General features: G+C 41.9%; 2 protein-coding genes and 1 pseudogene across 2 annotated transcripts; 2 read left to right on the forward strand and 1 right to left on the reverse strand.

The window, feature by feature from the left end:
- The first annotated feature begins 302 nt into the window (after positions 1 to 302).
- On the forward strand, positions 303 to 10,141 carry LOC123727705 (mesogenin-1-like). The gene is made up of 2 exons (XM_045696668.1): positions 303 to 1,097; positions 10,106 to 10,141. Exons 1-2 carry the CDS (start codon positions 303 to 305, stop codon positions 10,139 to 10,141), a joined length of 831 nt encoding a protein of 276 aa, XP_045552624.1.
- A 1,054-nt stretch (positions 10,142 to 11,195) lies between these two features.
- Positions 11,196 to 11,954, forward strand: LOC106573785 (mesoderm posterior protein 2-like). The gene has a single exon (XM_045696669.1). The coding sequence runs from the start codon at positions 11,196 to 11,198 to the stop codon at positions 11,952 to 11,954; it is 759 nt and encodes a 252-aa protein (XP_045552625.1).
- A 14,427-nt stretch (positions 11,955 to 26,381) lies between these two features.
- Positions 26,382 to 28,491, reverse strand: LOC123727706 (aminopeptidase N-like; annotated as a pseudogene).
- Positions 28,492 to 63,102: the final 34,611 nt, after the last annotated feature.

Consider the following 63,102-nt stretch of genomic DNA (forward strand, 5'->3'; position numbering starts at 1 on the left):
CTATGGAGGCCACAAAGGTAAAAACATTATAAGAGAGAAATTCTTTATTGTTTTGGTGAGGGGTCAAATTTGACACGTCACTCTCTGAGCAGCAGTAGTTGTATTTTTTCCCAGCAGAGGACTGCTTGGTGGCTACTCTCTCTGTCCAGGAGCTCTGGGAGGCCATGATGATGGTCTGAGAGGGTCTGTAGAGGTGTCACTTCACACCTCAGACTTCTGCATAAAACCAAGGCTCTCCGAATGACCAGCCCACAGGCCAAGCTCTTCAGTTCAGTCCTACTGCTCAACATACAGGACACAGCATGGATATCTCTGCTCCTCTACTCAGCAACTATAGTGTTGGTGTGCAGTACCACTGGAGTTATCCCAGTTCAGACTCTGAGTTCTATAACCTCTCTTCTCCAGAGACTTGTATCATCTCCCCGACCTCCTGCATGGACTTCTCTCTCTCCTGGCTACCTCGGGGGACCGCCACAGGACCTCACAGGTCAACATACTCTGGGGGAGCCAAGGCATCCGCTTCCCCATCCTCCAGTGACGAAGGAAGACTCTCTGGAGGGAGGATTAGAAAGAACTGCTCCAAGAACCCCAGCAAGCAGAGACAGAGTGCCAGCGAGAAAGAGAAGCTGAGGATGCGAGACCTGACCAAAGCCCTCCACCACCTCAGGACCTACCTGCCCCCCTCTGTGGCCCCGCCTGAACAGACTCTGACCAAGATCGAGACGCTGCGCCTCACCATCAGCTACATCTCCCACCTGTCTGCCCAGCTGGGACTCAGCGAGGAGGCTCTGTGCCAGAGGAAGGAGCTAAACCTCAACGCATCAGGACACCACATATCACCTCAACAAGAGGTGTGCCAGTTCAACCCCTCCTCCTCAGGGAACTGTTGGGGAGAGGAGGCAGAGATAGGGAGATGTGCAGGGCAGCACCAGACCCTCCACCACACAGCCACGTCCACGTACCCACTCCACAATACGACTGGGATGGAGAGACACCCGACCAGCAGTGAGATGTGTGCTTACGGCGACGTTATCAACTCAAGTATGGATTCTCTGTTGGAATCGCCGGTGTATGCAGAGACTGCACAGTCAAGTCAGGTATGTACACTGATTATCCATCCACTACACATTTCAATAAAGCACAGATTCAATGTACTTGTAAGTTACAACTAGGTGTTTACATAATCGTGAATTTATATGGTGAGTGATACAGTGGATTTTGTCTCTGTGCTACAAGTGATTATTCACTGCAGTGTTCCAGTTTGATGATGTCCCATATTCAGTGGAATTAGACATCCTATTTGTACCAGTCAACTAATTACAATTTTTTTCTATAGGTCTTCCACAAAGATGACCATTATCAAAACATTGCTCAAGACTTCTGGATTTAACAGATGTCCTCATCAAGAGAATCTACTGTCCTGTCAATTAACTTTTACTTCGATTTACAGAGTCATTATATGTTAATATAACTCATTTATTTTACTTTCAAAGTCTATATTTCATACAACGATCATTGTAAATACAAAACATATTCTAATATTTATAATAAAATATTAACTAACTACTTAACTGTGTCTTTGGTTGTTCCTGACCTGTATTTGAAAGTAAAGTTTTTTTTTAAAGTAAAGTAGTATTGTTTGCAAGTAAAGTACTAAGTAACAGTATTGAAATGTTAATGATATATACTGTACTATTCTGTCTAGACAATTTTACATCTATCATGTAAGTCAGTTCACACCGCCCATATGCTTTTTGTGATTATGAAACACAGTCATTCTTGAGCATGGCAGTATTATAAGTCCATTATAAGAATAAACGCGAACACAGTCAGGCTGCCAGCCAACATTTCCAAAGCAAGATCAATTCAATAAAAGAGAACCCTCTGTTGGACAATATTAAAACGAGTATTTTATGAAATACAGGAAGCCTACGGTCAGCCGTATCAGTAAACACATAGAAAAAAGATTCACACACAACTTAGCATGACTATGAAACACAGGGCATGAACCAGAGCACAAACATGTCTATTGTACATAACCACGAAATCTTCTTAACTTTAGAGCCCAGTTACGTTTTCACAGAGAAGCAATACGCCAGACTCCACACTCCTCTCTGACATTAACATTCTAATGACCCCTCTTATCCTAGTCCTGATAAAGAGTTTAGCACTCCCATGCTAATATGAGAATGAGACAACCCTGATTAGAGCCCTGGTGAGGGACAGAAAAAACAAGCTTTTATTTTACATGGAACATAAATCACACTCATGGAGAATAATGAGTTCAAGGTGAAACCTTAACTTTGACTGAAACCATAGCTGCTGGCAACCTGTTAAAATAACTGATTATAATATTGGAGAACTAAAGAGAAAGTTAGATATAGTCCTCTATCGTGATCAGTATGCCACGGTGTGGCAGAGGCTGGCAGTGGCTGCCCTTCAGATCCACACACAGACACACAGAGACTCAAAGACACACACACACATTTATATTAAATTGAATGTAATATCTTATGTTGTTCTTGTCTGTTCTGTACTTTATCATGTATTTGTATTTGTTATGTGGACCCCAGGAAGATTAGTAGCTAATGGGGATCTTAATAAACTAAACTAAACACACACACTGCAGTGTCAGCCTATGTATCAACTATCTATCAGCTATGTATCAACTATATATCAGATATGTATCAACTATCTATCAGCTATGTATCAACTATCTATCAGCTATGTATCAACTATCTATCAGCTATGTATCAACTATCTATCAGCTATGTATAAACTATCTATCAGCTATGTATCAACTATCTATCAGCTATGTATCAACTATCTATCAGCTATGTATAAACTATCTATCAGCTATGTATCAACTATGTATCAATTATCTATCAACTATCTATCAACTATCAATCAGCTATGTATAAACTATCTATCAGCTATGTATCAACTATGTATCAATTATCTATCAACTATCTATCAGCTATGTATCAACTATATATCTACTATGTATCAACTATGTATCAACTGTGTATCAACTGTGTATCAACTATATATCAGCTATGTATCAACTATATATCAGCTATGTATCAACTGTGTCTCAACTGTGTATCAACTATATATCAGCTATGTATAAACTATCTATCAGCTATGTATAAACTATCTATCAGCTATGTATCAACTATCTATCAGCTATGTATCAACTATCTATCAGCTATGTATAAACTATCTATCAGCTATGTATCAACTATCTATCAGCTATGTATAAACTATCTATCAACTATGTATAAACTATCTATCAGCTATGTATCAACTATCTATCAGCTATGTATCAACTATCTATCAGCTATGTATCAACTATATATCAGCTATGTATCAACTATCTATCAGCTATGTATAAACTATCTATCAGCTATGTATCAACTATGTATCAATTATCTATCAACTATCTATCAGCTATGTATCAACTATCTATCAGCTATGTATCAACTATCTATCAGCTATGTATCAACTATCTATCAGCTATGTATCAACTATCTATCAGCTATCAGCTATGTATAAACTATCTATCAGCTATGTATAAACTATCTATCAGCTATGTATCAACTATCTATCAGCTATGTATAAACTATCTATCAACTATGTATCAACTATCTATCAGCTATGTATCAACTATCTATCAGCTATGTATCAACTATCTATCAGCTATGTATAAACTATCTATCAGCTATGAATAAGAATTTGTTCTTAACTGACTTGCCTAGTTAAATAAAGGTTAAATAAAAAATAAAAAGCTATGTATCAACTATCTATCAATTATCTATCAGCTATGTATCTACTATGTATCAACTATGTATCAACTGTGTATCAACTGTGTATCAACTATATATCAGCTATGTATCAACTATATATCAGCTATGTATCAACTGTGTATCAACTGTGTATCAACTATGTATCAACTATATATCAGCTATGTATCAACTGTGTATCAACTGTGTATCAACTATGTATCAACTATATATCAGCTATGTATCAACTATCTATCAGCTATGTATAAACTATCTATCAGCTATGTATCAACTATCTATCAGCTATGTATAAACTATCTATCAGCTATGTATCAACTATCTATCAGTTATGTATCAACTATATATCAGCTATGTATCAACTATCTATCAGCTATGTATAAACTATCTATCAGCTATGTATAAACTATCTATCAGCTATGTATAAACTATCTATCAGCTATGTATAAACTATCAGCTATGTATAAACTATCTATCAGCTATGTATAAACTATCTATCAGCTATGTATAAACTATCTATCAGCTATGTATCAACTATCTATCAGTTATGTATCAACTATATATCAGCTATGTATCAACTATCTATCAGTTATGTATCAACTATATATCAGCTATGAATAAGAATTTGTTCTTAACTGACTTGCCTAGTTAATCAATTATCTATCAACTATCTATCAGCTATGTATCAACTATATATCTACTATGTATCAACTATGTATCAACTGTGTATCAACTATATATCAGCTATGTATCAACTATATATCAGCTATGTATCAACTGTGTCTCAACTGTGTATCAACTATCTATCAGCTATGTATAAACTATCTATCAGCTATGTATAAACTATCTATCAGCTATGTATCAACTATCTATCAGCTATGTATCAACTATCTATCAGCTATGTATAAACTATCTATCAGCTATGTATCAACTATCTATCAGCTATGTATAAACTATATATCAACTATGTATAAACTATCTATCAGCTTTGTATCAACTATCTATCAGCTATGTATCAACTATCTATCAGCTATGTATCAACTATCTATCAGCTATGTATCAACTATCTATCAGCTATGTATAAACTATCTATCAGCTATGTATAAACTATCTATCAGCTATGTATAAACTATCTATCAGCTATGTATAAACTATCTATCAACTATGTATCAACTATCTATCAGCTATGTATCAACTATCTATCAGCTATGTATCAACTATCTATCAGCTATGTATAAACTATCTATCAGCTATGTATAAACTATCTATCAGCTATGTATAAACTATCTATCAGCTATGTATAAACTATCTATCAGCTATGTATAAACTATCTATCAGCAATGTATCAACTATCTATCAGCTATGTATAAACTATCTATCAGCTATGATTAAGAATTTGTTCTTAACTGACTTGCCTAGTTAAATAAATGTTAAATAAAAAATAAAAAGCTATGTATCAACTATCTATCAATTATCTATCAACTATCTATCAACTATCTATCAGCTATGTATCTACTATGTATCAACTATGTATCAACTATCTATCAATTATCTATCAACTATCTATCAACTATCTATCAGCTATGTATAAACTATCTATCAGCTATGTATAAACTATCAGCTATATATAAACTATCAGCTATGTATAAACTATCAGCTATGTATAAACTATCTATCAGCTATGTATCAACTATCTATCAGTTATGTATCAACTATATATCAGCTATGTATCAACTATATATCAGCTATGAATAAGAATTTGTTCTTAACTGACTTGCCTAGTTAAATAAAGGTTAAATAAAAAATAAAAAGCTATGTATCAACTATCTATCAACTAGCTATCAACTATCTATCAGCTATGTATCTACTATGTATCAACTGTGTATCAACTGTGTATCAAGCCCCAGAGAGATAAACAGATCCAGGTCATTACTGATCCTCTGTGTTGGCACCTCTCAGTCTGGAGAGAAGGTATGATCCCTGGTTTTTCCCAACCTTAACTATCTCCTAATGTGAGAGAGGATGAATTAGGATATGCGTGTCACTGGGGAGGTGAGGTGTTGGATATCTGGGGAATTAAAAAGAAGCGCCCGTTTCATCAGCTTACCAAGGGCATTTAATGTGTTAATGGCAGCTCAATACACCAATACACACAGGCAAAAGCAAAGATTTAGACTTAAGTTGTAAATAAACAATCCAGCATGCAGGCTGGGAATGAAACTAGTTCATATTCATTTGTTAATCAACCTTTGATCCTAAAGACTGCAATATTTCCTTATCCTTATCCCTTATTCTGGTTTAAGGGACATTAATCACATATGTTACAAATCTCCTTTAGAGTTGAGAAGAGTAGAATATACAAAGCAATAGTTATGACACAGTTAGACATAGTAACCAACAAAATACTACATGATACAAAGTCATGACAAAGGATTATGGCTCATATTTTGTGTTCATTAACATCAATGAACTACCCAGTAGCTAAACACAGATAATAATAATTTTTGAATACATTCAGAGGGATCAGATTCAGAGGTTAGGCTGAGTTTAGGAGAAGACATGGAAATGTTACCTTCTGACCTGTCCATCCCTGCATATGTCAGTTCTGTCAGTGCCACAGCAATGTCTCCACACACACCACGTCTCTTTAAGAAAACCCAGAGAAAAATCAGTTAGTAGACACTCAACTAATTAATTCTACCCATACTCCTTACTTTCAACAAATGTGACTCTACATTAAGAACACCTGCTCTGTCCATAACATAGACTGACCAGGTGAATCCAGGTGAAAGCTATGATCCCTTATTGACGTCACCTGTTAAATGCACTTCAATCAATGTAGATGAAGGGGAGGAGACAGGATAAAGAATAATTATTAAGCCTTGAGGCAATTGAGACATGGAATGTGTATGTGTGCCATTCAGAGGGTGAATGGGCAAGACAAAAGATTTAAGTGCCTTTGCCTCAAGAACTGCAACACTGCTGGGTTTTTCCATACTCAACAGTTTTCTGTGCGTGTCAAGTATGGTTGACCACCCAAAGGGCATCCATTCAATTTGACACAACTTGGGAAGCATTGGAGTCAACATGGACCAGCATCCCTGTGGAAAGATTTTGACACCTTGTAGAGTCCATGCTCCGATGAATTCAGACAGTTTTGAGGGCAAAAGTTGGGGGGGGGTGCAACCAGCGGATACCAAGGGAAGCCAGGCTTCCACAAAATAGTGTGTCTTTCGTCTCTCTGTGTTTAATGTCCTTCATTGTATCTCACCAGAGAAAGCATCTATCTGATGCTGTCTGGTCAAAAAGAGTATGACATTGTTGTCGCCTGTAGCATTGAATGCAAGGGAAACCAGAGAGCCTTTGGCCTCCCTTGATAAAAATAATAATAATAATAATAAGAGCCAGTCAGCGTTGATCTGAACTGAGTGAGCTCAGCTGTGAATGGTCCTGGCGCATCAAAAAAAAAAGTGTCAAGGGAAGCCAGTTTGGATTTGGCTTCACACCAATCAAATCACATCAGAAGCCAAATCTCATTGACAGATAAAAACTAGAATTGTTTCATCTCATTGTGTTGTTGTCCTCTGATGGCTAGCTAGCAAAAAATCATCCCTTTCCTAAATTAGCCATGGATGGAGATAGGGATTTGGACTTGTGGTTTTACTTAATTCTCCATACTGGCCAATGATTATAATGGCGATTCTGATCCAATCATAAATTCATACATTGTGCCCCTGGACTGAGAGGATGGAAGTTCAACATGTAGCTAGATGTAGTAGGCTAATGTTAACTAGCTGGCCTGGTGCATCGTTGCCCATGAAAGGAAGTTAGGCTAGCGAGCAAGCATTTTAGCCAGGTAGCTTAGGACAACAAAAACTAAAAGCGAGTTATGTGTGCAGTGGCAACCCGTCACACTTTTAGTTTTTTTTGGGGGGGGGGCTTGCCTGTTTTGCATGTTATTTTGACATCAATATGTCAGTTTACAAACAATGTAAAAACAAATATATATATCATTGAGTTAATAAAGCCAGCTCAAAAATGCAGGTGTTTCAGCTTAGCTCAGTGCTTTCTGTGGTGGTAGGGCAAGCCAGCAGAAAATACGAAGCGTTGCGCCATGATTGGCTCAGTGTTCTGTCACTCATGGGAACACTACGTCACCACCAAGTCTAAGGGGAAAGCTAGAAAATTCTAGACCCTTGTGTGCTGCCATAGAGTTACATTAGAAGTGCCGATCCAAGAAGGCTCAAGGTCATTGGCCACAGATAAAATGACATCAAATCACGTTTTATGTACAGTAGCTTTGATTGGACTGTTCATGTCAACATCATACTTTCAAAATCTCAAATAGCAGTCATCATCATGAATCAAGTTGACAATCTACTGGCAAATTCTTTTTAATCCTTGTTATATGAAGAGAAATGATGAAGAGAAATTTTAGATTAAACACATCAAATTCAACAATGAGTGGTTTGGAAGGAATCAGTGACAATGGCTAACTCCATAAGCAATCACTAGCCTGCTATTCAGTTTAGTGGCTGTGTGGTCCCAAATCTGGGATTAAGGGGCTATTTTCCAAGTCAAAATGATAAGCATTCAACATTGGCCATGCTGTCAATGAAGTATGATTTGTGCCGTGCTCAAAACAACTGTTAACTCGAAAACTGCGAAAACTTGACTTCATTGAGTTCAAGACAACTGGGAAGTCGGGAATAAACCAGCTCCGACTGGGAAAATAGGTTTTGAACAGTCATCCAACTCGGATATGTAAATCCAGCTTCTTTCTAGAGCTACAACCTGAAGATCAATGACTTCATCATGATTCAATCTTGTTTTTTTCAGAGTTCCCAGTTGTTTTGAAAGCACCATAAATCCAGAGAATGCCAGACTTTGATGACAAAATTTGCCCACGAAGGACCGCCGCGCCACCTTCCTGTTCAAGTGAGCACAGCACAACAAGGTGAGTTCAAAAATACATTGTATGCTGCTGCATAAATGATCTAATATGCCAGGGAGATATGTATACTGTAGCTAAGAAAGTAATACTATGTGTATGTTGTGTAGTAAGATGTTAGTAGCCCATGTGCCTCACCCTAATAATTTGGTCTATTTACCCCTCTTAATTTTGCCTACTGTTCTGACTTGGTGGTGCACATGTAGCTTATAACCTGTTTTAGAGAAATGTAATATTGTAAGAGCTTTCATTGTCTGATTTAATGCCCCCTTTATTTATCATACGGTTCTGACTTGGTGTGCAGGGAGAACACTGTAAGAACGGCCCATGTTCTGAATTCTTTAACTGTATATTTCAAAAGTGCTAAACAAATAGTTATATTGACTACGTCCGTCCAAGCTCGCTCATTAATATCTTAATCGAAATTACGGATTGCCTCTTATCGCTTGTCTACCCCTTATGCCATAGTTTGTATACTATCTCAATTGGCATTAGAAACCACATTTGTTTAAACAAGTCAGCCATATCAGCTATGTTTTTTAAAAAGGCAGTAAATTAGGCTAAATTAACTGTTTCACTGCCAGACAAGGCTCCGTTGATAGCCAGGTGTAGCAGTGGTAAGATATTGGGACTGCTGTTGGGACAGCTTTATGTTTGTAGGCACCGTTTGTCACTGTTATAGTGCAATTAATGTATTGTTTAGTTTTGCCCCACCAAGATTTACATGCTACATTCGCCACTAACTGTATTACAGAGTCATAGACCATTTAGCAACATGAAAGACTCACACAACTAATTTCTCTACAATTAGTGTGAGTCAACATGTTTTTTCTATTTGCATGTACGCACGCACGCACACACACACACACACACACACACACACACACACACACACACACACACACACACACACACACACACACACACACACACACACACACACACACACACACACAGCAGAGAAATCAGTACCATGGACAGACACATCATATTTAGCTTACTGATTGGACTAAATATCCCAGTGACAAGGCATACAGTATGAAGTAACAGGTTATAGAGCAACCAATGCACATTTTTTTCCCCTGTCTTGCTTTCCCAAGTGATTTTACCCACACACCGCTACTTGGTGCAACTCAATATGAGGAAGGTGTTCCTAATGTTTGATATACTCAGTGTATTTTTAGTCACTATAGAAATTAATTATAACCATTGGTTGTGTTGCTGTGAGACACCTTTTAAAAGTGTGTGTGTGTGTTCTGGCCATGTTCTGAGTCTCATCATCACAGCTCTACACCTATGAAGGAAGTGGTTAAATGTGACACTCTTTTCTGTGGGAACATTCTCTTATGACCAGTTCCACAACCACTGCAATCCACACGGCCAGGGCTGAGAATGGTTGAGGTGTCACATAACACCTCAGGGCCAGAAGAACAGCTAAAACCACAAAATGCAACGTTATTTCTGTTCACAGGGTTTATTAATATGAAAAAGGTGTTAGAGATGGTTTACAATACAATTACTCTTTCAAAATCTAAAGTTTTTACTAGAGCCTAGTTTCAGTTTTGTATACAAAACAATTACTACAGAGTAGTTTTCATCCACGTGTGATATCACATTGATATATCCCAGACAATTGGGCTTCTTTTTGCATCCGGTGACTAATTCACTCGCATAGAAGGTCATCGCCTTGATCTTGTCAGAATAACAACGTCTCACCATAATTTGGGATATGACATTAAATGTAGGCCTAGTATGCATGAAGGGAGATTTTTTTCTTTCAATATTAATAGTAAATAATAGACAAAACAGCTCTACGTCTATTTCTCAAGGCAGTGTAGGAGCTTGTCTAAACAGAGGCGAGGTGTGACCTCTTCACACATTACAGCTGGCACACTTCTTTTACTACTGAGGGCTGCTGAGAACCCTAGGACTATTGGTCATGGAGAATGATGAGATTCTGCTAAAGGCAGGCATTGTATTGAGTTATGTAGAAATAGAATTGGATAGGCTTTGGGTGTTTAGAATTATTGAGTTTATTCTATTTGCAATATAAAATATGAATATTTTATTTGCAAAATATTACCCATATTCAAAAATAAATCAATACAATCCTATCCATTACTGCCAAACTTAGTGAATTGTTCAATACAACAATCGCTCCCACTATGAATTATTGAACTTGATACAGACTTAATTCTAATCTGCCAGCTACCTCACACCTGGCTCTAGGAAGATGTGTTTCCCAGGGTCCCCCTGCCTCTAGTGTGATCTCTCCTCGGGCACTTTGAAGTCCAGGCATCCTGAAGGGACCATTGAAGGTGACACATCACACCTCTGTCTGCAGGATAAATTGGGAAGCAGCTCTGAGGTGCCCCAGTACTCCTCACAACTTCTTCAAGGACTGACTGAACTGAAGATCCCTGCTGCTCAAAAACACTGCAGTCATGGACACCGCTGCCTTCTCCAAACTCTTGCTTCTTCAGGCTGGAGATCATCTGCTGGACGGTGATGCCTTGCTGGAGCCTGGTTGTCCCATCTTAGACCCTGGTTACTACAGTGCCTGTAGTAGCCTATCGCCTGCCTCCTCCATTGACTCCTGCTGCTTCTCTCCCCCTTGTTTCCAGTGGGGAGTTGGTCAGGAGAAGGAGGCTGCGAACCCTTCAAGCTGCATCATCCAAGCTGCCAAAAGACAGGGGATAGAAGAACTCCCAGCTCAGGAGAAGAGACGGTCTAGGTCAAAGTTCCCTGGGAAGAAGCGGGAGAGCGCCAGCGAGAGGGAGAAGCTGAGGATGAGAGACCTGACCAAAGCCCTCCACCACCTCAGGACCTACCTGCCCCCCTCTGTGGCTCCGCCTGAACAGACTCTGACCAAGATCGAGACGCTGCGCCTCACCATCAGCTACATCTCCCACCTGTCTGCCCAGCTGGGACTCAGTGAGGATACCCCATGTCTGAAAAGAAAAATGGATTTCACACCATGCCAGTACTCACAAGATATGCCACAGTGCCCCCAGGGCAGCTCCATGTCTGGACAGTGGTGTCAAGAGATACTGCAGGGCAACATCCAGCGCAATAATCAATACTGTCTGCCACTGGCCACATCATATACCAACAACACAGAGCCACACATGGAAACAGACTACCTAATGCCAGATGTCTCCTATCAGGACATGTCCTTATATCACAACCAAGTTTTCCAGTGACAAGCTAGTTTATTTTGCCTATTTCCAATGCTGATTTAAGTGGTTGTTGGGTGAATGCACCAGAAGATCAAATCAGAGACATTGGACAAAAGATCCCCTAAATATCTAAACTGTGACACAATTCTGATTGTTTCGAAGAGAGATGATTTGTATGTAGCTATTTATCAGATTATATTTTTCCTAAATTGTATTTATGTCTTGGATTATGTTTTTAATAAAACTAATATTGAGAGTAATATTGCTTTGTGTATTTAATTAATTTAATTAATCAATTACCTATCATGTTTTTGGTAATTTGTGAAATATATCCTTTGATTTTGTAGAGTATGACTTAAAATAGGCTACCTTAATGAGATTAGTAGCCTACAACTGACTGTTTTACATTTATCATAACTAAGGATTAGCCTGGCTGACGCAGCTCACGTGACTCATATTGCAGGGAGAGCTGTGACAGGAGGACTTCAAGTTAGGTGTTAGCCAGACGAGCTAAGGATATATTCATAACCCAGAAAGCGTTATTTTTTTACCACTTGTAAACTACTGAACCTTTATGAAACTGATGAGGATAAACATTTGACAATGTTGTAACTATGTCACACATTAGGCCACCGATCTCACATAATCCTACATTAATTGCACACATATTACACAGTAGGATAATATATACTTGCCTATGTATTTATTTGGCTCTATACTCCAGCATTTTGTATTTGAGATCAAATGTTAAATATGAGGCGACAGTACAGAATGTCACATTTTATTTGAGGATACTTTCATACATATCTGTTTTACATATTAGAAATGAATGTATTTTATGTACAGTATCTAGTCCCAAAATGTTAAGGTGTCATAAGTATTTGGACAAATTAACTTATAGTGTATAACATTTAGTCAAAAGTTTAGTATTTGGTCCCATATACTTAGCACCCAATGACTACATCAAGCCTGTAACTCTTTTGGATAATGTAGTGCCCAAAATAAATTAATGGTAAATCATGTATTGTGTCATTTTGGAGTCACTTTTATTGTAAATAACAATAGAATATCTTTCTGAACACTTCTATATTAATGTTGATGCTACAATGATTACTGAGAATCATGAATGCATTGTAAATAATGATGAGTGAGAAAGTTATAGATTGCCAAAGATCATTCCTCCAAAACACGCTAACCTCTCACCATTACTAATAACAGGGGAGGTAGCATTTTTGTGGAGTATGATATTTATGCCTCTAACTTTCTAACTTTTTTCATTATTCACAATTCATTCATGATTATCCGTAATTATGGTATTACCATCCAGATTAATGTAGAAGTGTTTTATTTACAATAAAAGTGACAATCTACCATTCATTTCTATTGGGCAAAAGAAAAAAACAAAATACAACCAAAACAAACTGTAAATGCCTGCTAGGAACACGGACCAAATACTAAACTTTTGACTAAATGTAATAGACTATAAGAGAAGTTGTCCAAATATTTATGACACCTTCAAATGGGGGGACTAGATACATAAAGTGCTTTACATTTCTAAACATTAAAACAGATATGAAAATGCCCTCAAATAAAAGGTGACATTCTGTAATGTGTCTTTTTATAGGCACTGAACTCCGCCATGGTTCATTGAACAAAGCCTATGGGGAAATGAATGGAGGTTTTGTAGGGGTTTTGGATAAATGCCAAAAATAAGTTCTGGGGTAAAGACAGGCTTAGGAGATCTTATACGTTTTGTTCTATGAGATAATATTAATCAGTTAACATTACTTTTTGTGAATTGTGAAGAATTTATGTAATAAAAAAAACATAAAGCAAATAAAGGCTTCATATCTCATAAAGGTCATGTTAACTGACTGATATTATCTCAGAACAAAACATATAAGATCTCCTAAACCTGTGTTATCCTCAGGCCTTATTTTTTAAGTTTATCCCCAAACCCTATTCTTTCCCCATTCATTTTCCCCATAGGAATGGCTGAATGAACCAGAGGTAACGCAGTTCCGTTTTTAAGGACTATAAACTGGCGAGCTCTATTGTAGCCGTCTTTACCATTTTCCTGCTGTTATTGACTGCTGTCAGTGTTGATATCCTCCATCGCCGGCAAACAGATTAGTGCCCAGTTCACCTCGGGTCTGCCCAATCACAAAAAACAAAAACATTCTCAAGAGTTGTTTCAGATTTGACAAATTATTACTGTAGCCATGCAGTAGGCCTAACATCAAAACTTGTGACCTAACATCAAAACTTGTGACCTAACGTCAAAACTTGTCAGTAGATAGGATTATTTAGACCGCATAAAATTATTTTCACTGCAAAACAGAGAAGAGATGACCACCAACTACGCTGAAGCCTACTGACTGTGAGTAGACATTTTATATAGTAGCATAGGCCTAGCCTATGGGTCCACAAAAATACAAAAATACAACCAGTATGATGCAGATAAACTTCAGTGAACTACTGACAAAGACATTTACAAAAATGTATACTGGAGCAGATCAGCATATTATTATTACAGCAGGTTGCTGTAATAATAATACTGTATTGTGTTTCGATTAAACAGGTAGGCTATTCCTCAGGCAGCGTTGAGGGTCGGAAGTGGATGTGCCGCTAGAAATACAAGTGGAGGTGTAGCCTACTGTCACGACTTCCGCCGAAGTTGGTGCCTCTCCTTGTTCGGGCGGCGTTCGGTCGACGTCACCGGCTTTCTAGCTGCCACCGATCTACGTTTCTTTTTCCATTTGTTTTGTCTTGATTGTACACACCTGGTTCCCATTAAGTTATAATTTATTCCCTATTTAACCCTCTGGTTCCCACATGGTTTTGTGCGTGTTTGTTCTTTGTTTAGTGTTCAAGACTTCTGTGAGCTGGTGTGTTTCCCTGCGTGGTAATTATTGTTGTTTCTTTTCGAGTAAAGTACGTCTTTTACTCAGTTCTGTGTCCTGCGCCTAACTCCGTCCTAACCGCTGCACACTGACACTTGACACCTACTAAACTCAACTCCACAATTTACGATGGAGTTGGGCGGTGACTAATGTGGGTGGATTGGAGCTCTGACATCACATAAAATGAACAATGTGGTGTGTAATTGCGGGCAATTTTTGTAGTGTTGAAATCAGTAGTTTAAAAAAAAATACTTCAGAGCTCCAGTCCGTCCACACTAGTCACCGCTCAAATCCAACGTAAATTGTTGATTTGAGTTTAATCGGCAAGTGGAGTTGCAGAGAGTATCACATGACATCAACAACTGTAATCTAAATATATAGAAAAGTTCAAATTGATATCTTATTTTATCACTCCCCTCAAAACGTTTTAGTGTGCTTGCATACAACATGGTAGGCCTAATAACGAGCCCCTGCATCACTACAGCCATCTGGTGTGCGGCATTGCAATCAGCCATCCGCCATTTAGTGAATGCTTCCTTTGAAATCAATGAAAACTGCTCTACTGCTCGCGTTGCGTCACATCAGATGGCAGCGTCCAAGCTCAAGAATCGCTGAGGTTCAATTCTCGATGGCTGACCCGTGCATTCATTCTATCTTGTGAATGGAAATAATGACTCATTTCGTGTGATTTTGGTTGGTTTCTGTGTAGCAGGTAGAGCTTCACATTGATGGTGACATGTGTAGTGTAGCTGAAGTGTAACTTTGTCTACTCTGTGAAAGATCAAACACATATCCCATCATCATTACATAGGAGTGTTAATTGAACCATCATTGGGCTTGTAAGGGTTTCAGAGGATTATCTTGGTGGTATTTAACACTCAGGGGCAGGACATGGAGCTAATTGACACTAAAGCTTCCTTTCTTCCTGGTCTTAGCAAACAAATAAAACCTATTAGCCCAGCAAGAGGCCTCCTCTGTTACTCATTCAGTCCAGACAGCACCAAGTTCACTCAAATCAACAGCTTTTCTCTATGTGAAACACAATTTTTTCCAGATTTCACAAGATTGATCTACATGAGTCCAAGATCAAGATGGCAGAGTCATGAGGTATGTATATCTGTGCACAGCCCTTATATAAATTGCCTGTAGGGTGAACCTGAGAGGGGGTGGGGCAGTAGTTTATGGTCAGTTTAGGCAGGGGTTAAGCTTCCATTAATCTCCCTGCATGTGCTGTGGGTGAGTCAAGGTGACAGCTAGTCCCCTGCTGTCCGTGTATCCTGATTCCCAGACAGTCAGTGGAGGAATGTCACACTCCTCATCTGTCCCTGTCCCATCCACTTCCTCTCACCAACAACAAATGGACAGGTTAATGGACAAGTTTAATGTTTTTCAACAAAATAGCATATAATAGAAATAATCTCTGGAAAACTCTAAAATAATACAAAGTCATAGATAATCATAAATAAAGGTTAAATAAAAAAAGTATTCAAATAGATAGTCATAAGATAATTGTGCTATTGGAAATTGCAATATGGTCCACAGAGAAAAGTATGATATATTGACTAAATTTGATCACCAGGAAGTAGCCAACATCTCTGATTTAACATAAATATCCGGTATGAAGGTAAGACCCAGATGGAGACAGCATCGAATTAACAATGGTTTAATAATCCAACATGGGCATGCAATAGACAGGTCAAGGCAGGCAGGGGTCAATAAACCAGAGGTGGGGCAAAGGTACAGGTCAGCAGGTGGGCTCAGGGTCAGGCAGAGTGGTCAGGCAGGCGGGCTAAGAGTCAGGACAGGCAAGGGTCAAAACCAGGAGGGCGAAAAAAAGAGAGACTGGGAAAAGCAGGAGCTGTGAACAAAAATGCTGGTTGACTTGACAAACAAAGCGAACTGGCAACAGACGAACAGAGAACACAGGTATAAATACACAGGGGATAATGGGGAAGATGGGTGACACCTGGAGGGGGTGGAGACAATCACAAAGATAGTTGAAACAGATCAGGGTGTGACAAAATTAAAACCCAGCAAATAATCCAAGCACTTTGTCTGCCATAGTAGAATAAAATATTTTAGCCAGCTGGATTGAGGGGGTTTTAGGCAGTCTCCTTCTTGTGCTCATCCACCTATTCGATATGCAGGTAAGTGTTTTTCGTCATGAATCTTGTTCTGAAGGCAGCTCAGTAGGGTTCACTAGTGTTCACAAGTCATACAATCTGATTTTAAACCTAAACCTAACCTTAAAACGAACCTTAACCACACTGCTTACCCTAATGCTTACCTTAAATGAAGACCCTTTTTTATGAATTTCTTAAATATAGCCAATTTTGACTTTGCAGCTGGCCCATCTAGCAGAAATCGCTCAGTTCTGCCTCCAGGACAAGACGCATCCCAATATTTTTTTAAATTTTTTTATTTCACCTTTATTTAACCAGGTAGGCTAGTTGAGAACAAGTTCTCATTTGCAACTGCGACCTGGCCAAGATAAAGAATAGCAGTTAGACACATACAACACAGAGTTACACATGGAATGAACAAAACATACAGTCAATAATACAGTAGAAAAAAAAGAAAACAAAATAAACGTATTGACCGCCTGCTCCAATGCCAAAGTCCCTGAGACAAACCAACATCAGAGTTGTCCTTCTTGGGAGCTGACATCATGAAAAACAATGTAACATAATAATAATAATCCTAGTGAGAATAATAATAATAATCTTAATAATCTTATAATAAATAATAATCTTAGTGAGTATTTAATCAGTACAATTCTTTATAATGAAAGACATACATGAACAGTGCTGCTAAAGACTGTACTGTATAGCCAATAAAAAAATGTAATACAAACATTACCTGTTCAAGTTAAGTTTTAGTTGACAATCTCATTGTCACACCACTTATAAGGTTGGCAAATGAGAAGGATCCAACACCATACCTAGGAAATATGACAACTACACATTACTTATGCCAATACGCACAAACCAAGTACTTACTGTATATTTGGTTTACTGATAAGTCCCTTTTTGGTGTCCAATTTACTGTGTGAACATGTACTCCCCGCTCTGTGTCACAAAGTCCCAAGCCAATGATTGACTTTCAACATTACTGGAGATGTAAATGATGACAGACATTGCATGCAGATTTTGTCATAATCTAAAGTCTATACCAGGTACCTGTATTGAGTCCATAGAGTATTGATAGAGATAGACAGATTGTTGTGATTGACTGTATTTGTCAATATGAAGACAATGGAAAATCAAAACAGTAGTTCAACTTGATCTTTCTAATAGTACCCTAACAAAATCATCAGACGTAACCTACCTATTTTGAAGTTCATAGTCCTTAGTACATGACAGAGATGGCATCGGTTTGTATGCTTCACTAGCGGTAGTAGCATTCTTGAACACGTTCCAACCGAAATCCCACTCTGAATTCCCACCTGCTGCCATGTCACTGCAGTACTCTGTCATCCTCCAATTAGGATGTATCCTGATATCACATGTTTTAAATAGTTATTACAAGGAAGAATTCTTTGTTGTTGAAAACAGAGCAAAACAATCCTGATATAGTATAGGCTAAATTATGTATACCAGGTACTCCTTAAAGTTTATACATTAATAAATAATCTATATACACGCAGGTTGTTGTCAGGGTCAGCCATCCACTGACTGTAACAGCCTTTAGTCAGATAATCCAAGATGGCGTAGCAGTCAGACGTCTTTTGTCCTCATCTTGTTGTGTCCCGTGTATATATCTTTTTATATCTTTTTTCTTCACATATTTTTATTTTAATTTTTCTTAACCTCAACTTCAACATACTCTGCTGCAATCCGCCTCACCCAATGTGGTATGGATCTGCTATTTTCTTTACTTTTGAACTGGAACCCCTAACAGAAGCTAGCCAGCTAACTAGCTACTAGCTAGTGGTCATCAGCTACCTTTAGCCCGGACAACTCTCGCCAGTCTGCACAGCGCGACTCAAACCAGAGCAAATTGGACTTATTTTTCTCCATATCTCCGTATTCCTACCGCAAGCTCTGAACCTTTTCACCTGGATCATCACAGCTAGCTAGCTGCTATCCGAGTGGCCACTCCTGGCTAACGTCTCTGTCCAGAAGCAAGAACCAATTAGCCTGGAGCTAGCCTTTGCTAGGCCCATCTCCCGGCTAGGCTAAGAGGTCAATCAGCCACTCCTTGGGCTACATTACCTATTTTGCTAATTGGCCTGGACCCCTTTTACTGCCGACACGGAGCCCCGCCGACACATCATGACCGGACTACCGACGTAATTCGCCCGAGGGTTTTTTTCAACTGACTCCTCCGTCGTGACGTCCCCTGAATGCCCATCTGCTAGCCTGCCTGCCGCGGCCTGCTAGCTGTCTAGAGCATATCGGACTGTTAGCTGAAGAGGCCCATCGGACAAATTCTTTGGCCACTATACCTATTTTGCCAATTGGCCTGGACCCTTTTACCACACGGAGCCCTGCTGATCCATGACGACTGGTCTGCCAACGTAACAACAGCATGAGGGGGCAACAACAGACTTCTTACGTTGCGATGTCCCTCTAAGGCCCTTCTGCTAGATTGCTAGCCCCGGCCCGCTAGCTGTCTGAATCGCTGTCTCCGGCCTGCCGAGCTACTTACTGGACCCCTATGATCATTCGGCTACGCATGCCTCTCCCTAATGTCAATATGCCTTGTCCATTGCTGTTTTGGTTAGTAATTATTGCCTTATTTCACTGTAGAGCCACTAGCCCTGCTCAATATGCTTTAGTTAACCCTTTAGTTCCACCTCCCACACATGCAGTGACCTCACTTGGTTTAAATTATGTTTCTAGAGACAATATCTCTCTCATCGTCACTCAATGCATAGGTTTACCTCCACTGTATTCACATCCTACCATACCTTTGTCTGTACATTATGCCTTGAATTTATTCTACTGTGCCCAGAAACCAGCTCCTTTACTCTCTGTTCCGAACGTACTAGACGACCAATTCTTATAGCCTTTAGCCATACCCTTATCCTACTCCTCATCTGTTCCTCTGGTGATGTAGAGGTTAATCCAGGCCCTGCAGTGCCTAGCTCCACTCCCATTCCCCAGGTGCTCTCATTTGTTGACTTCTGTAACCGTAAAAGCCTTGGTTTCATGCATGGTAACATTAGACATTAGCCGTGTCTGAATCCTGGCTTAGGAAGACCACTAAAAACCCTGAAATTTCCATCCCTAACTATAACATTTTCCAACAAGATAGAACTGCCAAAGGGGGCGGAGTTGCAATTCTGTCTTACTATCTAGGTCTGTGCCCAAACAATTCGAGCTTCTACTTTAAAAATCCACCTTTCCAGAAACAAGTCTCTCATCGTTGCCGCTTGCTATAGATCACCTTCTGCCCCCAGCTGTGCCCTGGACACCATATGTGAATTGATTGCACCCCATCTATCTTCAGAGCTCGTGCAGTTAGGGGACCTAAACTGGGACATGCTTAGCACCCTAGCCGTCCTACAATCTAAGCTTGATGCCCTCAATCTCACACAAATGATCAATGAACCTACCAAGTACAACCCCAAATCTGTAAACACGGGCACCCTCATGGATATCATCCTAACCAACCTGCCCTCCAAATACACCTCTGCTGTCTTCAACCAGGATCTCAGCCATCACTGCCTCATTGCCTGCGTCTGTAATGGGTCTGCGGTCAAATGACCACCCCTCATCTCTGTCAAACGCTCCCTAAAACACTTCAGCAAGCAGGCCTTTCTAATCGACCTGGCCCGGGTATCCTGGAAGGATATTGACCTCATTCTGTCACTAGAGGGTGCCTGGTTACTCTTTAAAAGTGCCTTTCTCACCATCTTAAATAAGCATGCCTCATTCAAAAAATGTGGAACCAGGAACAGATATAGCCCTTGGTTCACTCCAGACCTGACTGCCCTTGACCAGCACAAAAATATCCTGTGGCGTACTGCATTAGCATCGAATAGCCCCCGCGATATGCAACTTTTCAGGGAAGGTAGGAACCAATATACACAGGCAGTTAGGAAAGCAAAGGATAGCTTTTTCAAGCAGAAATTTGCATCCTGTAGCACTAACTCCAAAACGTTCTGGGACACTATAAGAGCACCTCCTCCCAGCTTCCCACTGCACTGAGGCTAGGAAACACTGTCACCACCGATAAATCAGCTATAACTGAGAATTTCAATAAGCATTTTCCTACAGCTAGCTATGCTTTCCACCCCTACTCTGGCTACCCCTACTCTGGTCAACAGCCCTGCACCCCCCCAGCAACTTGCCCAAGCCTCCCCATTTCTCCTTCACCCAAATTCAGATAGCTGATGTTCTGAAAGAGTGGCAAAATCTGGACCCCTACAAATCAGCCGGGCTAGACATTCTGGCCCCTCTCTTTCTAAAAAATGTTGCAACCCCTATTACTAGCCTGTTCAACCTCTCTTTCATATCGTCTGAGATACCCAAAGATTGGAAAGCTGCAGCGGTCATCCCCCTCTTCAAAGGGGGAGACACTCTAGACCCAAACTGCTACAGACCTATATCTATCCTACCCTGCCTTTCTAAGGTCTTCGAAAGCCAAGTTAACAAACAGATCACCGACCATTTCGAATCATACCGTACCTTCTCCGCTATGCAATCTGGTTTCCGAGCTGGCAGTGGGTGCATCTCAGCCACGCTCAAGGTCCTAAACAATATCATAACCGCCATCGATAAGAGACAATACTGTGCAGCCGTATTCATCGACCTGGCCAAGGCTTTCGATTCTGTCAATCACCACATTCTTATCGGCAGACTTAACAGCCTTGGTTTCTCAAATAACTGCCTCGCCTGGTTCACCAACTACCTCTCAGACAGAGTTCAGTGTGTCAAATCAGAGGGCCTGTTGTCCGGACCTCTGGCAGTCTCTATGGGGGTGCCACAGGGTTCAACCCTCGGGCCGACTCTTTTCTCTGTATACATCAATAATGAGGCTCTTGCTGCTGGTGATTCTCTGATCCGCCTCTACGCAGACAACACCATTCTGTATACTTCTGGCCCTTCTTTGGAAACTGTGTTAACCATCCTCCAGACGAGCTTCAATGCCATACAACACCCCTTCTGTGGCCTCAAACTGCTCTTAAATGCAAGTAAAACTAAAAGCATGCTTTTCAACCGATCGCTGCCCACACCTGGCCGCTGTCCAGCATCACTACTTTGGACGGTTCTGACTTAGAATATGTGGACAACTACAAATACCTAGGTGTCTGGTTAGACTGTAAACTCTCCTTCCAGACTCACATTAAGCATTTCCAATCCAAAATTAAATCTAGAATCGGCTTCCTATTTCCTACAAAGCATCCTTCACTCATGCTGCCAAACATACCCTCATAAAACTGACTATTCTACCGATCCTTGACTTCGGCGATGTCATTTACAAAATAGCCTCCAACACTCTACTCAGTAAATTGGATGCAGTCTATGACAGTGCCATCCATTTTGTTACCAAAGCCCCATATACTACCCACCACTGCGACCTGTATGCTCTCTTTGGCTGGCCCTCACTTCATTTTCTTCGCCAAACCCACTGGCTCCAGGTCATCTATAAGTCTTTGCTAGGTAAAGCTCTGCCTTATCTCAGCTCACTGGTCACCATAGCAGCACCCACCCGTAGCACGCGCTCCAGCAGGTATATTTCACTGGTCACCCCCAAAGCCAATTCCTCCTTTGTCCGCCTCTCCTTCCAGTTCTCTGCTGCCAATGACTGGAACATACTGCAAAAATCACTGATGCTGGAGACTCTTATCCCCCTCACTATCTTTAAGCGTCAGCTGTCAGAGCAGCTCACAGATCACTGCACCCGTATATAGCCCATCTGTATATAGCCCATCCAACTACATCATCCCCAAAATGTTATTTATTTTGCTCCTTTGCACCCCAGTATCTCTACTTGCACACTCATTTATCACTCCAGTGTTTAATTGCTATATTGCAATTATTTCGCCACTATGGCCTATTTATTGCCTTACCTCCCTTACCCTACATCATTTGCACACACTCTAGACTTTTTCTATTGTATTATTTACTGTATGTTTGTTTATTCCATGTGTAACTCTGTGTTGTTGTTTGTGTCGCACTGCTTTGCTTTGTCTTGGCCAGGTCGCAGTTATAAATGAGAACATGTTCTCAACTGGTCTACCTGGTTAAATAAAGGTGAAATAAAAAAATAAAAAAAGATTCTGACACTCCACCAGTCCAGTGCCATCCTAATGGCATTCACCTGGTTGTACCTGGTTGTGCCTGATGTTTTCATAAAGCCGTATACTCATTTCAGACCATTTCAGGTCCATTCCACTCACATTCCAGGCACTTAGTCCAGTCTGAAGTTATAGTCTAGGAAAAAAGTTGTCACTAGATTCCTCACATAATCCTATGACAAGAACAGAGAATAAGATACTATGTATGTATTCAAGTACGATCAGTTTTTTCTGTCTCAAATTATCTTATATGTGTAATTGTCACACATTATATGACTGACATTCTACCTGCATAGTCCCATAGTTATCCAGAGCGGACTCCCATGGCATGTGTTCCTTTTCTTTACAGAGATATTTTGTGGTTCTCAGAGCTAATGTTTACATTTTTTATAATTTTTATTACAATGAATTATTATTAATTATCATGACATATACAGTGCCTAGTGAAAGTCTACATACCCAAATTTTGCTGACTTAAAATTAAATCTAAAAGTATGTCCAGACTATGTTCGGATGGTGGTATAGTCTACACAGAATCAGGGTCCAGTATGAAGTGTTGCTGGGAGATGTGTCCAGTGGCTGTATTTATGGTGACCACTGGGACGCCCATCTGATAGGCCTCCCTCTGCAACTGGATCCTGGACTTCCTGACAGGCCGCCCTCAGGTGGTAAGGGTAGGCAACAACACATCCGCCACACTGATCCTCAACACGGGGGCCCCTTAGGGGTGCGTGAACAGGGAGTACAGGAGAGCACTGAGCACGTACCCCTAAGGGGTTAGGGGTGCGTGCTCAGTCCTCTCCTGTACTCCCTGTTCACTCATGACTGCATGGCCAGGCATGACTCCAACACCAGAAGTTGTGTGGTTGTGGCCAGTAGTTTTGTGGTTGTGGTCAGAAGTTATGTGGTTGTGGTCAGTAATTGTGTTGTGGTCAGTTGTTGTGTGGGCAGCAGTTGTGTGGTCAGAAGTCATGGTCAACAGCTGAGTGGTCTGTATTTGTGTGGTCAGAAGTTGTGTGGTAGTGGCCAGTACTTTTGTGGTTGTGGTCAGAAGTTATGTGGTTGTGGTCAGTAGTTGTGTGGTTCTGGTCACTAGATGTGGTAAGCAGTTGTGGTCAGAAGTTGTAAGGTTGTTGTCATTAGTTGTGTGGGTCTGGTCACTAGATGTAGTCAGAAGTTGTGTGGTTGTGGTCAGTAGTTGTGTGGTTGTGGTCAGTAGTTGTGTAGTTGTGGTCAGTAGTTGTGTGGTTGTGATTAGAAGTTGTGTGGTTGTGGTTAGACGTTGTGTGGTTGTGGTCAGTAGTTGTGGTCAGCAGCTGAGTGGTTAGTAGTTGTGTTGTCAGAAGTTGTGGGGTCGTGGTCAGTAGTTGTTTGGTTGTGGTCAGAAGTTGTAAGGTTGATGTCAGTAGTTGTGTGGTTGTGGTCACTAGATGTGGTCAGCAGTTGTGATTGTGGTCGGAAGTTGTGGGGATGTAGTCAGTAGCTGAGTGGTCAGAAGTTGAGTGGTCAGAAGTTGTGTTTTTGTGGTCAGAAGTTGTGTGGTTATGGTCAGAAGTGTGGTTGCGGTCATTATTTGTGTTGTAGTCAGTTGTGTGGTCAGTAATTCTATGGTTGTGGTCAGAAGTTATGGTTTTAAGTAGTTTTGGTCAGTAGTTGTGTGGTCAGTAGTTGTGTGGTCAGAAGTTGTGTGGTTGTGGTCAGTAGTTGTGGTGTGGTCAGTTGTGTGGTAAATGGTTGTGGTTAGTAGTTGTGGTCACTCTTCACCCTTAGAATTTTTGCCCTCTGTGTCTGAGTACAGCAATGTCAACGGCTCCGTTTGGGCAGCTCAATGATGACACAGAGAGCTGTAACTAGACGTCAGCTAGACACTTTTTGTCACTCTAAACTCAGACATAGAGCTGTAACTTTTTGTTGGTTGAAGCTATTCCTAGTCCGCTCTTTCCAATCAGAGGGGTACAGCCCATCCTTCTATTTAGAGACAGGCAAACTAGCCAGTTAAGTTATTTAGAGTACAGAGCATGGTCCTGGAAAAGGAGGACAAAGCTAGTAATTATTAGTAATTACAAGTATTAGTGGACAAAATGACAGTTCCCGCAAAAAGTGTTGGGAAAATATGGTAATGCAGGTAGTAAAATAGCTGTACTGTAAGATCCGTAGTAAATATTTTGGTTCTGCAAACAGATATGAATAGCAGAGAAGTAGAGGAAGAGTTCAGAATTTGTTAACTTTTTGTCTAACCTGATGGGGTAGTGGTCTAATGGGTAGTTGTTTGCAAAAAGGTTACAGAAAATGTTGTCGATGCGGTATCTAACAGCTATATTATTACACCTGTACCGAATATTTGTTATTATTTCAGATTTGAATAGCGAAAAGTAGACCAATGTCATACCCTCTAACTTTGTCTAAGTCGTTAGAAAAGTGGTCAAAGTAGATCTGTGTCAAAAGTTATTTTGCATTGACAGTGAATCGCAGTTGGAAGTGATGACGTCTCAATGGGGAGCTTTAGAATGTTGTGTAAAATGCCATGAAAGTGAACGAAGATTGTTGTTGTCCTTATTTTTGACAATGTATAACTTAAAGTATAAAATATATCAAAAGGTTGTATAAAAGCAAGTAGAGTGAGACTATTCTGCACATTTAAAAGTTTGAACAGCGTTTAGCTTAAGCGGAGTAGTGTGCTAAAGAAGAAGGTTGAAGGTTGAAGCTGAGGCTTTGGCTGCGCAAGTCCCAAAATAATTATAAGAAGAATGTCGAAGATTTAGAATTGGATGTTTGCATTGCAAGTCCCATTAATTACAGTGGAGTGTAATTACAGTGTAACAAGAATTGTAATATCTAATGTCATTTTTACACTGTACTTGGGTTAGGTCATAGGTAAGGGTTACTGCTGTAAGCACTGCGTTATAAGGAGTATTTACGATACTTGTTACATTACAGTGCCCTTATTACTGTGTAACTGTTACCCGTAAAATGTCTAGTTGACAACATATTTCATCAAATACGTTTGTCCAGTGACTATTTCAGAGTGCTAGTCCACCGATTATTATAGAATTATTTCCAGCCATGTAAACGTCTATAAGAAGCAAAATTACACCATTAGAAAATGCATTGTAAAACAGTTGTATTTATTATTTCCACAATCATAAACCAGTTTTTCATAGCAAAGCAGCATTTTAGAAAGTTAGTCTTTGATAGAAAAATAATGTTTTAATTCATACAAAGTTACTTCCCCAAAAAATAGAAGTATAGGCTGACATAGTATTTCTGATTAATGGGCAGGATAACTTTAGAATAAAAAGTGTCATTGACTGTTAGAGAGACAAAGAAAATAACAGGGAACATGGCTTTAGGATTGGTCTTAGATAATAAATAAATGGACAGGTGTTTGTTTCTCCATGTGACCATAGTGGTGCATCAGTCTCTGCTTTAAACCATGCCTGCACAGTTCTTGTTCTCTGCCACCCATTTGATCTTAGCCTTTGTCCGCTCAATGGCCTGTGAAACTACAAAGATACCTGAGCCGAAGCCAACCTCAGTTGTCTGCCTGGAACTGCATGAGCTGTGACAGCGAAGAGAAACATTAACTTATATTGTACAATATAGAAAACTCAATATTTAGGGTCCACATAGTACCCCAATACAAACATGTTAAGCAATATGTGCTGACAAATCCCCTAATCTGTAATATCATCTGTTAGAACTCAAATTCAGTTGAAAACTTCTTGGTCACACCATCGATGAGATTGGCGATGGAGAAGGAGAAAGAACCACCACCGTCCCTATGGCAGAAGAGGTCAAGTAAGAAAACCGCGTCTAATGAAGAGTTAGATCAAATATCAGTGTACCAAATGTGACAAATAATCACTTTGAAATTAAACAATCAATACAATATGTGTTAAAAGCTCAAACTCACTGAGTAAAGCTGTAACCCCATCTGTCTCTCATAAAGTCCCAGGCCAGAGACTGGCCAACAACATTGCTTGCAATGTAAAAAATGGTAGAGGTGGCATCCTGCTTGCAGATTTTGGTTGCATCCAGGGTGTAGTCCAGGTACCTCAATGTGGCAAGGAGGTACAAAGACAGTAAGAGGCAATGAAGCACCTCATATTCATGTCAGACACACAAGTCGCTTTAAAGCACTCCTTGAAAATGCCTCCTTTTTATGCCAGGCAGAGAATCAATGCTTTGCTGTTTATTGAATACTCTGATACCTAGGGGAGGGATAATCACAGATCACATTTTACCAATGTGGCATGGATACGTAGCACTCTTAACTCATAACTTGGTACAGGCCAGGGCAGATCAAAGCTTGTCTGCCTGAATAGCGATGCTGGCAGCCTCAAACTGCTCCCAACCAAATTCCCACTCTGCATTCACTGTTAATGGTATCAAGAAATTAATCTGAATTGTGTTTAAATCCTGCTGAACTCACGGATTGTTGACAGGGTCAGCCATCCACTGGCTGTACCAGCCTTTAGTCAGATTTTGACACTCCGTCTTTCCAGTGCTACAGGCCATCCTAATGGCATTCACCTGGTTGTACCTGAGGGTAGGAAGATACAGTACAACTAAGTAAGGGGATTGTTTTGGCTTTCAAGCAGTTAAATAAGACATCCTGCTGTGCAAAAGGTGGACATAGCAGGGTAAAATTATTATAATTAAATATTATTGATCAACTCACTGGTCCATATGTCCAGTGGGTACTGTTTCCAGTTGTCAGTGATACCCATATAGCATGTAAAGTGGTTCTACTTGTTTTTGAGGTAAGCCTAAAAGACAGAAAACACAACTGGTGTTCGTGCCAATATGTTTTGTTTATTATACTATTTTTAAACATGTTTGTATTGTTTGCATATTGCCTTTCTAGAAAATAAACCAACCTGCATATCCCCATAGACTTCACTCCTATCAAACATGAGGTAGAAAAAGTCCAAGTTGTCGAGAGCTGACTCCCACGGCATATATTCCCTTTCTGTTATGAGATACTTCGTTGTTCGCAATGCTAATTTTAGGTCGATATATTTTGCCCTTTACAGATTTTTTTTTTTATTGAGACTCCTTATCGGCCTACTATAAATAAAATGTCAAGTATTACTCTTTAAATCATGACTACAGTAAACTATGTACTCACCTTGAAAGGTTAAAAGGATCATCCACCAATTGAGCTCCGTTGATAACTGGGAATAGACTACACAAAAAACACCAACATTAGCACAAATTACTATTTTTTCTAATAAGATAATTTGGGATGGAATAGATTGTGTGTTCATCAATGGCTTGCCTGAGGAATGGTGTTCAGTACGTTGATGAGACTTTCCCAGTTGGCTTCATCATAGTTAACCGTGTAGTATCCAGAGACTTTTAGGTTGGCCAGTACCCATTCTCTCCCAGTGACTTTCATTTCAGGCATATTTGCTTAATATTTAGGGACAAACACAACATGTCAGCTTCTGAATCATATAACATGTGCCACCAGGCAGTCATGCACAAATAATGCTCTTTGATAAGAGTATCTTGGTAGTACTGTAATCCTTAGATTGTGCTCATCTCCATTCATTAGCTGTTCATTGCTTTAAATATACCACAATACATTTGACAGATTTTCACATCAGTGATCCTAATATATGTACAATACATGACAAAAGTATGTGGACACCTGCTTGTCGAACATCACATTGCTGTGGGGACTTGCTTCCATTCAGCTACAAGAGCATTAGAGAGGTCGGGCGATTAGTCCTGGCTTGCAGTCAGCGTTCCAATTCATCCCAAAGGTGTTCGATGGGGTTGAGGTCAGGGCTCTGTGCAGGCCAGTCAAGTTCCCCCACACTGATCTCAACAAATCATTACTGTATAGACCTCACTTTGTGCACAGGGGCATTGTCATGCTGAAACAGGAAAGGGCCTTCCCCAAACTGTTACCATAAAAAGTTGGAAGCACAGAATCATCTAGAATGTCATTGTATGCTGTAGTGTTAAGATTTTCCTTCACTGGAACTAAAGGGCCTAGTTCGAATCATGAAAAACAGCCCCAGACCACATTCCTCCAAACTTTATGGTTGGCACAATGCATTGAGGCAGGTAGTGTTCTCCTGGCATCCGCCAAAACCAGATTCGTCCGTCGGACTGCCAGATGGTGAAGCGTGATATACTGTATCACTCCAGAGAACGCGTTTCCACTGTTCCAGAGTCCAATGGCGGTGAGCAATGTTTGTCTATGGAGATTGTATGGCTGTGTGCTCGATTCTATACATCTGTCAGCAATGGGTGTGGCTGAAATAGCCTAATCAACTAATTTCAAGGGGTGTCCACATACACTATACAATCGAAGTTGGAAGATTACATACACCTTAGCCAAATACATTTAAACTCAGTTTTTCACAATTCCTGACATTTAATCCTAGTAAAGATTCCCTGTCTTAGGTCAGTTAGGATCACCACTTTATTTTAAGAATGTGAAATGTCAGAATAATAGTAGAGAGAATGATTTATTTCAGCTTTTATTTCTTTCATCACATTCCCAGTGGGTCAGAAGTTTACATACACTCAATTAGTATTTGGTAGCATTGCCTTTAAATTGTTTAACTTGTGTCAAATGTTTCAGGTAGCCTTCCACAAGCTTCCCACAATAAGTTGGGTGAATTTTGACCCATTCCTCCTGACAGAGCTACTGTAACTGAGTCAGGTTTGTAGGCCTTCCTGCTCGCACACGCCTTTTCAGTTCTGCCCACAAATGTTCTATAGGATTGATTCTATAGGGCTTTGTGATGGCTATTCCAAAACCTTGACTTTGTTGTCCTTAAGCCATTTTGCCACAACTTTGGAAGTATGCTTGGGGTCATTGTCCATTTGGAAGGCCCATTTGCGATATTACACACATTTATTATAAAGAAACCTCTTACGAGTGTGTTATGTGGTTGTCCCACCTAGATATCTTAAGATGAATGCACTAACTGTAAGTCACTCTGGATAATAGTGTCTGCTAAATGACTAGAATGTACAAATGTAAAAAAAATGATCTAATTCATCATACACAGAATTTCTGTCTTTTAGATGTTTAAATCATATTCTTAGTGTTTAAATGTCTTTAGACATGCTTGCAGCTGGTTTCATTGTACAATCAAGTTACATTACCTCAGCAAATGATGTCTTTACGACAGATTTAATATAACTACATTTGCCTTGTATGAAGGCAGAATACAGAAAATAACTATTAAAGGATAAATTGTTACTCATCACATGCACAACCACTAGTAAGAGAATTATCCTCACATGCAAGGCCTCTGACAAATTTCATGACGTCAAGTATTCAGCATAATCATTACAGAACGTCCTATGCAATGAGTTGATTAGATAAAGAACCAAAAAATGTCAAGTGCTCAAACCTCAATAGGCTGGACTACTGCAATGCTCTACTTTCCGGCTACCCGGATAAAGCACTAAACAAACTTCAGTTAGTGCTAAATACGGCTGCTAGAATCCTGACTAGAACCCCAAAATTTGATCATATTACTCCAGTGCTAGCCTCCCTACACTGGCTTCCTGTTAAGGCAAGGGCTGATTTCAAGGTTTTACTGCTAACCTACAAAGCATTACATGGGTTTGCTCCTACCTATCTTTCCGATTTGGTCCTGCCATACATACCTACACGTACGCTACGGTCACAAGACGCAGGCCTCCTAATTGTCCCTAGAATTTCTAAGCAAACGGCTGGAGGTAGGGCTTTCTCCTATAGAGCTCCATTTTTATGGAATGGTCTGCCTACCAATGTGAGAGACGCAGACTCAGTCTCAACCTTTAAGTCTTTACTGAAGACTTATCTCTTCAGTAGGTGCTATGATTAAGTATAGTCTGGCCCAGGAGTGTGAAGGTGAACGGAAAGGCTGGAGCAACGAACCGCCCTTGCTGTCTCTGCCTTGCCGGTTCCCCTCTTTCCACTGGGATTCTCTGCCTCTAACCCTTTTACAGGGGCTGAGTCACTGGCTTACTGGTGTTCTTCCATGCCGTCCATGGGAGGGGTGCGTCACTTGAGTGGGTTGAGTCACTGACGTGGTCTTCCTGTCTGGATTGGCGCCCCGCCTTGGGTTGTGCCATGGCGGAGATCGTTGTGGGCTATACTCGGCCTTGTCTTAGGACGGTAAGTTGGTGGTTGGAGACATCCCTCTAGTGGTGTCGGGGCTGTGCTTTGGCAAAGTGGGTGGGGTTATATCCTGCCTGTTTGGCCCTGTCCGGGGGTATCATCGGATGGGGCCACAGTGTCTTCTGATCCCTCCTGTCTCAGCCTCCAGTATTTATGCTGCAGTAGTTTATGTGTCGGGGGGCTAGGGTCAGTCTGTTACATCTGGAGTATTTCTCTTGTCTTATCCGGTGTCCTGTGTGAATTTAAATATGCTCTCTCTAATTCTCTCTTTCTCTCTTTCTGTCTTTCTCTCGGAGGACCTGAGCCCTAGGACCATGCCTCAGGACTACCTGGTATGATGACTCCTTGCTGTCCCCAGTCCACCTGGCCGTGCTGCTGCTCCAGCTTCAACTGTTCTGCCTGCGGCTATGGAACCCTGACCTGTTCACCGGACGTGCTTGTTGCACCCTCGACAACTACTATGATTATTATTATTTGACCATGCTGGTCATTTATGAACATTTTAACATCTTGACCATGTTCTGTTATAATATCCACCCTGCACAGCCAGAAGAGGACTGGCCACCCCTCATAGCCTGGTTCCTCTCTAGGTTTCTTCCTAGGTTTTTGGCCTTTCTAGGGAGTTTTTCCTAGGGAGTTTTTCCTAGCCACGTGCTTCTTTCACATGCTTTGCTTGCTGTTTGTGGTTTTAGGCTGGGTTTCTGTACAGCACTTTGAGATATCAGCTGATGTACGAAGGGCTATATAAATAAATTTGATTTGAACTAGAGGAGATTGGGCTGATAGGATTGATATTGCTACTGCTAGTGATGGGAACTTGTTCAGTTTAATCTGTTCAACTACGCAATCAGGACTCATAAGCACAGAACAGGACTTTATTTTCTCATAAGATGGAAGTGTTAGGACAAATGAATCATTGTGTAATCACACCAGCTTGGGGACAATCTGTACATCACTATCACGACACAAGGTGAGAACCAGATGTAGACACAGGAAGCAGCTGGTTTGAGCTCTGGCAAGCAGTTTGAGCTCAGGCAAGCGTTCAAGCGTTCAAGAGTCCAAAACGGTACAGGGCGGCAGGCAGGCTCGAGGTCAGGGGCAGGCCGAGTGGTCAGGCAGACGGGCTCAGAGTCAGGACCGGCAAGGGTCAAAACCAGGAGGACGAGGAAAAAGAGAGACGGGAAAACCAGGAGTTGAGCAAAAACTGCTGGTTGACTTGGCAAGCAAGACCCAGGGGATAAGTGGGGAAGATGGGCGACACCTGGAGGGGTGTGGACACAAGCACAAGGACAAGTGAATCAGATCAGGGTGTGACAAATCACATCTTTATGATGCACTATATGGTGCCTGATCTCACAATAGTTAGAGAAAATAAAGCCAGGTTATACAGTTAAGAGTTCAAAACACCTGACCTTGGGTGTGACTCTTATCTCAACATTTATTTGATAAATGGAATTTCAAAATGCTAAGAGATCAAATAAAAAGCTTTGTCAATTTTTCAAAAAACAAAGAGTGGTAAAGTGTGGTACATTGGAAGATGCTTCCAAAGGATGGATTGTATTTTTTTTTATATTGTCAAGGATATTCTCAATTTCTTTCTTTATTCTTTTATGGATTATGTGTGTATTGTTTTGTATTGCTAGGTATTACTGCACTGTTGGAGCTAGAAACACAATTTTGCTGCACCTGCGATACCATCTGCAAATCTGTGTATGTGACCAATAAACGTTGATTTGATTAGATTGATGAGAGTTCTTTCCAGTTGTAACGATCGTCTGGAAGAGGGGACCAAGATGCAGCGTGGTAAGTGGTCATAATGATTTTTAATGAGACACTTCAAAAACAAACAGGGAAAACGAAAGCCAACAGTTCTGCCAGGTGAACACACACAAGACAGAAAACAACTACCCACAAAACCCCAAAGGAAAATAGGCTGCCTAAGTATGATTCCTAATCAGAGACAACGATAGACAGCTGCCTCTGATTAGGAACCCTACTCGGCCCAAAACAAAGAAATACAAAAACATAGAAAAAGGAACATAGAACGCCCACCCAATGTAACACCCTGGCCTAACCAAAATAAAGAACAAAAAAACCTCTCTATGGCCAGGGCGTTACACCAGTGTGCACACAATCTAACTGCTCTCAACTTTTGATGTGTCCATATCTTCAAAGGTAGATACCCATATAAGATTTGAAAGATGTGAAGACACGCACAGTATTAGTGCCACATGATATTAGACATTGATCTTACAAAATAAACAGAACCTTGGTGACTCTCTAATATATTGTATTTTCTTTTGGAAGGGGGATTTGACCTGATAATAAGTATGGGATTTCAGATCATGGAAACAGTTTCTCAAGTTATGTAAATTCCTATAATTCTGTGTAACCTATTCTCATGGCTGTGGTCCTAAGCCATTGCAACATACCTTAGGCCAAATTAGGTCAAAACTGGATCAAATGTGGAAGCTCTACTGCCCCCCTCCGTCCCCACCCTGAAACAGTGTAATAACACATGAAAGAGAGTGCTATATTTTCCACAATGTTACTCTTTATTGATTGTTGTCAAGGAAAATCTAACATAATTATTTTTATTAGGATCCCTGTTAGCTACTGTTAAGACAGAAGCTACTCATCCTGGGAGAGGTGTAAAGTCTGATGATCAAATATCTTTATCTTCAATTGGCTCATTCATCCCCCCTCCACTCCCCTGTAACTATAGGTCATTGCTGTAAATGAGAATGTGTTCTCAGTCAACTTACCTGGTAAAATAAGGGTTAAGTAAATAAAAATTAAAACAGGGACCTGACTGTGTAAAAATACACTGTAGCACTAAATGATGTGCTCATGATGAACTATGACATCATTGTCTTTCAATGTAGCAGTCAGGCTCACGTATTTGAAGGTTTTAGAGGATCATGTGTTATATTTTTTCCATTATAAGTTAAAACCTGCACACAGACACAACACACTATTGCTGAATAACAACCCTTACAGTTAGCTATAGAGGTTCGCCATCACATACTATACATCATACATACACACACACACACACACACACACACTCAGACACAGTAAATAAAGTAAGTAAGTAAAATGTAATACATGAAATGGTACATACTGTACAGTACCTAACTTCATAAGTACTAACTCACACCAGTTGCAGAACTTTGGCACTGGGAGTGAAGGCAATCCCCCTCAGATAGACATGGGCTGGAACAATGCAGTCAGAGCTTGATGCTCTGTCCCCCAGGCATTAAAAATACTTCCAAACAATTTAGGAATGCCACTATCAGTTCCACAACTGCACAGTCACTGACCACAGCAAAAATTGCCCTTGTTTGGGTAAGAGACTGGACAAAAATGGGGTCATTACGTCACATACTACGTTTCAAATAATCATTTGCAGTAAATGACTTTGGCTGTTGCCCTTATCCTGCCAGCAGCTCAATAACAAAGAGCCTTAAATACATCGGTAGGAATTCCATTAGAGTAGAAAAGTCAATATCTTAAAACAAATCTGTGTGCTTGCTAGCTTGTCTAAAAGTATTTATGGTTGTGAAATAAGTTATAGTACTGGGAGTGACTGCAGTAGTAATGGTAGTGACTGGTTATAGTAGAAAAAATAGGTATATGGAAATATTGATTGATTGGTTGATAGGATAGCCTAAACATGTGGAAGTTGGTTTGGTGTCTAGCTCGAATGGTTCAAGAGTTACTATTACTGTTGGTGAGGTATTTTATGCTCATTTATGTTAATTTAAATTGTTATAGTTTACACATTTTTGAAAATGTTAAAGTTGTTTTAATGTTTGTAGCTCAAATGGTTAAAGAGCAGTAGCAAAGGAAATGTCTACCACCATTGTCACGTCCTGACCAGTAATAGGGGTTATTTGTTATTATAGTTTGGTCAGGACGTGGCAGGGGGTGTTTGTTTCATGTGGTTTGGGCTATGTATTTAGGTAGAGGGGTATTTGTTTTATATGGTTCGGGGTGTGTGTGTATGTAGAGGGGTGTTGGATTTATGTGTTCCGGGGTTTTTGGTTTATGTTCTTGTTTTGTATTCTATGGTTTCTATGTTGTGTATTTCTTTGTTGGCCTGGTGTGGCTCTCAATCAGGAACAGCTGTACATCGTTGTTTCTGATTGAGAGTCATACTTAGGGAGCCTGTTTTCCACCTGTCCCTTCGTGGGAGATTGTTTTTGCACTGCTGTGTATAGCCTGCGAAACTGTCGTTTATTGTTTTTCGTGTTCACCTATAAATAAAATAATGATGAGCACGCAACCCGCTGCGCCTTGGTCTAATCCCTTCGACTACCGTGACAACCATGTTCTTATGGTTGGCATTAAATCCATTAAGTTTTATGCTAATCAATGGAAATGATTATAGTTTATAAAGGTTTTAGATAATTTAAAGTTAGGATAGCCTAAATGTTTAAAAGTTGGTATTGTAGCTTAATTGTCCAAGGCGCAGGACCCTTTTGAATAGAGTACCTCTGTGTTCTTATGATTCTCATTCAAACCCATCTTAAGTTATGCAAAGGTAAAATGGTTATAGTTTTAAATGTATAAATTGTATCAAAAGTGTAATGAATGCAATCTAAGTTTGGTCAGTCAGTACAATCTCAACATTGGTTTTTGTGTTGATAGCTTAAATGGTTCAATTCAAAAGGAATTGCGTGACCAGATTTTCCCCATGTAAGTCTATGGCCCTTTGATTGCATTGAAATACATTAGAGTTTATTAATGTGCTTCCTAAAAGCAAGACCACTCTAGAAATTGTACAAACTCTTATTAATGTGCTTGCTGAAATCAAGACCACTCTAGCACTCTTATATACTTATTATTATTCCCCTCATTCTAGCGCTTAAACCTCTTTAGCTATCAACACGAAACCAACTTTTAAATGGGTAGACTGCCACTATTTAGATAGTATATAACATATTTTCTCAAACAATCTAAACGTTTTGTACAACAACCATATTTGCATAAACCTCAATGCATTTCAATGGCCATAGACTTGAATGGAGTATTATTCCCCTCGCTCTAGCGCTTACATCGCTTTTAACACAAAACCAACTAGAAGGCCAGCATCCCAGAGTCGCCTCTTCACTGTTGACATTGAGACTGGTGTTTTGTGGGTACTATTTATTGATGCTGCCAGTTGAGGACTTGTGAGGCGCCTGTTTCTCAAACTAGACACTAATGTACTTGTCCTCTTGCTCAGTTGTGCACCGGGGCCTCCCATTCCTCTTTCTATTCTGGTTAGAGCCCGTTTGTGCTGTTCTGTGAAGGGAGTAGTACACAGCGCTGTACGAGATCTTCAGTTTCTTGGCAATTTCTCGCATGTAATAGCCTTCATTTCTCAGAACAAGAATAGACTGACGAGTTTCAGAAGAAAGTTCTTTGTTTCTGGCCATTTTGAGCCTGTAATCGAACCCACAAATGCTGATGCTCCAGATACTCAACTAGTCTAAAGAAGGCCACATTTCTAAGTGACCCCAAACTTTTGAAAGGTAGTGTGTATGTTTAGCCATGTAATAATCATGAATTGGCATAATGCAACTAGTAATCATGCAGACTAGTATATATCCACAAATTTGAAATCAGAATATAGCCAGTGTGTTTACTCCAGCCTTATTCAATTTGTCATTTGTTCTATCCCGTGCTGCCGGACCAATTATCTGCTGTGTTTTGTTAATTGGGCAATATGTAATTTGGGTCCTTTTACCTACTGTCACAGATTCCCCGGTACTGCTGATCATTCCATGCACCAGTTCTGGAGGTCTACGTCACCACCTAGCGCACACCTGGTTCCCATTTCCCCTGATTAGTAATTGTATATATGTGCCTCTGTTCACCATTGTTTGGTTGGTTATTGTTCCCATGTCCATTGGTCTGTGAGTACCTGTGTTTTGTTATTTCGGCTTTCGTGCTGTGTGTGTTGTGTACTCGTTACTACGGGTCCTGTAACGGGTGTCGTAAGGATCAGACCAAAACGCAGCGGGAACGTGTATACTCATCTTTTTAATGTGAAGAAGGAAAACCAAACAAATCACGTATACAAAACAAACGACACTAACAGTCCTATCAGGTGCTCAGACACTAAACAGGAGACAACTACCCACAAATCCCATAGAAAAAACACCCCTCTTAAATAAGACCTTCAATTAGAAGCAATGAGGAGCAGCTGCTTCCAATTGAAGGTCAACCCCATTAACTAAACAGACATAGAAAGACTAGAACTAACATAGAAATAAACTAACAAGAACATAGCCCAAAAACCCTGGAACACTCTAAACAAACACCCCTCTTACATAATAACATAACCCAACAAACCCCGAACCACATAAAACAAACACCCCCTGCCACATCCTGACCAAACTACAATAACAAATCACCCCTTTACTGGTCAGAACGTGACAGGTCCCGTGTAGTGTATTGCGGGTCTCGTCCCGTGTATTAGAGGTTTTACCTCGCTCTTTTGTTTGGGTTACATCCCAGTAAAGATCCTTATTATTCTCTATGTTTGGTTAGGTCAGGGTGTGACTCGGGTGGGGAAGTCTATGTTTTCTGTTTCTTTGTTTTTGGGCCAGTGTGGTTCCCAATCAGAGGCAGTTGTCTATCGTTGTCTCTGATTGGGAATCATACTTATGCAGCCTGTTTTCCACCTGTGTTTGGGAGGTTGTTTTCTGTTTAGCACCTGAGCCTGACAGAACTGTGCGCTTTTGTTTTTTTCACCGTTTGTTATTTTGTTTGTGTGTTGTGAAATAAATGATCATGAACACTTACCACGCTGCACCTTGGTCCACTTCTCCTTCTAACGACGAGCGTTAGTGTTTTTGTATACGTGTTTGTTTTGGGCTTCGTCCCTGTGCCTTTCATGGCATGTTGTATTTTTGGGTGGAGTATTAAAACCCCCTATTATGTATTCCTGCGCCTGTCTACAATCACTTATACAACTTGACACCTACTCAGGGAGTTTGACTGATTTATATGTGAAGGCTTACTTTCAAGGAATATAAACTGAGTTCCATGCACAAACGAAAGCCTGTTATTTTACTTTCATATTCACTAAGCTACAGTATATAACACAAGGACACTAAGAAGTTGCCGACCGTTCAGTAAGGCCTTGAGAGTTTATTTGCTTTCTAAATTGGGGCTGATAACTTCAAGGGAGAGATACTCCCTTCCCCTAGGTCTAGGAGATGTGTATTATGTTAGGTAGTCGGTCATGACTGGGCCTAATGACTATAGTATGGAGTGTCTCTGTTTATTGGGCCTAATGACTATAGAGGAGGGGGGGCTCTCCTCCTGCACTGTTCCCATGCTAAGTCAGGGGGAGTGCACCCACATATGGTATGGCCAAATCTAAGATATAGAATTTTGGTCAAGTAAAACTGACACATTTACTATTTTTTTCCTTTTTTTCTAATTATCTGACAAAATACGGATATGAAACGCTAGGTTATCCTTGTGGTATTGATATGTTATTAATATTTAGAGGGATGTTCTGCCCCCTTCTATTATGGTGCTTTGTTTGCCCAAACATCATTAGAATACCAAACACAGTCATGGTAAGCACAAATAAATAATATCAAATCATGCAGAAAAATCAGGTACATTCAGCCACAAATAAATCCCCAATCAATACTTTAAATTGCACAAACAGCACCAGAAAATCAAGATGAAACGCATTTAGAATTTTGTTCCAGCAATACAGTACATTAAAACTAAAAACAGATTTACCTACCTCGGTGAAGACCCTAGGAACCTCAAGAGAATCCACAAGAGAATCCTGTGAACGGGTTAGGAAACTCAGGTGTCTATACTTCAACAGCAAAGTAAAATAAGACGGAAGTGTATGAAGTAAGGCCTTATGTAGAGATCTACGGGTCTTTAGCGAAGTCCAGCCAACATTCTGATACAGGATACAGTGATGAGTATCAAAACTGTTGCCTGTAACAAAACAAAGGTCACTATGGTATATGGATCAAAAGCAGTAGCAGCTGCACTTTGATAAATAATATCACCAGTATCATCCACATATAGATGATGTTGACCATTTTTAACAGATTGATCAATGCTGTTTATATAAATAGTGAAGAGAACAGGTCCCAAAATGTTCCCTGTGGTACACCTTTTATGTATTTCCAAAAATGCAGACTTAACTCCATCCATCACGATGTCCTGAGTTCTGTCACTAAGATAATCATGAAACCAAGAACAGGCATCAGAGCTCAGGCCTATCGAGGACAACTTATTCAATAAAATAGCATGATCAACAGTATCAAAAGCTTTTGACATGTAGAACATTTATTTTTAGTGTCTAAAGCAATGACAAGATCATTAACAACTAAAGTGGTTGCTGTAATAGTGCTACGCCCAGGCCTAAACCCTGACTGATTCAAAATTCATTTCTCAGATAAAAAACTGAAATGTTGTGCATTTACCAAGGATTCAAGTATATACCAAAGTATTCCACCCCCCTGTAGTTACTGGCTAGATCGGACCTATTATAGCAATCTCAGGAAGAAATCTTAGACATGTATTGATTGGTGGGGAGTTAAGATAAATGTTATTGTTTTGCCTAACAACAGTGGTGAAACTAACCAATACACATTTTAGTGCTGTTTTATTTCTTCATTCTGTGCTGCGACTCTTGCTGTATTTATTATAATTTTTTGAATTTTTTGTGTTTGTTATCACCCCTGAAATGGGGTGATAATTATTAAGATCACTACCATCCAGTGGCAGCACAAGAGCTGTTTTCCGTACTTTTGGAAAATTTCCTGATAACAATGTTAAGTCAACAATGATAGTCGCTGCACACTTAAAACCTGTTGAGGACAGACGTTCCGCTAGCGGAACGCCTTGCCAATATCCAATGGTAGAGCGTGGCGCGAAATACAAAAACCTAAAAAATGCTATAATTTAAATTTTTCAAACATATGACTATTTTACACCATTTTAAAGACAAGACTCTCGTTAATCTAACCACATTGTCCGATTTCAAAAAGGCTTTACAGCGAAAGCAAAACATTAGATTATGTTAGGAGAGTACACAGCCAAAAATAATCACACAGCCATTTTCCAAGCAAGTATATATGTCACATAAACCCAAAACACAGCTAAATGAAGCACTAACCTTTGATGATCTTCATCAGATGACACTCCTGGGACATTATGTTATACAATACATGCATGTTTTGTTCAATCAAGTTCATATTTATATCCAAAAACAGCTTTTTACATTAGCATGTGATGCTCAGAACATGCATTCCCAGCCAAAACTTCCAGTGAATTTACTAAATTACTCATCATAAACGTTGACAAAATACATAACAATTATTTTAAGAATTATAGATACAGAACTCCTTTATGCAATCGCTATGTCAGATTTTAAAATAGCTTTTCGGCGAAAGCACATTTTGCAATATTCTGAGTACATAGCTCAGCCATCACGGCTAGCTATTTTGACACCCGCCAAGTTCCGGGGCTCACTAAACTCAGAATTACTATTAGAAAAATTGTATTACCTTTACTGATCTTCGTCAGAATGCACTCCCAGGACTGCTACTTCAACAATAAATGTTGTTTTTGTTCCAAATAATCCATAGTTATGTCCAAATACCTCCATTTTGTTCGTGCGTTCAGGTCACTATCCAAAGGGTAACGCGCGAGCGCATTTCGAGACAAAAACATTCAAAATGTTCCTTTACCGTACTTCGAAGCATGTCAAACGCTGTTTAAAATCAATTTTTATGGTATTTTTCTCATAAAATAGCAATAATATTCCAACCGGACAATAGTGTATTCATTCAAAGAGAGAAAAGAAAAAACAGCATGGTCGCGGGAACCGCAGCATCTCCAATCTCTTTGTCACTAGGCAGACCACTGACAAACTGTGCTAGTATACTCTGCCCAGAGACAGGAGACGCCTCAATCCGCTTTCTGAAGGCTTTAGAGAGCCAATGGAAGCCTTAGAAAGTGCTTCGTAACAGCTCAGATACTGTAGTTTCGATAGAGAACCAAAAGAAGAACTACAAATTGACAGACAGGCCACTTCCTGCTTGGAATCTTCTCAGGTTTTTGCCTGCCATATGGGTACTGTTATACTCACAGACACCATTCAAACAGTTTTAGAAACTTCAGAGTGTTTTCTAAGCAAATCTACTAATAATATGCATATTCTCGTTTCTGGGCAAGAGTAGTAACCAGTTTAAATCGGGTACGATTTTTTGTTGTCTTATTATGGACTTATTTTTCTGTAAATAGCCTAAAAGAAAAGCTTTGACTATCATTTATCTGATTATTCAACAAGTTACCCTTATCAGCATCCATCCCAATATCATTCTCAATAGGCTTAGAAGTTCTTTCAAAGAGATAACCCGCTGAAATAAAATGGTGATTAAATGCATCAATTATGGCTTTTTTTCCATAATGAGGCCAGTGTCTGAATTAATTTGTTGTGGCAGAGAAGTAGAACCTTTCAGGGATTTGACAGTTTCCAGAATTGAGCCAGTGTCACGAATCCCACCGAAGGTGGCTCCCCTGCCTGCTCGGGCGGCGCTCGGCGGTCGTCGTCACCGACCTACTAGCCGCCGCTGATCCTTTTTTCCTTTTCGTTTGGTTTGTCTTATTGTTTGCACCTGTTCCTCATTTGTCTTTTGATTTTGGTTATTTAAGCCTGGTTAGCCCGCCCAGTGTTGTGCGGGATTATCTTAGCGTCAGGTTGTGTTTTTTCATTGGATGTGCTGGCGATTTACGACTGTGATATTGTAGGCTGGCTGTGCACCTGTTTTGGGCACTTGGCATTTTTTCCACGCCGTTTGTGTTGGCGTTGTTCGTGTTGTGTTTTTGATTAAAATAAACACACAGTTCCGTACCTCTGCTCTCTGCGCCTGACTCCTACCACCACTCCTAGCAATCGTCTGACAGAATCCCGCACCAGCTATGGAGTCAGCAGGAGCAGCCTCCCCTCCTCTCCCATCGATGGAGGAACGGGTCCTTCACCATACCACCATCCTCCACCGAATCGGCTCAGCGATGGAGCAGATGATGGAGAGGATGGACCGATGGGAGAGGAGTGGCCTCCCTACCGCATCCCCAGCACCAACTCCCCCTCCACCATCTACCCCTCCACCGACGTCCGGACCCGGAGCCCTACGCCTGGCTCTCCCCAGGGAGTACGATGGAGCGGCGGCTGGGTGCCAGGGGTTCCTGCTACAGTTGGATTTGTACCTGGCTACCGTTCATCCAGCTCCCTCGGGAGAGGAGAGCGTAAGCGTCCTCGTCTCCTGCTTAACGGGACGTGCCCTGGAGTGGGCCAACGCAGTGTGGTACGGCCCAGACTCGGCAAGGGATCACTACCCTGAGTTCACCCGCCGGTTCCGGGCCGTGTTCGACCACCCAGCAGAAGGCCGGGCGGCGGGTGAACGGCTGTTCCACCTGCGTCAGGAGACGAGGAGCGCACAGGACTTTGCTCTGGAGTTCCGGACCTTGGCTGCTGGAGCGGGGTGGAACGACAGGGCCCTGATGGACCACTATCAGTGTAGCCTCCGGGAGGACGTCCGCCGTGAGCTAGCCTGTCGGGACACTACCCTGTCACTAGACGAACTAATCGACATGTCCATTCGTCTTGACAATCTGCTGGCTGCGCGCGGCGTCAGACGGGGCCCTGTTGGTTCCACCTCCAGGTCCTCCAGCTCCCATACCTATGGAGCTAGGGGGGGCCGCGTCCAGGGGAACCGGAGGAGGAGGCTCCCCTTGTATCCAGTGTGGTCGGAGAGGACACACTACCGACCAGTGCTGGGGGAGCTCCTCTGGGAATCGGGATGGCAGGCAGAGCACTCCTCGTCCATCTCAGGTGAGTAAGCACCAACCTCACCCAGAGCTCCCTGTTGGTCACATGTTCGTTTTAGTAACTTTCCCCTTGTTTTCTCCCCTCTTTCCAGCATAAGGCGCTAGTCGATTCAGGCGCAGCTGGAAACTTTATGGATCGTGGGCTCGCATTTAGGCTAGGGATTCCCCTGGTGTCGTTGGACCAACCTTTCCCCGTGCACTCCTTAGATAGCAGACCATTAGGGTCAGGACTGGTCAGGGAGGCCACGGTGCCACTGGACATGGTAACGCAGGGGGATCATGGGGAACGGATTAGTCTCTTCCTCATTGATTCTCCTGCGTTTCCGGTGGTGCTGGGGATTCCCTGGCTGGCCAATCACAATCCCAATATTTCGTGGAGACAGGGGGCTCTCAGAGGGTGGTCAGAGGAGTGCTCAGGCAGGTGTAAGGGAGTTTCCATCGGTGCGACGACGGTGGAGAGTCCAGACCAGGTTTCCACTGTGCGCATTCCCTCAGAATATGCCGATTTGGCTATCGCCTTCTGTAAAAAGAGGGCGACCCGATTACCACCTCATCGACGAGGGGATTGCGTGATAAATCTCCAGGTAAACGCTGCACTTCCCAGGAGTCACGTGTACCCATTGTCACAGGAGGAGACGTTGGCTATGGAGACATATGTCACGGAATCTCTGAGACAGGGGTATATTCGGCCCTCCATGTCACCCGTCTCCTCGATTTTCTTTTTCGTGAAGAAAAAGGATGGAGGGTTGCGTCCGTGCATTGATTATCGAGGTCTAAATTCCATCACAGTAGGGTTCAGTTACCCACTACCTCTCATCGCTACGGCGGTGGAATCATTTCACGGCGCGCGTTTTTTCACGAAACTGGACCTCAGGAGCGTGTACAATCTGGTGCGTATCCGGGGAGGAGACGAGTGGAAAACCGCATTCAGTACCACATCGGGCCACTATGAGTACCTCGTCATGCCGTACGGGTTAAAGAATGCTCCAGCCGTCTTTCAATCCTTTGTTGACGAGATTCTCAGGGACCTGCACGGACAGGGGGTGGTGGTGTATATTGACGACATCCTGATTTATTCCGCCACCCGCGCCGCGCATGTCTCCCTGGTGCGCAAGGTGCTTGGGCGACTGCTGGAGAATGACCTGTACGTCAAGGCTGAGAAATGTGAGTTTTTCAAACGAGCCGTTTCCTTCCTGGGGTATCGCATTTCCACCTCGGGGGTGGTGATGGAGGATGACCGCGTTAAAGCCGTGCGTAATTGGCCGACTCCGACCACGGTAAAGGAGGTGCAGCGGTTTTTAGGGTTTGCCAATTACTACCGGAGGTTTATCCGGGGCTTTGGTCAAGTTGCTGCTCCCATTACCTCACTGCTGAAGGGGGGTCCGGCGCGCTTGCGCTGGTCAGCAGAGGCGAACAGAGCGTTCAGTCGCCTGAAGGAGCTGTTTACCGTCGCTCCAGTGCTGGCTCATCCGGATCCCTCTTTGGCATTCATAGTGGAGGTGGACGCGTCCGAGACTGGGGTGGGGGCCGTGCTATCACAGCGCTCGGGCACGCCACCCAAACTCCGCCCGTGCGCTTTCTTCTCTAGGAAGCTAGGGCCGGCGGAGCAGAACTATGACGTGGGGGACAGGGAGTTGTTAGCTGTGGTCAAGGCTCTGAAGGTGTGGAGACATTGGCTTGAGGGGGCAAAGCACCCTTTCCTCATCTGGACTGACCACCGTAATCTCGAGTACATCCGGGCAGCTAGGAGACTGAATCCGCGTCAGGCCAGGTGGGCCATGTTCTTTACCCGTTTCCGGTTCACGATCTCTTATCGGCCAGGTTCACTGAACACGAAGGCCGACGCACTGTCCCGCCTATATGACACCGAGGAGAGGGCCATCGATCCGGCTCCCATTCTTCCGGCGTCGTGTTTGGTAGCTCCGGTGGTATGGGAGTTGGACGCGGAGATCGAGCGGGCGTTACGGTCGGAACCTGCACCATCGCAGTGTCCGGCAGGTGTTCAGGACGTACCGCTTGGTCTCCGTGATCGATTGATTCGATGGGCCCATAATCTCCCCTCTTCGGGTCACCCTGGGATCGAGAGGACAGTGCGGAACCTGAGGGGGAAGTACTGGTGGCCCACCTTGGGTAAGGACGTGCGGTTTTATGTTTCCTCCTGCTCGGTGTGCGCTCAGAGCAAGGCTCCTCGACACCTGCCTAGAGGGAAATTACACCCCCTTCCCGTTCCACAGCGGCCGTGGTCACACTTGTCAGTGGACTTCCTCACTGACCTTCCCGTATCGCAGGGGAACACCACTATCCTGGTCGTTGTGGATCGGTTCTCGAAGTCCTGTCGTCTCATCCCGTTGCCCGGTCTCCCTACGGCTCTGCAGACTGCAGAGGCCCTGTTTACCCATGTCTTCCGGCACTATGGGGTGCCCGAGGACATCGTTTCTGATCGGGGTCCCCAGTTCACGTCCAGAATTTGGAGGGCGTTCATGGAACGGTTGGGGGTCTCGGTCAGCCTGACCTCGGGTTTCCACCCCGAGAGTAATGGGCAGGTGGAGAGGGTGAACCAAGAGGTGGGTAGGTTTCTAAGGACGTATTGCCAGGACCGGCCCAGAGAATGGGCGAGATACGTGCCATGGGCAGAAATAGCCCAAAATTCTCTACGGCACTCATCAACCAACATGTCACCGTTCCAGTGCGTGTTGGGCTACCAGCCGGTCCTGGCTCCATGGCACCAGAGCCAGACCGAGGCTCCTGCGGTGGAGGATTGGGTGCAGCGCTCGAAGGACACCTGGAGAGCCGTCCAAGACGCACTTACAAAGGCGAGTGGACGGCAGAAGAAGAGCGCTGACCAGCACCGCAGTGAGACCCCTGTGTTTGCACCAGGGGATCGAGTCTGGCTCTCAGCTAGAAACCTGCCCCTCCGCTTGCCCTGCCGGAAGCTGGGCCCGCAGTGTGTAGGGCCGTTTAAAGTCCTGAGGAGGATAAACGAGGTGTGTTACCGGTTACAACTTCCATCTTACTACCGTATTAACCCCTCGTTTCATGTGTCTCTCCTCAGGCCGGTGGTGGCTGGTCCCATGCAGGAAGGTGAGGTGCCGGAGGTTCCTCCCCCCCCGCTGGACATTGGGAGGTCCCCGGCGTATAAAATACGCGCCATTCTGGACTCCAGACTTCGGGGGGGGGCCTACAGTACCTCGTCGACTGGGAGGGGTACGGCGCGGAGGAGAGGTGCTGGGTACCCAGGAGGGACATTTTGGACCCCCACTACTGAGGGAGTTCCACCGCCTTCATGGGGATCGCCCTGCGCCTCGTCCTCCGGGTCGCCCTCGAGATCGGTGGCGGCGCGCTGCAGGAGCCGCGCGTCAGGAGGGGGGTACTGTCACGAATCCCACCGAAGGTGGCTCCCCTGCCTGCTCGGGCGGCGCTCGGCGGTCGTCGTCACCGACCTACTAGCCGCCGCTGATCCTTTTTTCCTTTTCGTTTGGTTTGTCTTATTGTTTGCACCTGTTCCTCATTTGTCTTTTGATTTTGGTTATTTAAGCCTGGTTAGCCCGCCCAGTGTTGTGCGGGATTATCTTAGCGTCAGGTTGTGTTTTTTCATTGGATGTGCTGGCGATTTACGACTGTGATATTGTAGGCTGGCTGTGCACCTGTTTTGGGCACTTGGCATTTTTCCCACGGCGTTTGTGTTGGCGTTGTTCGTGTTGTGTTTTTGATTAAAATAAACACACAGTTCCGTACCTCTGCTCTCTGCGCCTGACACCTACCACCACTCCTAGCAATCGTCTGACAGCCAGGTTCCCATTACAATCTGGAAGAGTGGTTACATAATAATTAGATTTAGCCTTTATAATTTGTTTTACACAATGATTCCTCTGTTGCTTAAAAGCTTGCCAGTCCGGGCCTAAGTCTGTGTTCCTGGCCTTGACCCAAGCATCATCTCTTTTATGAATGACTTCTGATAATTCAGGAGTGTACCAGGCATTCGATCTACCTTCATATTTTGAAGGGAGCATGATTATCCACAATAGTATTGAAGACATCTGCAAAGATGCTCAAAGCTAAATCATGTCCAGGAATAGCTGAAATACAATCAAGGTCACTAAAATAAAGATAATGTAAAAAAAAAAAAGCCTGTTCACTGAAGTTTTTAAAGTTCCTCTTTGGGATGTTACGAGGCTTAGATTGTTGTATTCTCACATCCCTAACACAAACAACTGGGCAATGGTCACCAATGTCTTGGGCGTAGACACTGGTGTATACGTTAAAATAATTTAAATAAGAGAAAACTTTGAAGGTTCTCTAGGGTTGAGCCGTGTAGGCTTAGTCACCAGCTGGATTAGGTTAAGATCAGCCAAGCTCAACTGGTGGTCCGGACCCAGAGGGTCAATCCGGACCGGACAACATCGCATTTGGTTATATAAAAGTCAATACATTGTTTTTAGACAGCTTAAAAATCAACCGGGCGCAGCAACCTCTCTTCCTCACTTTCTGTCTCGAAGCAACGCCTGCAACTACTAGTGCCCCGTCTAATCCAATCGCATAGTTATACGCAAATATAAGAGGCTGCGTTTTACCCAATCACATTAATCCAAATGTCCTCCGCGGAACCTTGGGTCAAGGAGGCAGAAAGAAACAAAGATGTGACCGTGGTTCAACTGTAAATATCATAGATAGAAGGAGCTTAGTTACCAGTATCTTTGTTAATATGGCTAGTTCCAAAAAAATGTAAGTTGACTCTGAAAACCGTATATTCAAAGACGAGTGGACGGAACAGTATTTATTCATTCTCCCCGCAACTAGCACAAAACCAATGTGCCTAATATGCAATGAGTCCGTAGCTCTCATGAAAAGTGCCAATGTTAAGCGCCATTATGACACCAGGCATAGTAAATTCAATCAAAAGTATCCCCTGAACACGGAGGTGAGAACAAACAAGATTAACCAACTCAAATCCCAATATGAGAGGTCCACCAAAGTCCTTGTCAATTCCCTGACAGCCCAACAATGTGCAATGGAGTGGTCACTGAGGATAGCTTGGGTTTTGGGAAAACACAGAAAAACTTTTTCATACACCGAGATGGTAAAGGAATGCATGTGTGAAGTTGTTGACACCTAGCTTGAAGGTAAACAAAAAGATGAGCTCAGGGAAAAAAGATCAAACATTGGGATCCCAATGTCAGATTCCACAGCAATGAGGATAATTGAAATATTAGCTGAAGATTTAACTTCACAACTTGATGAGGTCATTCAGAAGGCACCATGCATTTCATTAGCTCTGGATGAATCAACAGATAACACTGATAATGCCCAGCTTCTGGTGTTTGTCTGATTTTTTTAACAAAACAATGAAGGAATTCTGTGAGGAGATGTTGGGCTTAACAAATCTAGAAGCACACACACAGGGAGAGGATACCCATAAGGCCATCAAATGGAGGCTGGTAAAAAGGGGGATAGATCTGAAGTCAGAGGTCTCCATCACCACAGAGCTCCAGCCATGATAGGAAGAGGGAGGGGACTAGTTGCACGTTTGAAAGAGGACCTGACATCATATCACTGCTTCATCCCTCAACCTGTCCTGTGTGCCAGTCTGGGAAAGGAGTATTCTGAGGTCATGACAACGATGATGAAACTGATCAACTTTTTGAGAGCAACATCATCCCTACAACATTGTCTGCTACGAGGCATTCTGACAGAGGCCAATGCCAATTTTGATGACTTAATACTGAACAACAATGTCAGGCTCAGAAAAGGCAGGGTTTTGGAACGCTTTTGGGCGAGTCAGGAGGAAATCAAAGCTTTCTTTTCAGAGCAAAAGAGTGACAAGGCAACTCAGTTTTCTGAGTTTTTGGAAGATGAGGAGAAGATGGAAACAGTTGCAATTTTGACTGACATTACATCACACCTTAATCAACTTAATGTGAAGTTGCAGGGATAGGACAACAGTGTGTGATACGAAAACAACAGTGATCCGTGCTTTCCAGAAGAAATTGGAGCTTTTCAAGAATGATCTCCAGGGAGAACTTGTCCACTTCCCCAATCTTCTGGTGCAAACGCAGGGAGACAAAGATGTTCCCAACCACACTGATTTCATCCAAAAGCTGATGGATAAGTTTAAGGCTCGTTTTGATGACTTCACTGTTGGAAGAGAACTGCTGCTTCTCATCCAGAAGTTGTCAGAAGAAGCAAAACAGATCTTCAGATGGGAAGATTTTGCATCACTGCAAATGGAGTTGATTGAGCTGCAAGAAAATGTGGCTTTGAAGGAGCAGGCTGGTGATTGTGACCCTGTCATTTTCTGGGGAAAGATGGTGCCTGCAGCTGATGTCTCTGTTCTCAAGAAACTGGCACTATACATCCTGACCATGTTTGGCTCCACATACAGTTGTGAATCAGCCTTCTCCACAGTTAACTTTATTAAAAACAAATATTGCATCAGGCTCACCAATGAACACCTGCATTAGTGTCTCAGAGTTTCTCTCGCACCCTTTTTGCCGAAGTTCATAGCATTGGCAGAGACAGAAAATGTAATTTATCTCATTAAAGCAGGGCAAGGCCCAGAGTGACTTATACATGAGTATTGCATGGCCCACTGTGACGTTCTGTGCATTCCGATTATTATTTTTGTTCATCTCTCTTTTGTTCTCCAGAAAACATGCACTTTATTTTATCAAAAAAAAGTTTAATTCAAGGCCCGTGTACAATGGTTGGTTCACAGTGCACTTTTTGCATAGACAATTATTCAACAACTTTTCTTCTTCAGCAATCTTGATGCAATGTTGCACATGTTAACATTTGAAAGAAGTTGTAATTAATTCAAATTCTTAGTCTAATTTATTGTGTTTAATGTACATTTAAATAAGTCGTAGACGACTATGCATGCTACTACACTGTACCACAGTGCCCATAAAGGACAATATCCATCCGGACCTTTGCCACCTAGGGAATTTGTGTCACTGGACCTTCTAAAATAGTAGTTGAATACCCCTGGTTTAGATCATTACACGTGTTTTTTAGATTGTCTGTCACGTACACTCCCTCTCCGGCACTCTAGGTCACCAGGCTGCTCATTATTACTCACACCTGTCACCATCTTTACGTGCACCAGCGCCTCATCAGACTCACCTGGACTTCATCACCTTCCTGATTACCTTCCCTATATCTGTCACTCTCTTTGGTTCCTTCCCCAGGCGTTATTGTTTCTGTTCCAGTGTTCATGTCTGTACGCTACCCGTGTTTCTTGTTTTGTTCTATGTTCATTTAGTTATTAATTACACTCCCAGAACTTGCTTCCCAACTCCCAGTGTACACGTTACATTGTCTGAAGCCTGCATTTCCCAATCATAATTTAGGTCACCCAAGATAATGACTGATTTAGTAAAAGACAATATACTAGTTAACTCCTCGAGTGCACAAAGGTTAGCCAAGGGAAGGCAGTAGATCCCTATAACAGTAATGGATACATTTTTCCTCAGACAAAGGCTTAACGATATTATCTCAAATGTTTTGGCAAGGGAAATGGATTTCAGTAAAGAGACAGGTAAATGATTTTTAATAACAATGGCCATAAGAAATTCAAAAGGTGTTATGATCCTACTCAAAAACAATTTGGATCTTGAGGTACAATCAGTTCAAATAGATCCTCAATGAAGATGGATTAGCTTGAATATACTGCTTGATGATAAACAGTTACGGCTCATAAATGTCTTTAATGGCATTCAAATAGAAATATCAAACATTTTATGAATTATTGAAAGATCCACTACTAGCGTGTTTTAACTCGTATATAAATGGTAAACTGTCTGACACACAAAAAGGGTCTGATTTGTCTCCTACTGAAGCAGGAGCTGGGGGACAGTATAAAGACCCAGTCCCTCTAAAAAATGTAAGGCCCCTCACCCTTCAATGTTGTGATACAAAAATATTGGCAGAATGTAGTGCTCATTGAATTAAAACGGTCTTACCGAATATTATTCATCACGGTCAGACAGAATTCTTAAAAGGAAGATACATTGGAGATAACATTAAACAATTATTATAAATAATTGAAAACTATGGGAAACAAAGCATAGTGTTTATAGCCGATTTTGTGAAAGGCTTCGATAAAGTATGGGTAGAATTTATTTATAAGTGGCTGGATTATTTCAATTTTGGAGAATCTCTTATAAAATGGATTAAAGTAATGTATAACACCCCTTTATGTAACATTTTAAGTAATGGTTATTTCTCTGAGAATGTTGAATTGTCAAGATGTAAAACAAGGTTATTATGGCCATTGAATTGTTAGCTATAAAAATGTGATCCAATTATAAAATTAAGGGGTTAGAAATGAATGGGTTAGAAACAAAGGTATCAATGTATGCTGATGATTAAAGTTTCTCTTGAGTCCACAATTTTCAACCCTGAACCATTCCTGGTCCATTCCTCTATTGAGGTCCTGGATCATTTCTCCAGTTTATCAGCATTTAAACCCAATTATGATAAGTGTCCTATATTACAAATTGTGTCTCTAAAGACACAACATTTTAAATTGCTATGTGGTCTCCCGATTTAAATAGGTGAATGATGCAGTTGATGTGCTTGGTGTACACATCCAGTAAAAGTTGAATGATCTTGCAACTATCAATTTTAATAAAAAACGTACCAAAAAAATAGGATCTTGAAACCATGGAAAGGTAAACACCTGTCCATCTATGGGAAAATGACCCTTATTATTTCGATATTGCAATTTACATATCTATTCATGGCTCTACCGACTCCAGGATAACCTTATGTGAGCAAAATATATTTCATTTTATTTGGAATGGAAAACCAGATAAAGTTAAATGGGTACATTTATGTAATGAATATGAGTTTGGAGGGCTAAAACTATTAAGTATCAAGGCATTAAACCTCTCTCTTAAAGCTTCTATTATACCAAAGCGTTATCTAAAGCCAAACTGGTCTTCCAGTAGGCTACTAAAAGAGGCACATATGATGATTAAAAGCGTGATCTGTGCTGTTATACAGATTAAAACTATACATTTATGGTGGATTGACAATGAAACCCTGTTTAATGTATCCTTATTTTTCAATGAAGCTATACAGATTTGGTTACAATTCCAATTTTATCCTCCAGAAGAGGCAGAATATAAACTGAGTGTACAAAACAATAGGAACACCTTCCTAATATTGAGTTGCACACCCTTTTGTCCTCAGAGCAGCCTCAATTCATCAGGGCATGGATGACTCCAATGCTTCCCACAGTTGTCAAGTTGGCTGAATGTCCTTGGGCTGGTTGACCATTCTTGATACACATGGGAAAAGGTTGAGCGTGAAAATTAGCTAGCTACATAGTTGCCTTTGTATCATGATAAAGGTGTAGTACTGAAACTATCGAGGTTACCTAGCCAGCTACACTTTCAAACAAAGTCAACAACGCAGCCACTGCTAGCTAGCCTACTTCACCAGACAGCAGTACTGTATCATTTTAGTAATTTTAGTCAATAAGATTTTTGCAACGTAAGCTTAACTTTCTGAACATTCGAGACGTGCACTTGTCATTCCAATCTCCTTTGCATTAGCGTAGCCTCTTCTGTAGCCTGTCAACTATGTGTCTGTCTATCCCTGTTCTCTCCCCTCTGCACAGGCCATACAAACGCTTCACACCGCGTGGCCGCTGCCACTCTAACCTGGTGGTCCCAGTGCGCACGACCCACGTGGAGTTCCAGGTCTCTGGCAGCCTCTGGAACTGCCGGTCTGCGGCCAACAAGGCTGAGTTTATCTCAGCCTATGCTACACGTGCTACCCACGTGTAAAGGGATGAATAAGAAAAAGTAAATATAAATATATGGATGAGCAATGGCCGTGGGCCTTAGGCAAGATGCAGTAGATGGTATAGAGTACAGTATATACATATGAGATGAGTAATGTAGGTTATGTAAACATTATATAAAATGGCTGTCACGTCCTGACCAGTAAAGGGGTCATTTTGTTATTGTAGTATGGTCAGGATGTGGCAGGGGTGTGTTTGTTTTGTGTTGTTGGGATTTTTGGGTACTGTTCTATGTCATGTATTTCTATGTTTGTATTTCTAGTTATATTTCTATGTTCAGGGTTTTGGTTTGGCCTTCAATTGGAGGCAGCTAACGACGCTTGTTACAATGGCATTGTTTAAAGTGACTAGTGATACATTTATTACATTTAATTATTAAAGTGGCTAGAGATTTGAGTCTGTATGTTGGCAGCAGCCACTCAATGAAGTCGTGGTCAGATTTGCCGAAAGGAGGGCGGGGGAAGGCTTTGTATGCATCGCGGAAGTTAGAGTAGCAATGATCCAGAATGCTGCCAGCTCGAGTCATGCATTTGATATGCTGATAAAATTTAGGGAGCCTTGTTTTCAGATTAGCTTTGTTAAAATCCCCAGCTACAATAAATGCAGCCTCCAGGATATATGGTTTCCAGTTTACAGAGAGTCCAGTGAAATTCTTTCATGGCCTTTCGAGGTTTCTTGTTTGGGGGGATATACACGGCTGTGATTATAATCGAAGAGAATGCTCTTGGTAGATAATGCGATCGGCATTTGATTGTAAGGAATTCTAGGTCAGGTGAACAAAAGGACTTGAGTTCCTGTATGTTGTTATCATTACAGCACAAATCTTTAATCATAAGGCATACACCCCTGCCCTTCTTCTTAACAGAGAGATGTTTGTTTCTGTCGGCGCGATGCGTGAAGAAACCGGATGGCTGTACCGACTCTGATAACATATGGCGAGTGAGCCATGTTTCCGTGAAACAGAGAATGTTACAATCTCTGATGTCTCTCTGGAAGGCAACCCTTGCTCGAATTTCATCTACCTTGTTGTCAAGAGACTGGACATTGGCGAGTAGTATACTCGGGAGCGGTGAGCGATGTGCCCGTCTACGGAGCCTGACCAGAAGACCGCTCCGTCTGCCCCTTCTGCGTCACCGTTGTTTTGGGTCACCTACTGGGATCAGATCCATTGTCCTGGGTGGTGGTCCGAACAGAAGATCCACTTTGGGAAAGTCGTATTCCTGGTCGTGATGTTGGTAAGTTGATGTTGCTCTTATATCCAATAGTTCTTTCCGGCAGTATGTAATAAGACATAAGAATTCCTGGGGTAACAATGTAAGAAATAAGACATAAAAAAACGAAATACTGCATAGTTTCCTTAAGAACGCGAAGCGACCATCTCTGTCGGCGCAATCTTAAAACATACCTTACAAAGTACAGATCGTTTTGTGCCGTTAAGTTTTATTCCTCATCGCCCCACACGGACCCCAGTGTGTGTGTGTGTGTGTGTATGTGGTCATTTGAAAATTACCATAAACAGTTAGTTTGTTCCACAGCTGTCTTAACTTTGTGGGTGATGGTCTGTCATACATTTTCCTGCACTGAATGTGAACATGACAGTGCTTAACTGCTTAAAATTGATCGCTACCTACTGTGAGATTTATATCGCAAAACCTCTAATAATTCAGACATATTTAAAGTAAACACATTTTGGGAAGATGCAGTGATGCTACAGCATTTATAAGTCAGCCAGACATCAACATTTTAAAGTTGTTTTGGTGTTGGTAGCTTTTACGGTTTTGGCGCTACAGGTGGCAGCGGAAAGAGGATAATAGTAAGTAGGAACAATTTCGACAGTTGGCTTTCAGCAATCACACCTAATAATTGCTTGAGGAGCAAAGCTAAGCTTCAGTTGATTACAGTACACTTACAGACAGGGAGTATTAAAACTTATGTTAAACAACATAAATGCTGCAGTGTAAATGACATTTTATCAATCATGACAAATATGTCAAGAGTGTGTTCCATTCCCACTGACAACATTTATGTCTCCATCTTTCACGGGCTGCTTTGTCCACCTATTGCATTTCAAATCATTGTTAATATAAGATGAGATCAACGTAAGTGTCAGCAAGGAGAAGCTTGGCACTTTGATGTTGACGTCACCAATGTTGATATTGCACAGGACTTCTGGATTCTTCATGTACTTCACTGCAGATACTGCTCAGGATGGTGCATCTGACCCTTCCCTTGACACAAACACTCTAGAAATTAAATTGTCATAATGTTTGCAACAAATGGTCCATTTGCTTATGCACATCCCCAGAAAACAATTAGGATAACGGAAAGAAACATTGTAGATGTTTGTCATTTAACAAGAGATCACTGTGACATCATGACCTTTGATGCACTAAAGGTTTTATGGCTTTCTGGAACAACTTTCGTGTCTAGTAATGTGATACTGATTGTATAATTCAACAGCCTCACGTGATCTTATCATCACATTGATCTAGCATGTACCAGAAAGTCTAAAGACAGCTGTCAAGGTCTATCTCTGTTTTGCACAATTTCAACACTGAAAACTCAAGGCCTATAGAGGCAAAACAGCACATATAACTTAATAACTGAACTACATCACACCTGTTTCATGATCTTGACCATAAGTTCAAATACAGCAATGTCGTTATTCCGAAAGTGTGAAAAACATTTTAATCAGTGGCCTTTGTTATCTACTAACTGGCTTTACCCAAGTGCAGTATTCTGTTAATAATATCCCCCAACCATTTATATTATATTTTTTTATTCAATTATTTTTTGGGGAACTCAGTCGAGGTCTCAACGTACTATTGAGTAATGTACAGCCCTGTATATCACTGGGGCCAAGCTTCCTGCCACCCTGGACCTATATAATATGTGCTGTCAGAGGAAAGCCCATAAAATTGTCAGAGACTCCAGTCACCCAAGTCATAGACTTTTAGCTGCTACCGCACAGCAAGCTGTACCGGAGCGCTAAGTCTTGGACCAAAAGGCTCCTTAACAGCTTCTACCCCCAAGCCATAAGACTGCTGAACAATTAATCAAATGGCCACCGGACTATTTACATTGACCCCTCCCCCCATTTGTTTTGTACACTGCTGCTACTCGCTGTTTAATAGTCACTTCACCCCTACCTTCATGTACAAATTACCTCAACTAACCTGTACCCCCACACACTGACTCGGTACCGGTACCCCCTGTACATAGCCTCGTTATTGTTATGTTATTGTGTTAATTATTTTAATTATTTTTTACTTTAGTTTATTTGGTAAATATTTTCTTAACTCTTCTTGAACTGCACTGTTGGTTAAGGCCTTGTACAGTAAGTAAGCATTTCACGGTAAGGTCTACAGTTGTATTCGGCGCATGTGACAAATAAAGTTTGATTTGATTTCAAGCTGTCATCAAGGCAAAGGGTGGCTACTTTGAAGAATCTAAAATATATTTTGATTTGTTTAACACTTTTAGGTTACTGCATGATTCCATATGTGTTATTTCATAGTTTTGATGTCTTCACTATTATTCTAAAATGTAAAAATAAAGAAAATCCCTTGAATGACTTGGTGTATCCAAACTTTTGACTGGTACTGTATATTGGAGAGAAAAACAGCTAGGGAATGTAATGTTATCTGACAGTATTGATAATAGTATTATAAAATGGTATTGAATATTGACGCCAGTAGACCATTACAGTTGATACAATTAGACAATAGTAGTTAGCTAAATGTTCGGTGCAACTTCTTAATACTGACTGCTGTTGGTATTTATTTATTTTTTAAACTGTGGCTTTAAATCTAAACAACAATCACATTTAGAAATGTTCAAGTATGCCAAAAAAGGTTGTTTCTGAAACGTTGGTTACACTTTATGTATTTTCATACACTCACATATGTATTTATTTGGAGATTGAAGTTAAATCTTTTAATTTGATTCTTTACTCCAGCATTTTGGATTTGAGAGAAAATGTTTCAATATGAGGTGACAGTACAAAACGTTACCTGTTATTTGAGGGCCAATACAAATTAATGGTAAATATTGTATTGTGTTATTTGGAGTCACTTTTATTGGAAATAAGAATATATGTTTCTGAACACTTGGATGCTACCATAATTACAGAAAGTCTGAACTCTAGAAAGAGGCCAGAGTTCTGAGTTGGATGACGATTCAGTCTCTTGGTCCCATCTTTGATACATCTTTACTGACCTCTACTTCTGGATGATAACGGGGTGAACAGGCCATGGCTCGGGTGGTTGATGTCCTTGATGATCTTTTTGGCCTTCCTGTGACTTCATGTGCTGTATTTGTCCTGGAGGGCAGGTAGTTTGCCCCCGGTGATGTGTTGGGCAGACCGCACCACCCTCTGGAGAGCCCTACGGTTGCGAGTGGTGCAGTCGTACCAGCCCGACAGGATGCTCTCAATTGGAAATCTGTAAAAGTTTGTGAGGGTTTTAGGGGCCAAGCCAACATTTTCCAGCCTGAAGAGGTGCTGATACACATTTTTCACCACACTGTGTGTGTGGGTGGACTATTTCAGATCGTCAGTGATGTATACGCAGAGGAACTTAAAACTTTCCACCTTCTCCACTGCGGTCCTGTCAATGTGGACAGGGGTGTGCTCCCTCTGCTGTTGTCTGAAGTCCACAATCAGCTCCTTTGTTTTTTTGACATTGAGTGAGAGGTTAATTTCCTTGCACCACTCTCCCAGGGCCCTCACATCCTCCCTGAAGGCTGTCTTGTCATTTATTTATTTTTACCTTTATTTAACTAGGCAAGTCAGTAAGAACAAATTCTTATTTTCAATGATGGCCTATGAACAGTGGGTTAACTGCCTTGTTCAGGTGCAGAAAGACAGATTTTTACCTTGTCAGATCAGGGATTCGATCCTGCAACCTTTCGGTTACTAGTCGAACGCTCTTACCACTAGGCTACCTGCTGCCCCATTTGTTGGTCATCAAGCCTACTACTGTTGTGCCATCTGCAAACTTGATGAATGAGTTGGACGTGTGCGTGGCCACGCAGTCATAGGTGAACAGGGAGTACAGGAGGGAGCTGAGCACGTACCCTTGTAGGGTCCCTATGTTGAGGATTAGCGAAGTGGAGGTGTTGTTTCCTACCTTCACCACTTGGGGGTGGCCCGTCAGGAAGTCCTGGGTCCTGGACAGGGTGGGGTTCAGACCCAGGCCCCCGAGCTTAATGATAAGCTTAGAGGGTACTATGTAGTAGTGTCTCTACTCTACTGATTTATGCCCAATGCCACTATGCAAATGTGATGATATGCATGCTTTATTAAAAAGTTTCAAAACAAATTTTCTCATGCGTTTCATTACCTCAGAGCTCCCCAGGTCACCTCCCTCTGACGCTCACTTTTTGTTCCGGTATCTCCCGATTTACACATTTAAGCACTGTTAATGGTGAGAGCAATGTTAGATTATTTGACTTGAGTCCGTTTTCATCTGTTTATAATTGTACAATTAGCCTAGCAGTAGTAATTATCGTGTTATGGATTAGTTGGAATTAGCAATGTGCATTGCATTTGGGCAAAGGGAAAGTACAAAGGCTGAGTGCAAGAATGATTCTATAAGGGTTGAATAGGAGCCATATGTCTGGGGTTGGAGCTGATAGATCGTAATTACTATTCTATAACACTGTCTTAAATCTTTACTGTTTATATCATTATGTACTCTTAGTATGAATATACCATTTTTATATATTCTTCGAGTTTGAAAGTAGTGTTAGGTTTAAACTCTTTGTGTATGGGAAGTACAATTATCTAGTGAACTTTAGAAGACTGTGGGAATGTGTACTCCCAATAACTCAAGGCCTCTCCTGACTGATAAGACCGATGAAAGGCACAGAGGAGTACAAAGGTTCTGGACTCAGGTTGGGACACGATAACATCAATAGGAAGAACAAACTAGCAACAGGGACTGATTGTCCATCCTAGACATAGAAGGGGGAGGGCCTAGTCAGAAGATATAGATATATGTGCTTGTGTGACCTGTATACGTGCTATGCAGCAGGAACACCCAGTGTGGTGAATACATTTAGCTTGATGTCACGTCCTGACCCTAGTAAGATGTCATTTTCTATAGTAGAGTAGGTCAGGGCGTGACAGGGGGTGTTTTGTGTTTTTCTATGTTTTCTATTTCTATATTTGGGTTCTAGGTTTTCTATTTCTATGTTGGGTGTTTTTGGGTTGATCTCCAATTGGAGGCAGTTGGTCCTCGTTGCCTCTGATTGGAGATCATCTTTAAGTAGGGGTTTGTCTTCCTGGGTTTTGTGGGTAGTTGTTTTCCGTTTTGTCAAGTGTACCTGATGGAACTGTTGGCTGTCGTTTTGTTGTTTTGTTTAAGTGTCTTCATTAAAGTTAAGAAATGAGCACTCTACACGCTGCGCCTTGGTCCCCTTTATATGACCCGCGTTACAGAACTACCCACAATGATTGGATCAAGCGGCGTGCCCAGGCTGATATGGACACCTGGTCACATAGTGAGTGGACGGAGAGGAGAAATTGGACCTGGGGCCAGGTAATCAAGAGATACCGGAGCCTACCTGGGAAGAACGAGAGGCAACCCCCCCAAAACAATTGGGGGGGGGGGGCACACGGGTAGTTTGGCTGGGCCAGGGGAGAGGCCTGAGTCAACTCCCCATGCTTTTTGTGGTGAGCATGTGTCTGCCTCGCGCACTCTCTCTCCAGTGCGCCTCCATAGCACAGTACGTCCTGTGCCTGCTCCTCGCGCTATCCCTCCAGTGCGCCTCCAGAATCCAGTACGTCCTGTGCCTGTTCTTCGCACACTCCCTCCAGTGCGCATCCATAACCCAGTATGGCCGGTGTCTGCTTTGAGCACTCGGTCCTCAGTGCGTCTCCCCAGTCCAGTGAGACCGGTTCCTGCTCCATGTACAAAGCCTCCAGTGATAATCGATGGTCCGACGCCTGTAGAGATGATCCATGGCACCAAGCCTCTAGTGATGATCCATGGCCCGGTGCCTGTAGGGATATTCCATGGCACGAAGCCTGAAGAGGTAATCCATGGCCCAGAACCTGAAGAAATAATCCTTGGCAAAAAGCCTGGAGGGATTATAAATGGTCCGGAGCCTGTAGGGATAAACCATGGCACGAAGCCTGTAGGAATAATCCATGGCCCGGCACCTGTAGAGATAATCCATGGCAAGAAGCCTCCAGTGATGATCCTTGGCGCGGAACCTGTAGAGATGATCCATAGCATGGAGCCAGCAGCAACGGTCATTATTCTGGAACCTATTATGACGCCTCCCAGTCCGGAGCCTCCGGTGACGCTTTTCCATCCGGAGCCTCCAGCGACGCTCCCCAGTCCGGAGACTCCGGCGACGCTCCCCAGTCCGGAGCCTCTGGCGACGCTCCCCAGTCCGGAGCCTCCGGCGACGCTCCCCAGCCCGGAGCCTCCGGCGGCGGCCCGCAGCCCAGAACCTCCGGCGGCGGCCCGCAGCCTAGAACTTCCAGCAATGATCTACAGTCCGGTTCCTTCGATGACGATCCACGGTCAGGTGGTAATAAAGCAGAAGGATCAGCGGGTGGAGCGGGGAGTACGCCCAGAACCGGAGCCGCCTCCTATGCTGGAGGTTATGTGGACTGCATTTGAGCCGCCATAGCCAATTATTACCCTCCCTTTTGTTTTGTGTTTTTTTTTTTTTGCATTTGGAGTCTGCACCTTTGGGGGGGAAGGGGGGGGGGGGACTGTCACGTCCTGACCCTAGTAAGATGTCATTTTCTATAGTAGAGTAGGTCAGGGCGTGACAGGGGGTGTTTTGTGTTTTTCAATGTTTTCTATTTCTATGTTTGTTCTACGTTTTCTATTTCTATCTTGTTTTTGGGGGGGGTTGATCTCCAATTGGAGGCAGCTGGTCCTCCTTGCCTCTGATTGGAGATCATATTTAAGTAGGGGTTTTTCTTCCTGGGTTTTGTGGGTAGTTGTTTTCCGTTTTGTCAAGTGTACCTGACGGAACTGTTGGCTGTCGTTTTGTTGTTTTGTTTAAGTGTCTTCATTAAAGTTAAGAAATGAGCACTCTACACGCTGTGCCTTGGTCCCCTTTATACGACCCGCGTTACACTTGAGTTTTTCTTGGTCTGTCTGGATGATTGCATCAGAAATTAGAACCTAAAACCAATAATAGGCGAGGTTAGCATTTTTTAATTTGTTTTAATTTAACCTTTATTTAACAGCCCGGGATCGAATAGGGTCTGTAGTGACTTTTATTAAATGTAATACACTATAAGTGAATTTGACCAAATACTTAACACCTTCAAATGGGGGACTAGATACAAAAAGTTCTTTAATTTCTAAATGATAAAACAGATTTGTATGAACATTTCCTCAATAAAAGGTGACATTCTATACTGTCACCTCATATAAAATATGTTGAATAAAAATATAAACGCAACAAGTGTGATCCCATGTTTCATGAGCTGAAATAAAAGATCCCAGAAATGTTCCATTCGCACAAAAAGCTTAGTTCTCTCAAATTTAGAGCACACTTTTCTTTACATCCCTGTTAGTGACCATTTCTCCTTTGCCAAGATAATCCATCCACCTGACAGGTGTGGTATATCAAGAAGCTGATTAAACAGCATGATCACTACACAGGTGCACCTTTTGCTGAGGACAATAAAAGGCCACTCTACAATGTGCAATTTTGTCACACAACTGGCATGCTGACTGCAGGAATGTCCACCACAGCTGTTGCCAGAGAATTTCATGTTAATTTCCCTACCATAATTTTAGAGAATTTGGCAGTACGTCCAACCGGCCTCAACCGCAGATCACGTGTAACCAAGCCAGCACAGGACCTCCACATCCAGCTTCTTCACCTGCGGGATCGTCTGAGACCAGCCACCCGGACAGATGATGAAACTGTGGGTGTGCACAACCGAAGAATTTCTGCACAAGCTGTCAGAATCCATCTCAGGGAAGCTTATCTGCGTGTTAATCGTCCTCACCAGGGTCTTGACCTGATTGCAGTTCGGTGTTGTAACCGACTTCAGTGGGCAAATGCTCACCTTCGATGGCCACTGGCACGCTAGAGAAGTGTGCTCTTCACAGATTAATCCCGGTTTCAACTGTACTGGGCAGATGGCGTCATGTGGGCGAGCGGTTTACTGATGTCAACGTTCTGAACAGAGTGCCCCATAGTGGCGGTGGGGTTATGATATGGGTAGGCATGAGCTACGGACAATGAACACTAATGCATTTTATCGATGGCAATTTGAATGCACAGAGATACCATGATGAGATCCTTGGCCCATTGTTGTGCCATTCATCTGCCGCCATGACCTCACGTTTTAGCCTGAGAATGTAGGGCCCCATGTCGCAAGTATCTGTACACAATTCCTGGAACCCTCCCCTAACCCGGGCGACACTGGGCCAATTGTGCGCCGCCCTATGGGACTCCCGTTAACGGCCGGGTCTGTAGTGATGCCTCTAGCACTGCGATGCAGTGCCTTAGACCACTGCAAGCTTTTCATTCTAATAGTAATATATAATATGCTCAGTGGCGATATTAGCATGTAAATATTAGTGGGGCAAATATAAAAATAAAGAAAAACCCTTGAATGAGCAGGTGTGTCCAAACTTTTGACTGGTACTGTTTTTCTTTATTTTTACTATTTTATACATTATAGAATAACAGTGAAGACATCAAAACTATGAAATAACACATATGAAATCATGTAGTAACCAAAAAAGTGTTAAACAAATCAAAATCGTATTTTCAGTTTGCTGCAGCTAGCGACTGGAACGAGCTGCAACAAACACTCAAACTGGACAGTTTTATCTCAATCTCTTCATTCAAAGACTCAATCATGGACACTCTTACTGACAGGTGTGGCTGCTTTGCGTGATGTATTGTTGTCTCTACCTTCTTGCCCTTTGTGCTGTTATCTGTGCCCAACAATGTTTGTACCATGTTTTGTTCTGCTACCATGTTGTGCTGCTGCCATGTTGTGTTGCTACCATGTTGTTGTCATGTTGTGTTGCTACCATGCTGTGTCGTCATGTGTTGCTGCCTTGCTATGTTGTCTTAGGTCTCTCTTTAGGTAGTGTTGTGTTGTCTCTCGTCGTGATGTGTGTTTTGTTCTACATATTCAAAAAAGATTCCACAGCCCCCGTCCCCGCAGGAGGTCTTTTGCCTTTTGCCTTTTGGTAGGCCATCATTATAAA

Source organism: Salmo salar, chromosome ssa16 (genome assembly GCF_905237065.1).
Source record: "Salmo salar chromosome ssa16, Ssal_v3.1, whole genome shotgun sequence".
In the NCBI taxonomy this organism is placed as follows: domain Eukaryota; kingdom Metazoa; phylum Chordata; class Actinopteri; order Salmoniformes; family Salmonidae; genus Salmo; species Salmo salar.

What these genes read in the sequence shown, in the direction of transcription:
- LOC123727705 (XM_045696668.1), top strand. Translation starts at nt 303, where the DNA reads ATGGATATCTCTGCTCCTCTACTCAGCAACTATAGTGTTGGTGTGCAG. An exon ending in AGACTGCACAGTCAAGTCAG is followed by an intron (nt 1,098 to 10,105) that starts GTATGTACACTG and finishes TCTTATGACCAG; the next exon opens with TTCCACAACCACTGCAATCC.
- LOC106573785 (XM_045696669.1), top strand. Translation starts at nt 11,196, where the DNA reads ATGGACACCGCTGCCTTCTCCAAACTCTTGCTTCTTCAGGCTGGAGAT.